Below are 72089 nucleotides of genomic sequence, written 5' to 3'. Positions count from 1 at the left end.
ATCTCGGTCTAACCATCTATCTCTGGGTGATAAGCTCAGATGAAGTTCAACTATGCTCCTAGATCATGTTGCAGTGACGTCCAAAATGTGGAGGTGAATACAGAATCCCTATCCAAAATGATCATGCACGAAGACATTAGCTATAGAAGCTATAGTGTAGGATGACCTAATCAATGAAAAATGTACCACCTTAGTCAACCAATGAATGATGACCATGATAGCATCATGTCAACAAGCAGTCATAGGGAATCCTACAACAAAATCCATATAGATGATATCCCACTTCCATGAAAGAATGAGATTAGGCTATAAAAGTCGTGTTGGATGGTGGTGCTCTACCTTGAATCTTTGGCACTCAAGACAACTAGCCATAAAATCAACGATATCATGCTTCATCCTTGTCAAAAAGTATAGACATTGCAAATTTTCATGCATCTTCTTGACACCGGGATGTGCCGAGTAAGGTGCACGATGAACCTCTGATAGGATCAATAGATGAAGCTCATTTAGTACTGGTACATAGATACTTATTGAATATCAAAAAAGGCCCTATGACTCCAAAACATAACCTAAAAACCTACCCTCCAATGGTTTGCCTGAATCTATCTCCCTGCTCACCTCCTGATACCAAGTATTTATAGGAAGTGCCTGAAGTATACAACTCCTCAAATCCACACCAAGAGTCAAAGATAGTGTCACATGTCTCTTATGATTCAAAGAATCAACTACCATGTTTTCCTTTCCCTAAATATACTTCACTTCAAAGTCATACTCACAAAGAAATTCCATCCAATGCCTTTGCCTAACATTCAGATTAGGCTGTGTGAATATGTACTATAGACTGTGATGATCACTATGAAGTTTGAATCTTTGTCCCAACAAGAAGTTCCTCCATCTCACTACGGAATGAACTACTATAGCTAACTCAAGATCATGCTTAGGTTAATTTAGCTTGTGATCCTTGAGTTTGCACGATTCATAAACAATCACCTGTCCATCCTGCATCAATACTACTCCAATCCCCTCTAGGGAAGAATTCGTACACACCATGAAGTCACTTGCTGGATTAGGTACTAATAATATTGGTGTGTTGGTCAAAAGCTCCTTGAGCTTCTAAAATGCTTCCTCGTATTTCTTTATCCATATAAAATTCTTTCCTTTTCTCTGAAGGGAAGTGATAGGATGTGCTACTCTAGAAAAGTTTCGGACAAACCTGCCATAATAACCAGCTGGACGCATGAAGCTACAAATTTTTGACATGGTAGTGGGTGTAGGCCAATCTACCATTTCCTAAATCTTCATAGGGTCTACAAAGACACCATCATTTGATATGATATGCCCTAAATATTGTATCTCTGATTGAAAGAATTCACACTTCACCAAGTTGGCATAAAGTTGATTATTTCTCAAGCACTGCAAAACCAAACACAAAGGTTCCTCATGCTCCTTTTGGGATCTAGAATATATCAAAACATCATCTAGGAAAATAGGTACAAATTGATCAAGATAGGAATGGAACACTCCATTCATCAGACACATGAAAATCGATGGAGCGGTCATTAGCCCAAATGGGACTATTGTGAACTCATAGTGCCCATAGCAAGTTCACAAGGTGGTCTTATGAATGTTAGCATCCTAAATGAAAATCTGATGGTATCCTGACTTTAGATCAATCTTGGAGAACACTGTGGCTCCCTTGACTTGATCAAATAAATTGTCAATCCTTGGTAAAGGATACCCGTTCTTTATCGTCACCTTGTTTTGCTGTCTATAATCAATACATAGGTGCAACAAACCATTCTTCTTCTTCACAAAGAGCATTGGTTCTCCCCATGGAGATACACTCAATTGGATACTACCCTTGGCTAGAAGGTCCTCAAGCTATAGGAACAACTGACTCAATTCCTGAGTGGTCATATGATAAGGAGCTCCAAAAATAGGCTCCTCTCCTGGAATAAGATCAATGCTAAAATCAATATCCCTCTTCAGAGGCATACCTGAAATCTCACTAGGAAAGACATCCACATATTCCTGTAGAATAGGGTGGTCTAAAGTCTTTCCTGTAGGGTCTTCTTCTTCCAATTTTCTCACTGTAATGGAAAATACCTGACATCCCTTATGGAAGCCCTACTTTAATTGCATAGTGGATATCATCTATAGAGATATAGGTCTCTAGATACCCACAATCTCTGAGTCCTTCCCTTGATCATCCTTACATAAAATGATCTTCTTTCTGCAATCTATACTAGCTTTATGAGAGACAAGCCAATCCATACCTAAGACCACATCAAGAGAGCCAAGAGGAATGACTTGAAGGTCAAATGATGTCACAAACCCTCCTAGGCTTAGTTCACACTACTGCACTACAAAATTTGTGGAAACCCTAGTGCCTGAGGCTAGTTCCACTTACCAACCCAAACCCTACTTTACCACTTCTAGCTTACATTTAAAAACTAAGGATGGTGAAATAAAAGAGTCTATAGCACCCAAATCAAACAAGATGGAGAGAGGTGTACCTTAGATAGCTCTTGTAGTCTCAACCATGTTCCCTTAATGATCTACCTAATGGTGGTCCACCACCACAAATACTCTATGAGCTCTACCTATATCTCCAACTATGGGCTCAAATGTAGCTGGCCTAGAATCTGAATAGTGAGATTTACATAGTGGGAAGTGGTCTACAATGTGTCCAAACTATCCATAAGAATAACATCCTGTGCCTCTGCTAGATCCCCTCCCTACTGGAGGTGCACTCAACTATTGGCGGCTACCCTTACAAGAAAAAGACTGGTTGCTTTACTCAGGCTGAGTGTTTTGATTTCACTTGTTGTGCTGAGTGTTACGATAGTTCCTAGCATTGGAACCATCACCACCACTCTATTTCGGAGGGTATGATCCCTTCTATTGTTGCTATTGCTGAGGTTACTACTGGTTCTAATTTCCCTTAAGAAAAGGAGTTTTCCTATTCCCACCTAAGTTTTGGTTACCCTTGGATCCTGATACTGTAGGTGCTCACACAAAGCCACCATGTCCTAGAGTGACACTCTGCTCTACAATTATGACTTGATGTACCACATCTTTGAGGGTTTTGGGTTCAAATACCTTTACACCCCCAACTAGACAGTTGTTAAAACCTATGATGAAATGCTGTGCCATCTGTACTGGGTTTTTAGTAATTCTCATATACGACATGAGCTCATAGAATTTGCACTCATACTGTACTACGATCATAGTGAACTCTATTAAGTTGCAGAATTTATCTGCTCTTTTCTAATTCCATTCCTTTGCTAGGAACTGCTCACGAAGGTTCTCCAAAAATAACTCCCATGTGACATTTTTCATGTTTATACCCAGTTTCTTCTCTTTGATAGTCCACCATGTGGCTCCAAAGAGTTATAGGTTGGTGATATCAAACCTCACTTTGACATTAGAGTCAAAGTCCTGTATAGCAAAAACCCTGTCAAGAGCAATGAGCCACTGCTCGGTGACATAACTTGAACCCAACCCATTGAAGGGTTTGTCCTTGGATCTCTAAAGGTCCTTCATCTGAGTAGCTATAATTGATCTTTGTTGGTCCCTCTAAGGGCTCCTAGACCTAGGTCTCTTCTCATTCCTTTCTTGGTGTGCTCCTTCCTAACCAACACCTTGAAGAGGAGGTAGGTGATCCATAATGGTTCACATCATTTACCTCAGGTCAACCTCATTTGAGTCAGCCTACTGCTCTCTATGGTTCTCTTCTTGATGCTTACTAATATGCTCTTCCCTATTCTCTTCTTGAATAAGGCCTTCATGGATAGACTCATGTACACTGATGTTTCTACCTCATCCACGACCTTTATCGTGACCTAAGCTACAATCTCTAACTGAAGATCTCATCCCAGATACCATCCTACAATAATATCCAAGATAAAAAGATGCTATAATAACCATAAAACATACTACTGTAAGGCATACACATAAGAAACATGTTTTGAAAATAGTACAAGTTCAATTTTTAGTTTTGCCTATTTTAGGTTTAAGTATATTTCAGTTTTGAAGTTTTAGTGTTCAAGTTTGAGAATATACAAATAATAGTTCAAGTTCTATTTTAGTTCAACTAGTTCAATTTTCAATTTGTAATATATATATATATATATATATATATATAACAATTTAAGTTTCATTTTAGTTCAACTAGTGGCATTCCAATATACCTAGATGTAATGCCCTGCCAAGGGATCCAAAAGAACTAACCTAAAGTTTTGCTAAATTTTCTAGACATTTTAAAAAAAAGATAACATATAACAACAATTATAAAATAGCAAAAGCAATAACATACATTCATACATAAGCAACACATATACAAATTACATTCCTTAAGGATATGAAGATGTTGAATCACATTTAAATTTAAATAATACTAAATCCAATATATAACACACCCATATTAAAGATTAACTTCAAGTTCAAATCTAATTAAATAATATACAATTGTTCTGAATGTCACTTGGCAACAATCAGAATGCATAATCATCCATTGTACATGTCACAGGGTATGAAAGGCTGAAAGAATACACATCATAAAATATATTACATTATCTCTTTAAGATCTATGAAATTAAAAATACATACAATACATATAACCATCCATCATATAGGTGTAATCATCCATCATAATACACAAAGATAGAATGAAAGGAAAATAGAACAAGGAACTCTAGCCATGGCATCGAACTGATAGATCTCAATGGTAAAAGTAAAAAATACTACCACTTGACCTCATGGAAACCCAAAAAGGTCCACTCCCACCGCGCTAAGGAGATAGTCTCAAGTCCCAAATAGGATAACAATCCCAAAAGTCAAAAGTAATCTCTAGGTCAAGGGAAAACCTCAAAGCAATCTAACTTAGAGTACCAAGATATAAACAACATCAAAACCCAGAGGCAAACAAAGACACATAGGGAATCTATAATGCTAGTGGGCAAGTGTCATTGCATGAGACAACTCTAGGGTTACCCAGATAGTCTTTTAATCCTCCGACCCCCTAGTGACTCTATGCGGTACTAGTATCCTTTCGTACTGACAAGGCATACTAACGAGGCATGGTCACAACCAAGTATCTCCTCTTCTCCCATCCTAGTTTATACTAGCACTTGAGGCATGGACGAGGAAAGACAAAGACTCTTATTAGTTCATTTTACTCTCATTTAGTGTGGTGTTTTCATTAATTAAATAACCCACAATGGGTTACTCGTCAGCCTCTTTAGGGCATCGACCTCCATTGCAAGCCACTTCCCAACTTAACATACAGATAACCTACCCTAAGCTCAGCAAAGCAAAAAGATCTCAAAAGACCAAAAACCATACATCAGTTCTCTAAACAAGCAACTAACAAGTACCAAAATCACTTGGTCAAAAAATACAAGCATCACTAATACAATCATCCTAACATGACTGATCCAAGAAAGTACATAGAAACCAAATTATGACATCATATATAATCATCAAAACATTACTTCCCGGCCTTTGGTAAACATCCTAGAACTGATCAACACTCTAAGTCAATCCCAAACCGAAAACATAAGACACCATACATTTAACAGTGTAGTTTCATAGTTTTGTTTGATTTTGAAACACCCAATTTGAGTTTATAGTAAGGTTTGAGTTTTACATTTCATTGCCAGATTTTAGTTTGCTAAAGTTTACAAATTTCTGATTCTACTTTGCACATACCATATCATAATCCATTAATTCCAATTTTAATTAAAAATTATTAATATTTAATTCAATCATCATTAAATTATTAAGGATAATAATAATAAGTAATTTATTAAGGATAATAATAATAAGTAATTTATTAATAAAATAATAAATATATTAAATTATTAATAAAGTAATTATTGATCTATAATAAAATAATAACTATTAAAAAATAATAATAAGAATATTATGTTATAACTTGTGCCTTTGGAAGGGAGTGACCCCTTTATAGTGGCTAGGGTTTCTCTAGTGGGTCCTATTGGTGCGGTTATCCATTCCCTAGATGCTGTGATTGGTTTTGCTATTTCTTATGCAGATGTAGCAGCCTATGAGGCTAGGCTTGGTGGTCAAGCTGTGTGTCCGGGTGCCTGTGGTACTATGCCTGTTGCTGTAAGTAACTCCATTATGATCAATCTAGAGTCTAATATTATTGATGAGATCTCTACTTATGTGGAGGACTTCTCCTCTATAGCTGCCATTTTTTGTTTTAGGGGTTTTTGACCCTCTTTATCGGATCTTCATGCTTGGATTTCAAAATTTTGGGAGCCTATCATTTTAGATTTAGTCCAAATTTTTCCTATGGCAAGGGGCTTTTTTATCATGAAATTTGGCACTAATGATGATCAAAATGCCATCCTTCAACATGGTTTCTCTTGGGAGGAGAGGTTCCCCTTGATAGCCAAACCTTGGTATGTGGATTTTGATCCGTCGATTGAATCCTTTAACAAAATTCCTTTGTGGGTAAGGTCGCGTAATCTTCCCCTTCACTTATGGCTAGATTTTGTCTTGGAGGTTGTGGGGGAGGCCCTTGGAGAATTTTTTTTGGTCAATACCTCATCTTCCAATGTGTTTTGAATGATGTATGCTTGTATCATTATGGAGATTGACATCTCTAAGGGGCTCCTAGAAATGATTATGCTAGCCTCTCCTTATGACTCTTGGATTCAACTTCTTGATTATGAGGGAATCCTCTTCAGATGCATGAAATGCCATAAGACCAACCAACTCGATATGTGCTACTCCTCTAGAAAGATTAGATCAAAGAAGTTACCTACTTGGTGGATGAGGGTTTCAGATGATCACTACATGGTTCAAAAAGTTCCCTCTAATGGGGAGGGGCTAGGTGATTCTTCTCAAGTTTCTTTGGTGGAGGATTTTGTTGTTGCTTTTGATGATTTAAACGTTACCCCTACAGTGGGGAACAATACAATTGTCCCTCCCTTGGGTGTTGCAATTGTTGATTCATTTGTTGCCCCGATTGTGGCACTATCTTAGGTCAGAGTTGTCCCTTCTATTGCTATGGTCTAGATTTTGAGTGGTGGTGGAATTTCTTCTCCTGCTGTGAGGGTTTTGGGGGTGGTTTGTGGTGTGGATGACTTTGCATGGAAAAAGGCCATTGGTTTGGTGGAGGATGGATAGACAAAAGTTAAAGGAAAAAAGGTCAGGCCCTCCAATTCACCATTCAATATGTCTTTAAGCTCTCAAAAGACAAGACAGAAATGTAAATCCTGAGTTTTCTTTCATGCTGTTCTCCTGTTCTGTTTGAGGATGTCCCTTTTTGTTTGGCTCTCCTAGCCTTTTTGGCTTGTTATTTTTTAGTAGTTTGATAGGGTCCAGGTCTTAGAACCCTGGGGTTATAGGATCCCATTCAAAACCTATTAAGGTGATAATAGTGCACTGTGTTATTTGTGAGGCCACCTTGGTCACCCTATTTTTTGGTGAGTGACTTGTTTCACCTTTAGATTGTTGTAATTTTTGTTTGGGCTTCATTGAAAATTATTTGATTTGTAAAGGGTTTCAGGCCCCCTTCAAAACCTATTTTCCTTAATGAAAAATGTTTAATATTAATAACATTTATAAAATTTCAAACTAACATTTAATAATATTAACATTATTAAAATTTAATATTTTAATAAATTATTATTAATTTAATTTAAACAAAAAAAATTAAATAAACTTACCCTGACTTTTTAAAAAAAGCCCATAGGCTATTCGCTACAATAGTAGCTCTATTGTCATGACAATATAGTACTGCTGCAATAGTACTTCTGTTGTCACGATAGCAAAGTCTTCCATGCAGCCTTTAATGGCTGCCGACAACCCTCTCGTTGCCATGGGGGGGTCATGGTGGGGGGTGGGGGGTTTGGTGGCCCCACCTCCAATTCAAAGTTTTTAATTTTAATTTTTAAAATACATTGATTATTAAAATAAAACAGCCCTCCCCCTTATATAAAATTAATTATTTAAATATTTTTTATTATAAAATTGCATATTTAATTTGATAGAGGAAACCCATTAATTCAATCTAGTTTGCATTCTATAATTCAATTTCTTTTCAAAACACTTCATGATTAAAATAATTAATTGTTAAAATTCACAGAATGAGGGTTGCAAAAATTTCATCTCTCAAATATAGATAACTTCGATATGAATAACAATAAAATTTTCCATAAAGATTCATCTTAAATAAAACTCAGAAAATAGATTTAACAGACATGATGAAGACATGAATTTTGAAAAACATAAATCACAGTGTGAATAAACCACAAAATTCTACTTGAATCTGATGCTAATACACAACTATACAAAGAATGTGAGAAAATCCTCTTTCCTTTGAAATCCTTCTTTTGAAAAACTCTCTCCTCCAAAATCCTGGTCCTTGTGAAATGAATTCCAAATTTCTGATAAAGAGTTCTCCGTTAAATTTGGGGTGCTGATTGTGTAATCACATGAGGGAACTCATTGATCACAATTCTTTTTAATATTTTATTACTTTTTGAAAATTCATGCACACTTTTTGCAATTTAGAATATCTTTATTAAATTAATTTCTCTTTCTCTCTCTAACTAATTTTCAAAGCAATTTTTTGTTTTGATAAAAATATTTATTAACTTAAGTAATAATAATATTTGGCATTTATATAAAAATGATCTCCTAAATATATTATTCTTAAATTAAATAAATATTATTATGCTCTAAAATTAGAACTATAATTTTATCTTTAAATTTATTTCTTAATTAATTAAATATTAAAATTATCTTAATAATTTTCCATTAAATTAAATCATTAAATATTCTTTTAATTTGATTTAATTAATAGAAAAATCACCATAAACCTACAAGATGAACTATGAAAACCCATCATAAAATACAACATACAAAATCAAACTCAAGGGTTGTAATCACGAATTTATGTCATATGAAAAATTCAGAAAGGTAATCATCTCAGATACTTGTCCTAAATTCTAGGACAATTGTTTTAAGATCAGGATTTGGACTCAAGAATTTATTTCCCCTCTCTTACCATTGAGCTATTGCGATATGGTACGCTCATCTTGGCAATTTAGAGAAATTGATACCCGATATCTACAATCTGCATAAAATTCGTGCATGTACAAACATATATATTCTAAACTAAATAGGCAATGGCAGGAAGTGGTGCACCATGTAGATCCTAACTAGCAGGTGACTATGACTCCCTTCCTTAACTACATCAGAAATGTCAAACATAAAAAAAATACATGTACACCATACACATGCAAGTATAGGGTATGTATCCATAGAGATCACGTATAAATAATCCATCTAAATATCATCGTGAAATAACTAGAATCACTATAAACAATCATCATCAAAGTATAATCATGCATACATGAAATAACTAGTATCAAAGTAATCTCATCATATAGTCAACTGAGTATGAAACAATATCCAATAATCTAGAAAATAATGCCATTGATCATTAGGAAAAAACATAAAGTTGGTCTAAAAGTGTTCGACAATAATAACTAAAAATTAAACTAGGGGAGGGCACTACATCCACCCCCCTAGACTTAGTCTTACTCCTAGAAGCTTATAAACAAGTAGGGGTATAAATCCCATAAAATAGATGCATCCTCCCATGTAGTTGATGAATCATCAGTAGGGTCCCATTAGACCCTTACTTGCTTTATGGTTCGACCCTTGAGGGTCAAATCTCGTTGCTGCAGAATGCAAACTAGCTCCAAAGCTAGCTACCTATCCTCTACCTATAATGCATTCAAATCAAGAACATGTATCACATCAAGAATATACTGTCTAAGTATAAAAATATGGAAAACATCATGAACATGAACTAGGCTGGGCGACAATGCAAGATGGTAGGCAACTAGTCCTATCCTCTTAAGAATCTCAAATCGTCCCATAAAGTGAGGTGCTAGCTTTGAACCCTTTCCATAACAGATTAGAATTTTCTGTAGACGCACTCTCAAGAAAACTTTCTCACCCACTGTAAACTACTTATCCATCCTATGAGCATCAACATACTTCTTCTGTCTATCCTATGCTATAGACACATGCTTATGGATGTGCACTACCTGTTGCTCCATATCTCAAAGCATCTCAGGACCCAACATGATGTGATCCTCAAGACTGTCCCAACTCAAAGGTGTATGACAAGGTCAACCATACAAAGCCTAAAAAGGTGCCATCCCAATAGAACTGTGATATCCATTGTTATAAGAAAACTCCACTAGGTAAAGATAGTCCTCCCATAAAGTTTGTCTGTCCATCACTTACATCTTCAACATATCGTCTAGAACTTGATTCACTCTCTTAGTCTGACCATCTATCTCTAGGTGATAAGATGAGCTTAAGTTCAACTGTGCTCCAGGATTATGCTGTAGTGATGTCCAAAATGCAGAGGTGAATATAGGATCTCTATTTGAAATGATCTTCTGGGGAATACCATGTAATCTCACGATATCATGCATGAAGACATTAGGTACAAAAGTTACAATGTAGGATGAATTCATTGGTGAAAAATGTGCCACCTTAGTCAACTGATCAATGGTGACCATGATAACGTCATGTCGATGAGCAGTTATAAGTAATCCTTCAATGAAATCCATAGAGATGATATCCCACTTCCATGAAGGAATGAGATTAGGCTGTAAAAGTCTTGCTAGATGTTTGTGCTCTACCTTGACTCTTTGGCACTCAAGAGACCTAGCCACAAAATCAGCGTTATCATGCTTCATCCTTGTCCAAAAGTATAGACTTCACAAATCTGTATGCATCTTCTTGACACCTAGATGTGTTAAGTAAGGTGCATGATGAGCCTCTAATATGATCAATGTAAAAAGCTCATCTAGTAGTGGTACATAGATCCTTCTTGAATATCGAAAAAGGTGATATGACTCCAAAACATAACCTAAAAACCTACCCTCCAATGGTTTGCATGAATCTATCTCCATACTCACCTCCTGATACCAAGTATTTTTAAGAAGTCCCTGAAGTATACAACTCCTCAAATTCATACTAAGTATCAAAGATAGTGCCACATGTCTCCTATGACTCAAAGTGTCAGCTACCACACTCTCCTTTCCCTGAATATACTACACCTCGAAGTCATACTCACAAGGAAACTCCATCCAATGCCTTTGCCTAAAATTTAGATTAGGCTACATGAATATGTACTGTAGACTACGATGGTCACTATGAAGTTCAAATTTGTGTCCCAAAAAGAAGTGGCTCCATCTCACTAGGGCATGAACTACCATAGCTAACTCAAGATCATGCGCAGGGTAATTCAGCTTGTTATCCTTGAGTTTGCATGATTCATAAGAAATCACCTATCCATCCTGCACTAATATTACTCCAATCCCCTCTAGGGAAGCATCTATACACACCATGAAGTCACTTGCTAGATCAAGTACTAATAATATTGGTGCACTAGTCAAAAGCTCCTTGAGCTTTTGAAATGCTTCCTCTTATTTCTCTATCCATATTAAATTCTTTCCTTTTCTCTAAAGGGAAGTGATAGGATGTGCTACTCTAGAAAAGTTCTGGATGAACCTATGATAATAACCAGCTAGACCCATGAAGCTATGAATTTCTGACACGGTAGTGGGTTTAGGCCAATCTACCATTGCTTGAATCTTTGTAGAGTCTACAGAGATACTGTGACCTGATATGATATGCCCTAAATACTATATCTTTAATTGAAAGAAATCACACTTTGTTGAGTTAGCATAAAGTTGATTATCTCTCAAGCACTGCAAAACCAAATGCAGATGTTCCTCATGCTCCTTCTAGGATCTAGAATATATCAAAATATCATCTAGGATAATAAGTACAAATCTATCAAGATAGGAATGGAACACTCCATTCATTAGACACATGAAAACTAATGGAGTGTTCATCAACCCAAATAAGACTACTATGAACTTGTAGTGCCCACGATGAGTTTAGAAGGAAATCTTATGAATGTCAACATCTTGAATGTGAAGCTGATGGTATCCTGACTTTACATCAATCTTGGAAAACACTATGGCTCCCTTGATTTGATCAAATAAATCATCAATCCTTGGTAAAGGATACCTATTTTTTATCGTCACCTTGTTCAGCTAACTATAATCAATACACAAGCACACCGAACCATCCTTCTTCTTCATAAAGAGCAATAGTGCTCCCCATGGAGATACAATCGGTCAAATACAACCCTTAGCTAGAAGGTCCTCAAGTTGTAGGGGCAACTCACTCAATTTCTGAGTGGTCATATGATAAGGAGCTCTAGAAATAGGCTCCACTCCTGGAATAAGATCAATGCTGAAATCAATATCCCTCTTTGGAGGGACACCCAAAATCTCACTAGGAAAGACATCTACATATTCCTATAGAATAGGGTGGTCTAAAATCTTTTCTACAGGGTATTCTTTATCTAGTTCTCTCACTATAATAGAAAACACATGACATCCCTTACGAAAGCTCTACTTTAATTGTATAACAGATATGATCTGTAGAGATATAGGTCTCTGGATACCCACAATCTTTGAGTCCTTTCTTTGATCATCGTTATAAAAAATGATCTTCTTTCTACAATCTATACTAGCTCTATGAGAGCCAAGCCAATCCATACCTAAGACCACATCATAAGAGCCAAGAGGAATAACCTGAAGGTCAACTAACATCACAAACTCTACTGGGCTTATTTCACATTGCTGCACTATGGAATCTATGGAAACCCTAGTGCCTGAGGCTAGTTCCACCTACCAACCCAAACCCTTTTTTAGTGCTTCCAACTTACATTTAGCAACTAAGGATGGTGAAATAAAAGAGTCTATAGCACCTGAATCAAATAAGATGAAGTGAGGTTCTTTTCTCCTAGAAAAATGATCTCTTCTCTATATCTTGATCACAACCACTATACTTGGCTAATCTAAAAAATTTACTTTCTTCTTCTCATCATATTTTTTTCTATTTCAAATCTTCTTTAAGAATTATTAGGTTAGACATTTTTTTCCTCTTAATCCTAAATATTCCTTCAAACATTAAGATTCTCTCTCAATCACCTTAAGCATATCACATATCTTGATGATTTATCCTGACTGTGTCGGCCTATAATTGGATTTCCCTATAGAGAACTTAGAATAGTCAAAATGTGTTTCCTTTTCCAATGCACTTCTCTAGAATTTCCTTATATTAATCAAATGATCTAGCTAATGTCAACTCATGATCTTGTGATTTTCACTCTTGATCACCACTTCATCCAATAGGATCACACATACTGTACCTCTCAATGATCTGTAATCTTCAAAATTTTTTTGAGTGTTCTTCCTTTTCTTGACATCCAAATTAATTCCAATTGTTTACACCAATCAACCAATTAGACTATGATCATAAATATGCAATTTTATCAGTTAGATTATGTGGATTTGATCACATCTTTTGATTCCTCTTCTACTTTGACTGCTATGAAGGTTCTTTAAATTCTATCAGTTTCTCTATTGTAGTCACTAATCATAATCTTCTTTATAGATCATTATACCTTCATCGATCATGTTTCCTTCTTTAATTGATCATGTTCATATTACCCTCATAGTTGATCATAGTTTTAATCATAGGTGGCATCACAATTTTCATCAATGACAACCATATATCTTCATTTTTTTTTTGCTATTATTCTATCATAACACCAACAACATCCTCTTATTTTATGAAAAATAACCTTAAAAGAAGTTTCTACTTTAGGTAAAACATCCTTTAATTTATAAATTTCAAAATTTTGCAACTTACCAATCAATGTCTCCCTATAGAATCTTGGAATGAGAGGTATCACTTCCTCAATAGGCATAATTTTTGTATCATAAGATTGTGTCAAAGGTCTTAGAATATTTTGCAGAATTTCATCTCTTGTTATTGTTGCACCAATATTCCTTATCCCTGTAAAAATTTAAGTTATTCACTTAACATAAGCTCCCATAGGATCATCCTCATGCTTTCTTGAAATCTCTAGCTTTCTCTTCTAATTTTGCAACTTTTCTTGTTTTGTATACTTGTATCCTTCATACAATGTCTCTAACTTTGTCCAAATTGCATATGCTAAATCCAATTCCTTTACCTCCGTAAATTTTGTTTCAAATAGGACACTAATCAATACTTCCCTTGTAATCATGTTACGTTGAAATTTCTTCTTTTCCTCATATATGCATTAAGACAAATAATTATTTGACTTAATAGATACATTCTTCTTTGTTATCATCCAAAAATCAATGCATATTTGGATTAGATGCATTCCCATCTTGTTCTTCCAACTATCATAGATATCATCATCAAATTTCAGACTTTTCTTCCTGTAACCCATCCTAGATCTCTTGAAGATGTTAATATTCCTTCTTTAAGAGGACCACAAGTTCTAATACTAGTTGTTAATAGCCAAAGTCTACACGTAACAATTGATTCTCCCCCTAAACCCCCCTCCCCATTTGTGAGGCATGGACTTTGGTTATTAACATGACCACCATTTTAGAGGCAAAGATCAACTACAAGAAAACTTGGAGAAGTCTGTCATTAAAACCAAATGCCTTCAAGATTTTTAATAATAATATCTAGTCAACATGTCCATATGATTTAGAAAACTCTAATTTTAGAAACCTTAACTCTCAAAGACTTATAAAGAACGATAATTTTCACGCACACTAACATTAGGGACAAAGCCATTTTTGTTGAGGGGAGATTAATAAAGGAAGTTTTTCAAGAAGCATTGACATTTTTTTCAAATGATCTTGTAGAAATATTTGTAGAGATTTATAGGCCAAAAAACCAAGAATATCAACACCGATAAATTTAGGAATGAGAACAATAAAGGTAGAGTTAAGTTCCTTCAAAATATTTGTAGAACCAAAAAAAATTACTTCACAAAATTCCCAACATCAACCACAATATCTTATAAATTTTGAGATAAAAACATAATGAGTCCATCCAAACAAGGTGATTTATTCCCTACAAAAGAGAAAAAAATGTTCTTAACTTCTTATAGTGAAATGATACTATCAAGAATTTTCTTTTTCTCTTCACTGTGAATTTTTTGAATGGGCTCAAGAAGGCTATTCTATGTTGACACCTCTAGACCAACATCTTCAAGAAGGAGATAAAAAAATAATCTAAACAACTTCTCTTCTAATATCGTCATCCTCAATTTTGACTGGATTCAATTTAAACATGATTAATCCTATTGGAGGCCATGTGGCTAAAACTAGTTAGATGAAAAAATCAATGGTTTTGTCTCCCACGGATAGGATGAGAGATCTAGATCTTTGTTTCCAAAACTCGTCCCCTTTAGAAATGATATCATGATATTTTATGAGGATACCTTTTTCTCAAGAAATATATTCAGCTATGCATCCTTCGCACTAATTTTTTTCTTGAATTTATTTTATCCCAAGTTGATAAGATTAATTTTTAGAAATAAATATTCCCAAAAGTCTCTTTGTTCCATTTTCCAACTTCCCCCTTTACCTCCCTTAATTTCTTAGAAACTCTAAACATAGTTGTTCCAATAACCTTAATGTTCCACCAATTTTGATACATTCTTCAAACTCTTAATGAGATAACCACATTCTTATAAATACAAAGGGAAATCTCATTTTACCCATAGTAAAATCAATAATAAAACTAACGGGGAAGTGTCCTATACCAACCCTTTAGAGGGAAATTATAGTGTAAAAAATAGGTAAGTAGCTAATTGTTTGAGATAAGAGGATGATCTAATCTACTTGAATGAGATCATCACCAAATCATTCGTTATACTAGGTGAAGGTGGCACCTTGCAAGTCCACATCATGTAGACCCCAAATATTTATAAAATCCATTAAGTCTATCTTGCTATCCAAATAAACATTAGAATCCCCAAACTTCTCCATCTCTTGCAATGAGGCATTAGAATCCCCTACAGTAACCCAACTTCATTAGGAAATTTATTAAATAAGTTAGACAATGCTAAATGTTTCTCCTATAAACTTTATTATTAGGGGCATAAATATTTGATTTGACCATCCCCACTAGGGTTTTCCCTAGTTAACAAAATATGGTGTTATGAGTTCTATTTGTGTATGGTTATTATTATTGTTCAACATTGTTATTTTACTTTCATATGCATGTTATAAAATAATTAACAATATTTAGTTATGGGAAAAAGTTTATAGAATACTAATTCATCCCCCTCTTAGTATTACCCATTTCTAACATATATGACTAAAAATGTGGTGAAATAACACCTAAAGGGCCATGCTAGAAAATGAGAGATGACCTAGAAATTTGAGCAAGATTGGAGAGAGAGAGAGAGAGAGAGAGAGAGAGAGAGAGAGAGAGAGAGAGAGAGAGAGAGAGACCACACCAAGAAGAGATAAAAGGATTCAAAATAAAGTTCCATTTCAAGATGACAAAAAAAATTTAAATTTCTCATTTTTGAGTATTTTTTATTTTCTCGCCTCCCCGCACCACCTGACCACCCCCCCCCCCCCCCCCCCCCCCCCCCCCCCCCATTTTTCCTTATTGACTTTTCTCCCAAGATAGTATTTAGGATATTGATTGGTGGGTTTTTCATTATTTTCAAGACACTTGAAACATAAGTAAGAAGATTAAGTAATTAGTGTGTGGGTTTTTGCAAGTGTTGGATCTGAGTTGAATTTATATGTATTACTACATAAGTTTGAACACATATATTTATCTTGTGGCAAAGAAGCATTATAATATCAACTTGGTGCAAGAGCATCCTAGGTGTAAAAAAAATCTTGCATCACCCAAAAAATATATTTCTCATTTTTATTTTCAATAAGAGCCATCTCAATGCAAAGTTTCTATTTTTAGAAGCTTACGATTTTTAGCAAGTTGGTCATTTGAGCTCAAATTGTTTTAATTTATTCCTTGTAGGTTCAATTTGGATATATTATCCTACTACTAAAGTTTCATTATAAGATCAAATTTATTTTTGTAGTTACTAAAAGTTTTCAGTATTGATAGCAATGTATAGAAACTTTCAACTTAGTTTCAAAGGATTTAGAGGCTTTGAAATGGGGTCAAACCTCATCTGATTGGAGATTTTGTGAGTGACAGACTATATTCATGACATTTTGGAAGTGAGATTATAATATCCAATTAGAGAAACTAGTGAAGGGTTATGGTATTCAAAAGCTTCACTGACCTAATGGATGGAAATGAAATTCCTTCAAACTTTCTTTTGAGTTTTGAAAGTTGTTGGGGACCACACTAATGTAATAGAATATGAATACTAATATATTTGGGTTGGTCAACCTTAAACTGGGATAAAATTTCTAGAACCTTCTTGAGTGACCAATAATTTCCTATAAGAAAGGCCTATAGGGTTGTCTTGGACAGTTTGGGGAAATGTATTTGGCAACTCATGCTTATAGAATATTGTAAGGAAAATGCCCATGTGGAGATTTTAAGAAGCTAATTTTCTATTCTTACAATTTTATGTTTTTTCTCCATTCTATTAGTGTTTGTGTTGATAAGGGGAGTACCATTCATCAAGTGGTATCCAAACACAATTTCTTGAGTATGTAGACAAGTCACCAAATGTGAGGCAATTTGCACCAAGATTTTAGTTATGGTTTTGGGTGATAAGTAAAAGAAAGCCTCCATAAAAGAACTATGGTGGAAGAGCCAAAGATGTGATATAAGAGGGTTTTAGAGCCCTCCAAAGATAACTGCAAGCATTGCAATAGAATATTTGTAGAGGAATACATATTATAGAAAGATATGACATTGAGCACAAATTTAAAGAATAAGGGCATGTTGAATATGGAGAAGTAGAAGTGGCTAGGGGCCCTAAGAAGATAGGGTTTTTAGGGCCATTTTTAGATTGGAAGAAGACCCAAGATTAAAGTCCCCACATTTTTGGGAAACTTTAACACAAGATAATTGATCAATTGGATCAATAAATTAAAAAAATATATTTTGAGTATGAAGATATTGAAGATCCAAAGAGGGTCAAATTTGTGAAGGTCAAATTGAAGGGTAATGTAAAAATTTGGTGGTAGGAGATTCAATTGGATTGAAGTAGAAGAGGAAAGGAGAAATCACAACATGAGATCAAATAGTGGTGAAATAAAAGAGATAATTTATGTATGTTGATTTCAATCTTGATCTTCTAAAGATAATGCAAGGGTTGAAACAAGTGGTAAGATCTATTTAGGAATACATAGAAGTTCTCAATCAAGTCATCATTAGAATAGGCCATGCAAAAATTGATAAGATTTTTTTCACATTATCTTAGTGGGATAAGGCCAAGTATTCAAGAGGAGTTGAGCTTGGTTAGAATGACCAATATTGAAGAGGTGTGCTAGTTTGTCTTTAGGGTGGAAGAGAATTTGAACAAGAAGTTTGAAAACAAACAAAGTGGAAGAGATCTCGATGGAAGACCCAAAAGTTGGTCTAATGGAAGCCAAATTAAGATAAGAAAAAAATGAGGAAAGTAGTAGTCAGAATCAAAGGGGAAATAATTTTAATCATTTTTCTTATCAAAATAATAGGTATCTTGGAGGAAGAGGAAGACGAAGAGGGAAAGGATCAAGAAGAGGAGGTTTTTTTGGATTATGTTTCCATTGCGGAGAAGAAGGATATAAAATAAGTGGATATCAAGAAATTTGGATTTGAAAAAGAGATGAATATAAGATAGCCTTCAAGAAAAAGGAGGGATTATATGATTGATTAGTCATATCTTTTGGGCTAACTAGTGCACTGAGCACATTCATCCTACTTATGAACAAGGTATTGAAAGAGTTTTTGGGTAAGGTTTTCATTGTTTATTTGGATGAGATTTTTATATTTAGTAAGACATTAGAAGAATACATGATGCATATTCATAGGATATTTGAGAGGTTGAGGGAAGAAAAACTATTGATTAATATGAAGAAGTGTTTTTTTGTGAAGGAGTTTAGTGTATGTAGGATTTGTGGTTTTATAAGGTGGTCTAAAAATGAACTTGTTGGTAAACAGATTTGTCACAGTAGAATTTTTCCAATGGAGTGTGTAGCAAACCATTCACAACAGTTGGATAGGCCCTTGCTATGCAGCCTTCCTCTACGTTTAGAGGGGCAACTCCCTCGTATAATATGATTTTGAAGCTTTTCGAATAAAGAATCTAAAACTAAAAGGTGAGAAATCTCATGATGATGAATGCACCACATGAATCCAAGGCTTTCCCGAAGTACTAAATTAAAACTGCTAATAACAACAATCAAGATCTATGCTTGAAAACTATTACTAGCACAATGCTGATCCATAGATTCATAAACATCTACACCATACCGTGAGAATGCTCACTACAAAGAGAATCAACATTCCTAACAATTTAGATTTGGAAGAAGAGAACTCAAATTGAACATTCCTTTATTTTCTTGCACCAAGAACTCAAGAGGAATTTTTGATTACAAAGAAAAAATTTGTACATACTTTCCAAATATCATTTGCTAATCAAAATTTTAGCATAGTGCTCCCTTTTTCCAAAGCCAAAAGGTCCCTTTACAAAGCCAATAGATGTCTTTATATAGACATAGAGGTTAATAACTACCTCTTCATGGTTAATAACCACCTCCAAAATATGTGATTTTGGGGAGGTTAATTAACCTTACAAAATTGAACTTAAACATCACCTGAGACTCAAACTCTAGACTTCTTCAATAAGAATATTGAATAATCAATCTTTACCAATCCATTTTTGATACATGAACTACTTATTTTAATTATGCCACTTCCTTAATGAGTACATATCCAACTTGCGTCCAAGAAAATGTGCACATGAGGTATATATGCGTCCACCAAATATATTCACCGTCTCTCTAATTGCATTTAGAATTGCCAAGCATATTGTTCTTCCAAGATTATGGTCCTTTGGAAAAGATCATATGATTTCAAATTAGCATATCCACAAGCCTTTAGAGGATTTGTGAGAGTTTACATGCCTCAACATGTGATATGTCCTCACAAAAATTGCATCTAAATTATCGTTGGACGAGCTCATTTAAATACTTGGTGCATGGTAAAATTTGATCAAACATTGAGCATGATTACTTTCTTGAGCTTTTACAAATGTGGTTCTTTATAAAGTTCCTCCAACAGCTCCCAAAACATCCTTTGAGTGCTTCCACTATGACTCGAGTACGAAGGATGACACCTTGTTTTTTTCTTCAAATGGAATCATTTTACTTTGCTGCTCAAGACGGGCTCATGTTCAAGGCCTCAAAGATTGCAAAGAAATTTAATACTGGCATTTCAAGCACTCTCTATAGTTTTTAGTTGATGAGGAGAGTAGTTTCACACACTTCAACTGGACTTCCTTGAGCCTTGGTGTGCTCTCCATTTCCTCTATATTTTCACACCCCTTACAATGAAAATCAGTCACAATGTTTGCACCCAAGCCATAGAACACTGTTACACTGGATGGCAAACTATTTGTCTGCAGGGTGGCTAATATTGCCTTAAGGAACTTCTTAGATGAAGGAATTGAAAGCTTACTTGTAGCATTTGTGTACATAGAGATGGCAAATGCAGCATTTGTAGAACAAGATTTAGTATGCAAATAACATTAACAAATAAAGTAAACATTCACAAACCAAAACTAAATTCACATATATATTTAGACAAAGAAAAGCAAAAAAAAAGTGCAAACCTCACAAGAGAAAACACTCCATGCTTTCTTGATTTTGTAGATGTGTCCTTTGATGTGGATGTATGCTCAAGATGCTCAAAAGCTGCTTCAATGGAGGTGGGTAATGGCAAATTGGTAGCTTTGTGAGCTCTCAATTTGGCATTATAAGGGTAAGATTGATGGCTTTGGTTCTCAAAATAGCATGGTAACTTTAGCTCAAAGATTGTTGTTGAAATGGCTTGGGAGGGGATTCAATTTATAGGCTAAGGGCTTGAGGGATGGAGGGCTAAGATGCAAGGATGGGGAGATGGTTAAGGAGGGCTAAGATGCACTCAAAGGGGAGCACATGGATTGTGCTTGTTTAGCACCAATGGGAAGGTGACACTTGTCACAAGGAGGATGAGTGTGAGAGGGTAGGGTAAAGGGTTGGTTAAAGGCATGACGAGTAGGGTTGAGTATGTAAGAGAGATGTAAGAGGAATGAGTGTGGAAGAGGGAAGAGTGTGGAAGATGGATGTAAGAGTCATGAGTGGGCTTGTAAGAGTCTTTTATGGTTTGTAAGAGCACTCATGACTTGGTGGTTGGGATTTTTGAGGGGGGACTTTGATTTGGTTTAGGAAAGTCTTAAACTTGTTTAGGGAATGTGACAACATTAGGGGGTGGATTAGGCTTGGGTTTAGGATTAGATTAAGGATGTTAGAGATGTGCAAGTGGATGACATTAATGAGGTTGGGTGAGTTAGTGGCTAAGCTAGGTTAGTATGGGTGGATGGGGTGGATTAGGCTAAATGGAGGATTAGGGATAAGTTAGAGGCTTTTAGATTTGAGGATTTTATTTATCAAATAGATTTATTTAATAAATGGGGATTTTTGGAATTAGATAGAAGAATAGGATTTAATTGATAAATAATAGATTATTTGATTTATCAATTAGGACTATAGATGATTAATTAAATTAATCAGCTAGGGGATGGAAAAGGATTAATTAAATAAAAATTTAATTAATGATGCCTTTAGAGATGACTAAATAGGATTACCAAAGCGGTGTAATCAAATTTAGGTGTCTACAATATTAACAAAATGATAGCATCTTCCTTTGTCTGGACCAAAGCATGCAGAGATTACTTCTTCGAAATCTAGGTTGCCAAACTCTATAGCGCAACCATTGTCAAAAATTATTTCTTTTGTACTTGGAATGGTTCCCATGTCACTTATAAATTTCTTTGCTCGTGAGATAGAATGTGAAGAGAAACTTATTGAAGCTACTCTATGCCTTGACTGCGGCTTCTTCTCATATGCCTTGATGTGTCATATCTGTCCAATCAATACTTTTCTCTTATGGAATGCTTGAAAACCATATTTGATGCAGTGGAGAGGGAGAGTTGAAAGTCACTTGTGTATTGGAGGTTGAAGAATTGTGTTAAACAGTTCACATGCGAGGTCATCTTGGCTACTTCAATGTTTGACCATCCTTCAACACTTGGGAATACTGAATGTCATCAACCTACTGGATTTTCAATCATTAGATAACATTATGGTTTGGAAATGAGGATGAGATTATTGCTCATGCTTGCAGATATTCTAAGGCATGTGCTGAGAAGGGTACACTGACCACAAGTTGGAAGTAACACAATATATTAGATGGATCACATGTTGATCTATGCTTTCATGCCATGTCAAATGACTCATACGCTCAGAAGAAATTTCAACAAATAGTTCACATGCATGCCTATGTTTCTAAATCTCATATTTACGACTACAAGCAGTATGTCAAGCAATTACCAACCAATAAAATACCATTTCTTCAAATGGATTGTAGGCTTCATCATTTACTCTGCTTTGTGAGTTCTTTATAAAGAAATCTTCTAATACACCAAAACCATCACAAAATGTGGATTTCTGGATGTCTGTATGTTGGTAAACATATTTCCAAAATCCGTCAGTATGTTACTTTTCTTCTATAACCTTCAATATGCCTTCTATCTGGGCACCCACTTTGAAGAGGTTAAGAAAAATGTGTTTTTGGACGTTATCATTAACCTTTTGAGAGGTTAAGAAAAATGTGTTTTTGGACATTATCATAAACCTTTTGAGAGGCTAAGAAAAATGTGTTTTTGGATGTTATCATTAACCTTTTGAGAGGTTAATGGTTAATGATAAACTTGAAAACACGTATTTTGAGTCTTTCCATTAACCTGTGATAAGTTGGAGCTCAGAAGCTGAATTTTAAAAATTTCAAGTGCTGTGCGGAGGTGAGAACGAGTTGGAGACATAAAGATTTAGAAACTCACAAAGATTTAGGGATAAAATGGCCAATTTAAAGCTAAAAACTAGGCAAGTTTCAAAAATCAATCATGGCTTATAAAATTTGAAACAATTTTATAACCAGGCAACAAAACTAAAAGAAGGTGAAGTCTATCCTCAAATGGCCTAACCCAAGGAGTTCTAGTGAGGTAAAATCTTTTCATGGTTTGACTAGTTTTTATCAAAATTTTGTCAGAAGTTACAAAAATGTCTATGGACCCTTGATCAAAACAATGAAATGAGATAACAAAGAGTTTAAGTGGACCACATGAGAAGATACGAGTTTTTAATTTTTAAAAAGAAAGTTATAGAAGAAACTATTTTAGCACTTTGATATTTTAATAACATGTTTCAAGTAGACTATGATGCTAGTGGTAATAACATTGGAGCTATTTTGAGTCAAGAAGGTAGATCCATTGCTTTTTTTAGTAAGAAGTAAATGATGCCAAAATAAAATATTCTATTTATGATAACAAATTATATGCTATCGTTTAGGTATTGAAGAAATGGAGACATTACCTTTTATCTAAGGATTATTTTTAATTTATTGATCATCAAGCATGGCAATATTTGAATAGTAAAAAAAAATTAAATCAAAGACATTTGCAACGAGTTGAGTTTTTTCAAAATTACACATTTGTTTTGAAACACCAAAGTGGAAAGTCTAATTGGGTTACAAATGTTCTTAGCAAGAGATAAATATTTTTGATAGAGACGTAAATAAGGTTGTTGGGTTCTCAAGAAAATCTAGAGTTTGTATCTAGAGGGTCCTAATTTTGGCGAAGCTTGGAAATCTTGTAAAAATCTATTACAATAGATAGAACTAAGTAGTTAGATTTCATAATCAAGATATATGTTATATAAAGGTAGTTAGTTGTACTTTCTAAGGAGTTCTACGAGGGAGAATCTCATCAGAGAGAAGCATAGTGGAGGGTTGGATGAACATTTTTGTCAAGAGAAAACTATTGCTCTAGTTAGTGAAATTTGTTATTGGCCATAACTGTAGCAATCTATTAAGAAGTTTGTACAAAGGTGCAGAATATGTTAGATGGAAAAAATAGCCAAACATAATATAGGGTTATACCAACCACTACCTATACTAGAGAAACCATCAGAGGATATCAATATGGATTTTGTTCTTGGTTTACTAGGGACTTAAAGAGGGTATAATTTGATTTCTATGGTAGTTGATAGGTTTTTAAAGATGACACATTTCATTCCTTGCAAGAAGACTAATGATGCAGTTCATGTGGTATAATTATTTTTCAAAGAAGTGGTGAGAATACATGGTCTATCAAAAAACATAGTTTCATATTGAGACACCAAGTTTGTTGGATGCTTTTGGTGAAATTTTTGGAAGAATCTAAGAATATATTTGAAGTTCAACTCAACACATCATTTGCAAACTCATGGATAGACTGAAGTAGTGAACAAGAGTTTGGGAAACATTTTTCCATTCTTGATTGGAGATTAAAAAAAAAATTCCATAGGAAAAATTTACATACAATAATTATGTAAATGGGAGCACTAGTAAGTCACATTTCCTGATAGTATATAGAAGTAGTCCCATAAATGATTTTGAGTTGATGAAGTTGGACAAAGGGGATATAAGTAGTGTTGAAGCTGCATACTTTGTATAACACTTGAAAATATTTCATGAAGAGGTGAGAAAACACATCACTAAAATGAATACACAACTTACAATCATAATGCACATGATAAAAGAAGGCATAAGTGATTTTAGATTGGAGATGAAATCATGATTCATTTGAGAACTGAGATATTTCCATTGGGAACATGTATAATAGGTTAAAGATGAACAAGTTTTGACTAAGTAGGATACTAAAGAAGCATGATTTAGGAAATTTTTTTTCACTAGTATTTAACATTTCAAATTTGTCAGAGTATCATGAAGGACATAATAAAGACAAGGTCACATAAGCACATTAGAGTATTCCAACAACTAATTCAGTTACATAAGAGATTGAAGATATTTTGGACAATGATGTTGGAAGGAAGACAAGAAATAAGACATATGAAGAGTATCTAGTCATTCATGGAAATGAAAACCTATTGAAGATTCATCTTGGATTACAAGGGAGGAGTTTAACCATCTATTTTTTTCCTTTGAATACCCGAGACATGATAAGGTCACTTCTCAAATTACCCCAAGTGTCTGATGGAGGAGCATCTTGGGTGTAAGGGAAATATTTCATCACCCTAAAAAAATATTGTTGGTTTTCCTTTTCAATAAGGAATATATCAAAGAAAAATTTCTATTTTTGGAAGATTACTATTTTCATTTAGTTGTTCATTTGAGTGCAGAATGTTCTAATTACTTCCCTAGAGGTTCACATTGGATATATTAGCCCACTAGAAAAGTTTCATTACAAGATCAAGTCTTAAATTCTTTCAGTATTGGCAACAATATGCAAAAACTTTGAGCTCAGTTTGAAGGCTTTGGAGGCTTTGAAAAGGGGTCAAACCTTAGCTAGCTAGAGCTTGGGTGAGTAAAGCACTGTAGAGAAGTTCGTGATATTTCCAAAATAGATTTATAATAGCCAATTAGAGAAACTAGTGATAAGTTATGATCTTCAAAAGTTATAGTACCTAAAATAAATGAAAATAAAAATTACTTCTAAATTTATTTTGAGTTCCAAAAGTTGGTGGGCCTGCTATAATGTTATAAGATATGAATACTATATCTTAGGGTTGGTCGACCTCAAAGTTTAGGATTGGTTAAAAATTACCTATATAAGGAAGGCCATTAGGGTTTTCTAAGGTAGTTTAGAGAAATATATTTAGTAGCTCGAGCTTCTAGAATATTGGAAGGAAAATGCCCATGTGTCTTTGCATGTTATATTTATGAATATTGTAATTCCATTTTTGTGGAGATAATATGAAGCCACTTTCCCATTCTTGCAATTTTCTATGATTTTGCTATTTTACTACATGTGTTTGTGTTAATAAGGGTGGTACCCTTCAAGACAAATATAGTGGGAAACCACTACCACTTTTAAATACAACATCCCGAATTGGTGCTCCATTCATAATTATTATCCATAGTTTGCATACAAGGATCATACAAATTAAGCACCTCTATAATATGTATAGTTCAAGACAAATGGAGAGGTGGTTGATCTTAACAACAAAATGAAAAAAATATTTAATAATTTAACGGGAAGACAAATGAATTTGGCTTGTATTTTTACAAGTTTGATTTCATCTATATATTGAAAAGTGACATTGTTTCCTTTAAAATTTAAGACTATTTCCAAAACAAAAAGCATATATATATTTAATCCTTTTTCCTATTTTATAGTTTGATCTTGTCTTTCTTCCCCTCTCCCCCCACAAACATGAAAATATTTCATGAGGAGGTTAGAAAGAAAATGACTAAAATGAATACACAACTTAAAAGCATAATAAACATGATAAATAAGGCATACATAATATTAGATTGGAGATAAAATAATGATTCATTTCAGAAATGAGAGATTTCCATTGGGAACATATAATAAGTTAAAGATGAAGAAGTTTAGGCCAAATAGGATACTAGAGAAGCATGATTTAGGAAATTCTTATTTCACTAGTATTTAACATTTCAAATTTGATAGAGTATCACAAAGGAGGTAATACAATGAGGTCATAGAAGCACAATGGAGTATTCCAAAAACTAATTTAGTTACATAAAAGATTGAGGATATTTTGGATAGTCATGTTTGAAGGAACACAAGAAATAAGACATGTGAAGAGTATCTAGTCAAATGAAAAGGAAGACCTATTGAAGATTGATCTTAGCTTACAAGGGTGGAGGTTAACCATCTATTTTTTTCCTCTAAATACTTGAGACATGACAAGGCCACTTCTCAAATTACCCCAAGTGTTTGATGCAAGAAAATATTGGGTGTAAGAGAAATGTTTCATCACAAAAAAATTAAATATTTCTAGTTTGTCTTTTAAATAAGGGATATCTCAATACAAAATCTCTATTTTTGGAATCTTACTATTTTCATTAAGTTGTCCGTTTGAGCTCAAAATGTTCTAATCAATTCCTTGGAGGTTCACTTTGGATATATTAACTCACTAGTAAAGTTTCATTACAAGATGATGTCTATTTTTGTAGCTATTTTTTTTGAACATTATTGGCAATAGTATACAAAAACTTCGAACTCAGATTTGAAGGATTTAGAGGCTTTGAAAAGAGGTCAAACCTCTACTGCTAGAGCTTGTGCGAGTCAAGCATTGTAGAGAAGTTTGTGGAATTTCCAAAATGGTTTTATAATAGCTAGTCATAGCAACTAGCAATGAGTTATGGTCTCCAAAAGTTGCACTACTTAGAATAAATGAAAATAAAACTCCTTCAAATTTTTTTTTGAGTTCCAAAAGTTGTTGGTTCTACTCTAATGTAACAAGATATGAATAATAGTATCTTAGGGAATTGATCAGCCTCAAAGTTTAGGGTTGGCTAAAAATTGCCTATATAAGGAAGGCCTCTAGGGTTGTCTAAGACAATTTGGAGAAGTGAATTTAGTAACTCTAGCTTACAAAATATTGGAAGGAAAATGCCCATGTGTCAAGTCACATGTCATATTTATGAATATTGTAATTCCATTTTAGTGGAGATAATAAGAAGTCGATTTCCCATTCTTGCAATTTTATATGGTTTCTCTATTTTATTGTACTTTTTTTGTTAATAAGGGGAGTACCCTTCAAGACAAATACAGTGGTAAACTACTACCACTTTTAAATACATCGTCCCAAATTGGTTCTCCATTTATAAATAATATCCATACTTTGCATACAAGGATCATACAAATTAGGTTCCTCTACAATATGTATAGTTCAAGGCAAATTGATAGGTGGTTGATCTTAAAAAAATTAAAATAAAAAAATATTTAATAATTTCAAGGGAAGAGAAATGGATTTGGCTTGTATTTTCTCAAGTTTGATATCATCTATTATTGAAAAATGACATTGTTTCCTCTAGAATTTAAGAAGCATTTCTAAAGACAAAACATATCTTTAATCCTTTTACCTATTCTACACTTTGACCTTGTCTTTCTCCCCCCACCACCCATCTTCCAAAAGTGCGCTATCATCATTTGACACGATTTATGCCACACTATAACTCTTGTTAACTTAGACGATCTTGCATCATGTTCTCATGTGATGCAAAACCATCTAGAATTGGAATAATCTTTCTATTAAAAAATGATTGATACAATAAATATCAAAGTGGAATCATTTTGTGTTTGGGGTTACAAAATATACTAAATACATCAAATGGAATGTTAAGGCTATGCATTTATAATATTGATGAATTATGACATGAAATGAATGCAACAATGCATAATATGTCTCATACAAACTTAAAATATGAATTCAAATTATTTTATGACTAAAAGATAGTCATATATTTTTAGAAATCTCATTATAACTCAAAATATTTGGATAATTTAAAAAAAAAAATGTTTGATGAAGATTTTTAAACTAATTTATAAATAAAATATCTCAAACAATAATATATTCCAACATAATATATATTGAAAAAAAGATTCATATCATATTTCTCACTTGACACCTCTTCCTTGTTATAGTATGTGGTTTTTTGAAGTGGGTTTGACTCTACTTACTTAATAGCTCAAATGTTTACATCAATTATTAATAACTAGCCCATTGTTTGACACCATCTTCATAAATCACTTCCCATACTTAGTGTACATAGATTCAAAAACTCACTCAAACTATTTAGTCCAAAATAAACTTGAAGTATATATAATGGTCAATGTGGATATATCCCTCCTCTCCCTTATCCCACCAATGACATCCACATCCCCTAGCTTGTCCACCCACCTTATCATCTCCCTCTATCTAGTAAGTGATTGTAAGTGATTGATGAACATTCATACTATGCATATAGATTCATATCCAAATCATTTAACATGTATGCCTACATACTCCAAAACAACATCACACACATGCATGTTAAAAATATACATTTTTATTATCTAACATGATTAGATAGTCGATGCAACCTTATAAATTATACAAAAAAAGTGGCTACATGAAAGTTTTTATAAAATGTATCTATACAAAAAAATAAACATTTAATTTCTATGTACAAGATTAATCAATATTTTTTTTAATAAGGAACACTTTTTGACAAACACTATACTCAAGGACTTTTTGAAAAACAATGTTTTAAATCATGGTTGTGGACTATTTGAAACCTTCAAAAAGTCCCAAGCCTTTTCTCTTTCTTGTATTTTAGAGGAATGGAATAAGGGTTAGAAACAGAAGCTCAAATCCCAAATCATTTGTCAGCAACAACTAAGTTTTGGAATACAACCAAGGTGAAGAAATTTACATATGTGTAACCTGGAATCCATTTCCCTGATTACACTTAGAAACCATCAATTCCAATCTTCTCCAAAGATATAAGAGATCCCATTCACGATCCATACTTGATCATTGCCTTTACCTTCATCTTTTCCTGGTTTTGGAAGCAGAGGGCATCTGCAGAGAGGACAAGTTTTGTGATGGTGTGTAACCCATTTATCCAAACAATCTCTATGAAATATGTGAGAGCAGTTACAAAGCAATCGAATCTGATCTTCTTCCTCAAAAGAGCTCAAGCAAACGGTGCAAAACATATCCTCCTCTATCTTTCTCACCCTCTCTCCAAATCTACTCACAGGCAGCTTCTCTCTTATCCTGTCTGATGAAATGTCAGGGGCAGTCTCAGAGAAATCTTGCCAAGAATACTCATAAGCTTGTAGAACTCGAGGCAGTCCAAGCAAAGAAAGAAACCAACATATTCCATTGTTTAGATAAGCTAAAGCAAATGCTAAGTTGAGCAATGCTCTTGGGATAACAAAACAATGGTAAGCTGCAGGAAAGCCCATTATTCCACAAACTTGAAATGCTAATAAGGGAGTCTATTACAACATATGCGAATAGAAAAGAGGTGTTTTATATCATTGTTTGGGGGCTACTTTAAACCAAAGAGCCCACAGGTTGGTGTGATTAAGCCCTCGGGATAATCGATTAGAAAAGACATGCAAAACTATTGAAGACGTAAGCAACGTAGCCGCCCAACATGCAACTACTCCATTTGCATGCGGCACGCAAAAGCCTTTTTCTCTTTGGGTCCCAACTCATGGCGTATTTGAGGTTTTGAGAGGTCAAGTACATCGGCTGGTTGGTCACCATAGTGATAACTACCACTACCGACTTTAGTCCGTTGTGTGAATCATCCATTGATAAGTCTCCTTTGTTTGGTCAGCGGTTACTTTCAATGCAATTCATTCTTGGTCTGACCAACCTTCTCATTATACCCTATTGACTTCCACACTGTGTTAATTTGCCGGGCCCTCTTTGGAATGGCCACTTCATTTAGGTTGAAAGAGAAGATTAAACCTAAAACAATGATAGTCCATTGGATTTGCAGCCCCTTGTATTGCTTAGTAAGTCTCAAAAGCTAACAAGAATAATGCGCTAGACCACAAAGACTCTTTGGCAGTGTTAAGAAAGGATATTGGATTGTATGCTCAGCAAGGTGAAGTCTTTGTGGTGGGTGATTTCAATTCTAGAATTGTAGTGAATAAGCTTACAATTTTTTTATTTTTTAAAGTTTGTTATTCTATTTAGCCCACACGAGCGTCAGTGTCTATGATAAAGAATTTCAAAATATATGAAAGGTTACACTCATTTTGATGTTGAATTGCTTGCTTTATGTAGTGTTTTTTATCTAATTATTTACAAAGGTTTGGTTGGATAGACAAAGTTGAATAATTTCACTAATAATACTTAGAGCTAGGCAAACCTTGTAGAATATGTAGATTGCTTACATAGTTTGTGCAAGGAAATGGAGGAACTCTAGATTGGTGAGCAACATTGACATTTAAAATCAGAGCATAGACTGATTTATTTAAGTTCTTTTGGCAAAAAAGATATAGTATGGGACAAATTCTCAATGTCTTCAGCCTCTACATTGAGATAGATTAGATTATTGGTAGAACCTTTGTGATCCATTCGAGCTTCATCAATAGATTGAGAACTATTTCAAGTTCTCATTTGATTTAAACAAAACATTGCAATAGTAACTCTAAATATGTTTAAGAATTTTTTGTCAAGGTATTTCATACAGTATTTTTATAAAAAAGGGGCTTTATTGAAAAAATGGTTGTTGTGCAACTTGTATAATACTACTTTAATATTATATTGTTAGAATGATTAGAATAACTGAGAGGGAGGGTGAATCAATTATCGTTGGGCTCATATCTACCAATTCATCTTTTAACAACTTCAAACAACTTATTCAAATTCATCAACAATTCAACTTATTCATCTCATCTCTATTTAACTTATATGCCAAATAACATAAATATATAACAATAAATACCATGCAACATGAAAAAAACATTCACACAAGTATGATACCAGGATTTAACGTGGAAACCCAATTTGGAAAAAAACCACCAACTAACATGCTACCCCTTTTCACTTTTCTGAAGTGAGCTCAGTTAAGAGCCAACCTTTGCAAATTCAGATCTCCATTCAACACATTCCTAGTTCATTGACTAGACTTCATTACATACACCATCTCTGATCTAATTGGCAACCCTTCAAGCAATCACTCTTCACTAGCTTTTCACTTTTCCTTTGCAACTTTGTTCTTCATAGGTTCTCCACATTTTCCAATCAACAACCAAATATCATATCCTCTGTCTCCTTAAATAGAATGGTTTGATTGTTTTCTGCTTAAACATCACTGTAGATCTTAGGGTTTGACCAGATTCATTAAATTTGTCAATCATTTTGTTCTTCTACTTCTTTCTTGAAACTTCTTGAAACTTCTCCTTGAATCTTCACCTTTGATCTCTTAACAAACTCAAATCATGCATTAAATATGCCAGCTTATCAATCCTTATCATTTACGCATTTTGACCGATCAAAAAAATTAACTATGTTGGCCTCAAATCTTGATTCTTTCACAAACTATTGATTTGCTGACACTCAGTCATCACTATGTTCTTCAACTCGATCATCATTCGATAGCTCATTGTCTCTACTAGTATGTCTCACTCGGCTTACACTTGCTTGCTTATCCTTCACTACACTTGGTCTCTACTTCATTTTTCCTTCACCTTGCTTGATCATAACTATCACTTGGCTAATACTGTTTTGCTTAGCTATCTCTTAAGTTCCTTAGTCCTCTACTTCAACCTCTTCATCGACCTTATAAACTTTTACTCAGTCAAGCTTAGTGTTTTACTTTACTTCATCGATGCTTTATACAAAGATCAAACAACAAATTATCTTGTAAAATACTAATCGATCAAGTTCCCATTGTAATTCCATCATACTTACCTCGCTTTACTCAACAACTTCACTAGTTCACCTAGTTATCTCTCTTTTCAAATCCTCTTCATCAATCAACTAATATGATACTCTACAGTGTTAGTAAATGTCTTACTAGTAAGGTTTAACATCAATGATGACATAACAATTGTTCCAATTGTAGTTTCCAACATATATTACATTATATAAATGTTGCAACATGTAGAGATCCCCTAGGAACATTCTTGGGCCACTTTATGAGTTGTAATGTAACATTAATATTATTTAATGTAACTATTTAATATTTGAGAAATAAATTAATAGAGTACTCAATATTGAATGTGGGTTCATGGGTTAGGTAGCACATGTGTTTGACACATAGTTTATGGTACACCACTTGGTAATTTTGTGAGAGTTTTTTCCTACAAAAGTAACTATAAGGCTATTTGTTGAGGCTACTTAGGTTTAGCATTTATAGAGTTTGGTAACATGTCATGAGATGCATAGTTTCTTTCTTGTTCACATAGAATGCTTGTTTATGGATGGGGTTTGAAGGTTCTCACATATATATTGTAATGTTATATTATTGAATAATATATATGGATGATGGATGCTTTTGGAGGTTGATTTTTACCTCATGAGGGTTTCCCTAGGGTATATATTGCATCAATTTTCTATGGATATGTTTTCTATTCTCTTGCATGTAAATTCAAAGTACTTATTTATTTAATTTTTTTAATAAATTATGTGGAAATTTTCATACATTATTTGTAAGTTTCTTTACAAGTGGTATCAAAGCCATGGTCTGGATTGTATAATCCTAGAAGTTGGATACATGTAATGCATGAAGAATGATAGGGAAATGTAAGATATGATGGTTTGTTGCAAATTTTGGGGTTGTAGAGTTTTTAAATTTTGTAACATTGATTTTATTAAAAAATGCTCCATTAAGGGTTCCCTTAGTTATGGTTTTTGTTGGGGATTTTGGGGGGTAAGGTTTCAAGTATGAACTCATGGGACAAAACACACCTCATGGTCATATGTAAGGAAGCCATGAGACAAAATTTGATGTAAAAATTGACTTGTTTGGCAAGTTTGGAGTGGGAGGATTTTTTTTTTTTGCCTATATGACTATATGACTAGAACAATATAGTTATTAGAGTAAAAAAATAAATTTTAAAACCTTTTTGGAGCAAGAATTAACCTGTAGGCTTTCCTAAAAAAATGAAAAGTGTATGGGGGAGGGGATTAAAAAACCCTCATACCCATTGCTGCATCACAATTTTATAGGAAGAGGTGCCACCTAGTACCTACAACATTGACAATACAACTTGGTACTATCAAGTACCAATAGTACTAGTGGTACTAGGGCCACCTTGTGGGGTGCAAGCCCAACCCCTCACAGGGAGCCCACTACCATCCCTTCAGAGGTTATTTTTTAAAATGAAAACTTTGAAATAAAAAAAATCTATCCTTTTAAAAAATCTTATGAATTGATGTTTAATAATTTTAGTTTAAGATGCCCAATGTACTATTATATGCTATGGTCATGTAGGGTGGGGTTAGAGGGAATCCTTTTTATTTTTTGTTAATTATTTAAAATTGTAATTTTTTATTATGGCATTTGGAGGAGAAAATTTAAAATTTGATTTTATAAAGCTACCAACATTTTATAGGATCCATTTATTTCATATAGACCCTAATAGGTTATTTTTCTTTTTTAGAGAATAAATTAGGCATATGGTGTTGGTTTTTAAACTTCTTATAGTTGTTGGAGAGGTGATTCAAAGCACTATAATTTGCTGTGATTTATTTTTCTAGAATTTTCTATTTGGGTTGTGAAATGCCAACTAGTATACAAAGCCCCTTTTATGACTTTGAGAGGTCATAACTTGAGTACATACAAAATAAAACTTTAGAGGTCAAATAGTTGAGGGAGGTATCTTAAAGAGATCTAAGTTTTAGTTTAGATTTAGTGTAGGTTTGATATGATTTATTTGTTGATATTTTGATATAATCTATTTATGGATTCTTTTGATTAAGGCAATGTTATGAGTTTATGAAATGTAACAGATTGGTGATTTGAAGTTTTCATCATTTTATAATTATCTTGTATCTCATAATTTAATTTCATGTTGATATGGCTATTGATAAATAGTTTGGATGTGTATGTTTCATTATCTGGTCCATAAGTTTTGTAGTGTTATACACTATCTATGCTTATAAGTTACATATGGGTTATCTATGCCCATGTATGTATCAATTTTGATGCATATTTAGATTGGTAGCATGAATTCATTTCTTTTTTTTTTTTCTAATTTTTTTAATCATGTAGAGGAGGAGATATGTTGTTATCAAGTATATTCATGGTAGAGGGCCTATTGTGTCAATTGTGTAATGCTAACAAGTTGGACACATTGAGAGTTATATGTTTCTTTTGTGGATGTGATCATGGTTTCATATAAGTTTCTAATATTCAGGGACTTTGACATGACATGATCATATTTGTAGGTTCTTTGATGGATGAGGGCTCATTTTGAGTTCTTTGATGGATGAGGGCTTGTTTGATTCTCATGCAAAGATGATTTTGTCATGATATCATTGATAGATTGTATACAGTTTTAGTGGGATCCTCTGACACTAGTGCAGGGCACCTTGACCATACCCCATGAAATTTTGAGTCAGAATTAGTATATTTTTGATTCATGTTAGATTAGGGTAAAAGATATTTCATTTCTTTTTATTAAGTGTTCAATTAAGGTCATGTTGACCAATTTCATGTTTTAAGCAATGTGGGTCAAAGAGAGTCAAAATGTGGAAAATACAATGCAAGGACATTAATGGAGCATAATTTATTGTTAAGATGTCATGATGAGATGTTGGACCTATTTAAGGTGCCAAGAAATTATATTAGAGCATAAAATACAAAATATGCAAAAAATGTAAAATTGTCAAAAAGTTGTTGTTAGCAATTTTTGCAAAAAAATGACAAATGGTGGAAGATGGGTAGTCATCCATCTTGGATGACCTCTTACAGGAGGTGAAAGGCCATGTTAGTATATAAAACAATTTAATCTCATGTGGAAAGATAGAGAAGATATGCGATGAAGAAAGGTGAACAACATGTGTATGTGTTTTATATAATAAAACAACATTTTGGTGAAAATTTGGACATATATTGGTATGTGAATACTGCCCTAACCTCTTATCATTGAATTCATAGTTATGATGACATTGAAACTTCTTGATATATGATAATGAAGTTGAGTATAAATATTAATGCAACATATAGACCTAACAACATGGGTTATTGATATAGTTCTCTGTATTCACTAGTTCAAACAAAAAAATACTTGTAGTTTTGGGTTAAATGATCACCGTTGCTACATAATTTAATTATATATAGATTTGAAAATATTTTAAGGTTACCTTGGGGTGTTTTAGTTTCCATCATATTAAGTTGGCACACCATCTTTACTTCTTGTAATAGAGATACCTAAGAATCAACAATTACCTATTGTTTCTGTGAAAATACAACAAGTCTACAAGTAAGGACGTGGTAGAGGTGTGTGTATGAGATGCATGAATGTTTTGAAGATTTCATTAAGTCTTAGGATGTTTTAGAACCATTTATAATGGAAGAAAAGGTGGTATATTAGAGTTTGGAAACCAATCATGAGATTCAACAGTGAAACCCTCATCAATACAAGGGTTTGGAAGTTTACTGATCTCCTTAAAGACTCGGAGTCTATAAATCAATAGTTCGACAATTTTTAATAAGGTAATGATATTTTGAAGGATATTTTTTCAAGTTCTTGAGGGTTTTGAGAAGATATAGTTGAGTATTGTCTTTAGGCCTATTAGCCTAGAATAGGACATTTAGGTTATATATCTTATGGAATAGTTGGGAATCCATAATTTTGGAATTTAGTCAAGCTTAATAATGGGTTTTTGAATCACTCTTTAGTTTTGGTAATTTTTTGTAGAGATTGTGAGTTCCTACCTTAAAACCCTTAAGGTAGGGCTACAAGGAAGAGCCTCATCATATTAGTTTGTGAGAATTCGTGTTTTAAGCCCACCAAGGGGTGTAGAGCCTTGTGAATATTTTGAATTCACTTAGTTGGCAATGAGTTAAGTCTTTTGGAAGCTTATATGGGTATGGTGTTGATAAATATCCTAGCGGGTGTAAGGTGGTGGAGGTGTTTGGTGTTGTGAGAGGTAGTTGGTTGAGTTTGTGAAGGGTTAGGTAGAGACATTTGGAATAGGTGAGGTGGCATAAGGACTAGGCCAATCACCTAGTCTCTAACCTTAGACAATCCTAAGGGATAGTATATGATATGCTTGGTAGGCTTGGAAGAAGCCTAGTGATTATAATTAGTAAGTGAAACATAGGTGGTAGGCTTGGAAGAAGCCTAGTGATTATAATTAGTAAGTGAAACATAGTTAGTACCACCTCATCCTTGCATCATATTTGGTATCAGAGATGGATTAGACCATTTTGGAGAGCATAGTTCTACTAGTTACAAAAGTTTGATAGAAGTGGGAAAGAGTTTGTTTCATTTTGTTGTTGAAGTGGTTTTTTTTTGTGTTTTGAGAGGCACATGGGATGACACCATAGTAGGAAGAAGTATGGAAGGCATGGGTATGTTACAAAGATTCCTTTACAAGACAAAGGGAAGACAAAAAGAGAAAGAGAAGACAGAAAGAAGAGGAGGAAAGAATGTTAGAGGAGATTAGAAGTTTTAAGGAGGAATTAGCAAAAAATGAAGAAAGAGGAAGGAGAATAGAGATATTTCTAAAACAATAGGCAAAGGAAGAATATGAGCATAAATTTGATAGTGCAGAGGTTAAACATATTGTGGAGGAACCTATTAAGACATAGGATCAGGTAGATGGAGAAGAAATGGTCATTGGATTAAACCAAATCATAGAGCCAAGGGGAGAACTAATGTCTAAAATAGAGGAAAAGAGTAAAGAAGACATACAAGGTGAGATAGTATGAAGAAAAAATGGGGCAGATAATCAACACTATGACTGAAAATGCTGATGATAGTAGTAAAGAAGAAGGCCATTTGAAGATTAGATCAATGAAAAAGGTAAACAAGACATCAATTTATATAGAGAATAGGGACATATCCCTTGGAGAGGCTAATTTTTTTTGGTTATTGGTAAGAAAGATTGGAATCAGAAAGGAGGTAATTAGTGGAAGGAAGTTGTGAAAATAGTAGGGTTATTGATGAAGGTATTATTTTTAGCAAGTGGTATGGTGTATAGTTAGAGTATTGTATTTGTGTCACCAAGGAAAGGAAAAACTTGGGTGAAGATGAAGAAGATTGGTTCATATGGAGCCAAGGTAACTTAGATAAAAGAGCCACCAAACATTGGTACAATTCTAACCATTCATTTAGTCCAAGACAGAGTTGAAGAATTGAAGATCACAATTAGGCCTCCAAGAAAGATAGTAGAGTTTGATATCATTTGGAAGAACATGAAGATGTAGAAGAAAAAGGGAAATGATTGGACAAGGTGGCTACATCAACACTAGATAAAGTCCCAACAACAAACTCAAGTGACTTGAGTCTTTTCAACAAGGGGAGTATAGTGCAAGACACCCTAACCATACCACATGAAATTTTGAGTCATAATTAGTATATTGTTGAGTCATGTTAGATTAGGTTAATAGACATTTCATTTCTTCTTATTAAGTGTTCAATTAAGGTCATGTTGACCAATTTCATGTTTTAAGCAGTGTGGGTCAAAGAGAGTCAAATTATGGAAAATACAGTGCAAGAGCTTAAATGGAGTATAATGTAGTGTTAAGATGTCATGATGAGATATTGGACCTATTTAAGGTGCCAAGAAATTATATTAGAGCATAAAATGCAAAATATGCAAAACATGTGACATTGTCAAAAAGTTGCTGTCAGCAATTTTTGCAAAAAAATGACAAATGGTGGAAGATGGACAATCATCCATCTTGGACAACCTCTTAGAGGAGGTGAAAGATCATGCTAGGATATAAAAAAATATAATCTCATATGGAAATATAGGGAAGATAGGTGGTGAAGAAAAGTGAAGAGCATGTGTATGGTTTTGTATAATAAAATAATATTTTGGCAAAATCCTGCACATATATTAGTAATTGAATACTACACTGACCTCTTTATCATTGAATTTGTGGTTATGGAAATTTTGAAACTTCCTTATATATGATAATGAAGTTGAGTATCAATCTTAATGCAACATATATAGCTAAGAGCATGGGTTATTGATATAGTTTTTTGTATTCATTGGTTGAAACAACATAATACTTGTAGTTTTGGGTTAAATGATCACAGTAGCTATATATTTTCATTAAATATAGATTGGAAAAGATTTGAGGGTTCCCTTGGGGTGTTTTATTTTCCATCTTATTAAGTTTAAACACCATCTTTACTTCTTGTAATGGAGATACCCAAGAATCAACAATTACCTATTGTTGCCATGGAAATACAACAAGTTTGCAAGTAAGGACATGTCAAAAGTGTGTGTATGAGCTACATGAATGTTTGGAAGATTTCCTTCAGTCTTAGGATGTTGTAGAACCATTTTTAAGGAAAGAGAAGGTGGTAGATTAGAGTTTGGAAACCAATAATGAGATTCAATAGTGAAACCCTCATCAATACAAGGGTTTGGAACTTTACTGATCTCCTCAAAGACTAGGAGCCCGAAAATCAGCAGTTGGATAGTTTTTAATAAGGTAATGATATTTTTAAGGCTATTTTTTCAAGTTCATGAGGGTTTTGAGAAGAAATAGTTGAGTATTCTCTTTACACCTATTAGCCTATAATAGGACCTTTGGGTTTTATACCTTATGGAATAGTTTGGAATCCATAACTTTGAAATTTAGTCAAGCTTAATAATGGGTATTTGAATCACTCTTTAGTTTTGGTAATTTTTTGGAGAGATTGTGAGTTCCTATCTTAAAACCCCTAAGGTAGGGCTACAAGGAAGAGCCTCATTATATCAGTTTGTGAGAATTGGTGTTTTAAGCCCATCAAGGGGTGTAGAACCTTGTGAATGTTTTGAAATCACTTAGTTGACAATAAGTTAAGTCTTTTGGAAGCTTATATGGGTATGGTGTTGATAAAGATCCTAGAGGGTGTAAGGTGTTGGAGGCATTGGGTGTTGTGAGAGATAGCCGGTTGAGTTTGTGAAAGGTTAGGTAGAGACATTTGGAATAGTTGAGGTGGCATAAGGACTAGGCTAATCACCTAATCTCTAACCTTGGAGGATCCTAAGGGATAGCATCTGATATGCTTGGTAGACTTGAAAGAAGCCTAGTAATTAGAATTAGTAAGTGAAACATAGTTATTACCACCTCACCCTTGGATCACACACTGGTCATGTAGAATTTTAGAATTGGTTCTTGATTATTTGTTGGTTTTTTAATATGTTCTTAGTTTTGAGATCTTGGTTTCACATGATGTTGTTGTCTTATCAATTGTGTATGTAGATTTGGAGTATCATCACTTAGGGAATATATATTAGTATTCCATGTATCAATCACTATCATGGTTTACTGGGAGTTGCTGGTAATGCTATTTATTCACTAGTGCATGGTGGGTGATATTCTTTAGTGTGGTAAATATTTGAGGACTCCTTAGATGTTGTTTTTTCATACGGGTCTTTTGCATTTCTTGGTGCATTAGTAGGTGGTGGTTTCCTTTACAGTGATTAATGATAGTAACTTATTGAGGAATCAATAGGGGTACTTTTTTGAGTTGTGGTTCCCTTATTTAATAATGATGTAGTGAAAGAATGAATGAACCCCAAGAGGAGGTGAGAAAGCCCCCAACAAATAACCACACAACAGAAACACAACACACAACATAGGATCTAATAGAAAATCCAACTATTTTATTTGTATATAACTCAATACATGCAATTTGTTAAGCTATAAGACTTCCCACTTACAAAAAAATGCAAGCAACTATAGTAATTTAGTTCTACAAGATCCCATACAATCCAATCAAAACCTACCTAGTCCAGATCTGTAACACCAAAAAACTCTAGTAGAAGGTCCAAGAAGATCTAAACTTGTGCTTGCAAGCCACCAAGAAACTTTCTTGTAATTCATCCACATCATGATCAAATGCAACCCAAACTAAATGCACTAGTCAGCTGATCAAATCTCCCAAGACACCCTATCAATGGACCAAAACACAGAGCACCAACAGAAACCATCAAGCATGCCAAGTATACACTAATCATACCTAGAAAGCACATCCACTTAGCTCCCTATTCACTGGGGACAGATTCCACAAGTGGATCATCATCTAAGAACCACCACTATCACCAATTTCCTTCAATCATAGAGTTCCTTAGGTGAAAATACAATAGAGAACTACCCCAAAGTGATTGAGCATCACCTCCTTTCAACTAAGTTAACCAACTCCTATAGGTTTTCCAATTGCCATAGGATGATCTTACAACAAATAAGATAGTTCATTATTATGTCATGATGTACTCTTGACTCTAGATTTGAGTTTTCACATGATATGATTATTCTAATATATTCATTGTTGGAAATATTCAAGATATGACAAGTTACTGAGAGGGGAGGGGTGAATCAGTAACTTCTAAAATTTCAAACAATAAAACTGTATACTGATATATTCACCATTCATCCAAGTAACCTACTGTAAGCATGAAACAAAATCATTTGCAACACTTGAACACACAGATTTGGTGACCCATAAACCTTCCAAATAGAAAGTAAAATTGGGGTGGGGATGAAACCCACAAGCTTCGTTACTGCAGTATGAAGTTGGCCGGTTAAGGCTTACAATGACCACTTCTGGTGATCTGCCCTGTTAGGAGCACAAAGGATTTCTAGATCCACCTTGTTAGAGGATTTTCAAACATACAATAAAGTATGCACTCTGTTAGGAGATTTACAAAAGACTGTTAAGTCTACCTTGTTAAAGGATTTACAAAAACTGATTCACCTGTTAGAATGAAACAGTGGATCTGATTACAACTGATTGCTGATAAGATCCGCTATGCTCTGATTCACCTTGATGTGATAGATAAAACTTTTCTGCTCCAAAAATCGACCTGCTGAATATCTTCACAATTCAGCCCACATACTTTCGCACGCATGTATTTCTTTCGCACTTTCACACTTTTACACTTTCACATTTCCATTCATTACCATTGCCATAACAACTATATTTGAATGATACAATACATTGCATATATATACCATCCATATAAACAATACATGCAAGGTCGGCTAAACAATACATGCAAGGTCGGCCAAAACAACAAGTGCAAATCTCTATACAAAGTCGGCCCAAGGTAAAAACTCGGGTTCACTGAACTGACTCAGTGTCCTTCTGATACTCGACGTCCACTGCGTTACTTGGCATCGTCATGCACTCGATAGAAGTGAAGGCACGGTTCATACTAAACACTTCGAGTAGTTCTAAACTCGGTAACCACTGGAGACTCGGTAGAAGAGATGTCACTCGGTGAATACTTCTATCTGAACTGTAGCTCGGTGATCAAAGGAAACACTTGATAGAACCTTGTGACTCGATGATAGTTAGTTTCCTTGATATCCGTCTGAGCTCGGTAAAAAATTAATTTCCTTGATAACCTCAGGAGCTCGGTTATCATGAAGTTCTTGGTTACATCTTAGTACATCTTCACTCGGTCAAAACTTATTCCTTTCTTTACCTTGAACACTCGGTAAACACTGGCTGCTTTGTTCACCTTGATCACTCGGTAAACACTGACTTCTTTGTTCACCTTGATTACTTGGTAAATACTGACTTCTTTGTTCACCTTGATTACTCGGTAAACACTGACTTCTTTGTTCACCTTGATTACTCGGTAAATACTAACTTCTTTGTTCACCTTGATTACTCGGTAAACACTGACTTCTTTGTTCACCTTGATTACTCGATAAACACTGAGAACTAGGTAAAGCTTGGCTTCCGGTGAGAGCTCGGTAAGCATTCAGAATCCAATAAGTGTTGTAACTAATGACAAAAATGTATCATAATGCCAACAATCTCCCCCTTTGGCATTAGTGACAAAAACACTTATGAGACAAAATTTATCTGACATGCTGATGACTGATTCTGAATATACATAGCTTCGTTATATACAACTCCCCCATAGAATGTACATACATTATTTACATGAGCTGTATATCTCTTCCTTTGTACAATTTTTTTGAAAACACTTATTCACCCATAGTATACATATCCAACAATAATCTCCCCCTTTTTGACAATAATGCCAAAGAATAAAAGAATATATATACTTATATAGAAACACCAAAATGAGAGATGAACTCTGAATGTACCTGGAGAATAAGCTGGAGAGTCTTATCCCAATTCTCTTGCAAAATTTTGCAGGTGGAAAGAGCTATTTGAACTTCAGCCGAAAGTTCAATCACATGATCTGCAATGGAGAAGTTATTATCATGGATTAATGTCTTTGAATGTGCAATATGCTTCTACATTGAATCCATGATGGGAAGGATCATGTTTTGGATATCTATCAATGTAGATCGGATCCTTGCCTCTTCCCTCAACAGCTCTGCCTGCTTCTCTGACAAAAATTTGATTCTGAGGTGATGAGATGAGCTTGAACTGGGGTCAAGCTTCAAGTTCTGTGCGCTTACCTTCAGATCTTCATCAATTTTATTTAGTTTCTCTCTTATTCCTTTAGTGTACTCGGTAACATCACAAAGCTTAGCAAAAAGAGATGTTACATTATTAAAAGAATTTTCCATATCTGCCAAAACTGAGGTTAATGCAACCTGATTTATTGCAATGTTCTGGGCAATGTGCCCTAATACCTTATTATCAAATTTCTTTTCTGCACGCTCAATTAGCTTTTCTTGTCCGGAGGCATCTTCATTGAATTTATTAACTGCCTCTTCCAGTTGAATCAAAATGTGTTGAGAAGTATTAACATCAACACCTATAGCCTCAGTAATTATGTTCCGGGCTTCCTCAATTATCCTATATTCCTTATCCCTTTCTGATCTTAACTGCATCTGAGTAGCCTTTTTCTCAATAAGTTGACTAGCATACCTCATTTCTTCAATGGTAGCATTATCAAAGTCAATCTTTGGAATTACTATCTCTGTGTCCAAGTCAATGTCTTCAGGAATTTCCTTTCCAGTGATCATAAGTCTTAATGGTTGCTTTTGTTTGACTTCTGAGATGAACTGTTTGACCTTTGGAATAGACACAACAGTAGAGACAGAAGGACTAGCAGTAAAAACTGGGATGCTTGAGGTTTGAGTGCCAATAGAAGTATGTACAGGGTCAAAAATTTGAGTGCTGGCCAAAAATGGTGATACACTCGGTAATATAGTATCTGAGCTCACTGTGCCTGAAGTAGATGGCGACAAAATTGTAGAACAAATTTGAGTTGTCAAAATTTGAGAACTTACAACAATACCAACTGATGATGATGGAGTCGAGGAGGCTAACTCGGTAGATGAAAAGGGGTGCAGCTCGGTAGTCGAAGAGGGATGCAGCTCGGTAGATGAAGTGGTAGTCACTTCTACTGATGATACCTGGAGCTGAGATATGGCAGGTGTAGATGGTAAATCTGGTGTAGATGAACCTGTTGAAGCTGACTCCAACCTTGATGATGTCACAGGTTTGGCTGGGGAGTGAGGAAGGGATGCAATAACTGCTGTTGCAATTTTTACCGTATCATCCTCCTTATCTTCCTCTTCAGCTTCTTCCTCTTTGTCTTCTTCCTCTTTCTCTTCTATCATTGCATGCAACTCTCCTGGTGTAATTGTGATGGATGGAGTGCTATCTGATTCATCACTGCTGCTGCCGCTATCATCATCCTTTATTTCTACTGGGTCTACACTGGGCTTATGTAGATGATAGATGTTTTTCCACATGTTTGTAGCATCATTTACAACATGCTCTATATCTTTGATCAAAACCAAACAAGTGTGGAATCTGATCATCATTTTACCTTCATAGGTTTTCAATTCAGATTTTACCTCTGCTCCAGTGAGACTAGGCCAAAGATTCTTCAGGGATTGCTCATATATATCTTTTACCGTCTTGGTGGCTAACTCCCATCTTGGCTGTACTCTCTCCAGTAGTTCTTTAGAGATATGAGGAGCAATCTGGTCCGGGGAGTATTTCCATTTTCCCATTTTGTTAAGTACCAGTTCCTCAATTTGCATTTTCTCTGCATCAGTCCTTGTCTCAAATCTTAATGCCTTGAAATTTGCGATGCCAGCTCCTTCTTCCAATGATTTGAGCCTTTGCTCGAATGTAGGTGTAGGTTTGACCAATACAAGTTCCTGAATACCTTTTCTCGTTCTCCGAGTGAATACTACAGTAGGCTGCTTCTTGGGCTTGGTAATGATTACCTTGCCTTTCTTCTTTGCCGGTTGCTCTTTTTCTGATTCTTTTTCTCCTTCTTCTTCTTCTTCACTTTCTTTATCTTCACCTTTTCCCTTGGTGACCATAAGAGGACTCATTTTAGTTTTCAGTTTGGCCACTTTCCTCTTACCTTTGCTGATGGCCTGTGGAATTTTGATTTCCAGTTCAATTCTGGCCTTTGCTTCATCATAAGTACCAAAAATTCGTTGCCTTGGGTCTACTGGCTCATTTACCAGTGCTTCAATGATATCCCTTGTTTCATCAATATTTACCTCATATGGAAGAGGTTTCACCCAAGCAACTCGGGGTCTAACTGCCTGTATGTATACCTTGTCACAGTCAACCATGAAACAGACATCATCCTTATACTCTTCAACAAGTTTTGGAGGTATTCTAAATCTGTTGTTCATCCTTTCCTTGAAATCTTCAAAATAATTATCCATTACTTTGTCAAAATTCATACCCATTTCTACTATGAATTCATTTATTTGATACAAAATTGGAGTATCTTTCCTCCATACAACTGTACCTTTGGATGGAAAGAATTTCTGTACATAGAAAAATAAACAAACTAGCAAAGAACCAAATTTACAAGGGTTTGTCTTTGCAGTCCTTATGCTTTCCATGTTTTTATTGAATTGTTTTAATAGCACATCAGCTAGGTCAAACTCCATATTTTTCTTTACAATTTTATATGCCAAATCTACAGCTTCGCAAGGTACACTATTCAGCCTGCTGGAACTATACAGTTTGTATGCAATAACATAAATACCAAATTTCAGTTCTATATCTGAAACATTGTTGAGTTTTAAACCTCTGCCATCCCATTCAGCTTGGGTTTTCTTCTGTAACTCATCCCGTCCTAGGGTTTTGGTGGTTTTGGCTTTGCTGAGCATTGGGAGACCCGTGATTTTGTGAATCATCTTCTTGGTTATCAAAACTGGTTGTTCCAACCACAACTGACCATTATGTACTCGGCTCAAGATATACCTCACCCATTTCACTTGGAAACTTCTTGGCAGATGCGGGATATGGGTTAAGCCTTTGGTTTCCAAATGTTTGAACTCAGGTTTTAGGGTTCCATCCACGCATAACTCGGCTAGGGTGCTATCCATATCTAGTGTCCCTATTTCTTGCACAGTACACTTGAAATGAGTACGAATATCATTGATTAGAAGTACCTTTGGAGGAATCTGTGATTGAGCTCCATGTGGGTCGAGTGATTCAGCGATGGCAGGAACAAGCTTGAACGTCGGTGCCTTCCATTCCGTTCCCTTCACAAGCATTTCAGATCCTTTCTTCACCTTGTTGCTGCTGGTGCTTACGAAAGCCATTGCTGCTCGGTGAGTAAGAAGATTTCGTAAGAATACTTCGCTGGAAAATCTCTTCAACTCACTTGAATTCGCTTGAAAGCCCTCTTTTTGTAAATCTCGAATTCGCGGTGAAAAATGAGGTTGAAATCTGCCCTTTTGATGAAAAATTCGCCATTAATGTTCAGTACGGAGGTAGCTGTGATCGACAGGCTGTCATCCACTAGCTCGGCTTAAACTTCGCAACTCGGTGACCAAAAGAAAATAGGTTAAACCGCTCTTAACTCGGTAAGAGAAGAACCAACCATGCTCGGTAAGTGCAACTTGGTGAAAGAGGCCTTATTGCACCCGAATGAGCTCGGTAAGGTCATGTACCGACCATGATCCTGATGTATCTGAAATACTGATTTGATCATATTTTCATTCTAGGACTGCTTAGGATATTGCTTTGTAGATACAGTCCTGATCTTATCCTGATGAGTCTTAATTGGAAATGGTAGAGTCACTCACTTCTTGAGTGACCATTCCATCACTTGAATTATCTGGCTCGGTAGACTTAGAAATCCATTGCTGCTTCATTTGCTTCCGAATATTTTCCACTTTGATTTTCTTTTCATCCTCGACTTTCTTTATGTTCATGGAGTTTTTAGATATATGACCAAGTTCTGTACATGTATAACATCTTACAGTGGTATCCCTTTTTCTTAGGTGATGCCTTGCACAGTTTATGCCAGTATGACCATATTCTCCACAATAATGACATCTACACCAAGTGTTGTAGTCCCAACCAAATATTGCTTTGACAAGTTGTTCAGCTGAATTAAATGATTTGAATTTGCATTGTGATGCCTTATGACCTTGCTTTTGGCATTTGTGACATTTACCTTCAAATTTTGGTTTCTTTTTGCATTCATTGGCTTTGTGTCCATGCTGATTGCAATTGTAGCACTTTCCATTAAATTTGCCTTTTCCATTGCTCCAACATCCGTTAGATGTATGACCTAACTTACCACAGTGGCTGCAAGTAAGTTTTTGATTCTTTTGAGTACCCTGTTTGGAGGATTCACCTTCTTCCTTGTATCCAAGGCCTGCTTTACCATTTTGTTTATGAAAGTTTTCTTCATTTTGCAGATTCAATTGATCCATGTCCTTTTGAGATTTTACCATTCTCTCATTGACTTGTTTTTCAGAGATTAGATCACTTTGTAAGCTTGCATTGATTTGTCTTTCAGTAATTAAGTCATTTCTCAAATTCTCATTCTCAGATCTCAGATTCATAATTTCTTCATTTGCATTAGATAATTGAGTTACAAGATTTTCAAGCTGAGAGGATTGATTATTCCTTACCTCTAAGTCTTCAGCTGCCTTGTTCCTTTGCTCCAAAATTTCACATAGCCTGATGGACTGGATTCCTTGTTCCCTTTTGAGCTTTCTTACTTCTTCCTGCAGAGATCCATTCTTTTCTAAGAGTTCTTTGATTGCTTTGTCAGCTTCATTTGAACTATTTGATGGCGAGAGATCTTCAATCTTTTCTTCAACATACTGATGGTCATTCATTTGCTTTGCAAGTTCTTTTCTTCTTTTCAAGGATTGTGAAAGATGCTCTTTTGCTTCATTGAGTTGAGCCATGGCCATTTTCAGATCTAGCTTTTCATTCTCAATAGTTTTGTCAAGTCTGAATATCTCCATTGTCCTTGATCTTTGCTCAAGCTGTGAAACTTTTATCTTGAGAACCTTATAGCTCTGATACCAATTGTTGGAAATATTCAAGATATGACAAGTTACTGAGAGGGGAGGGGTGAATCAGTAACTTCTAAAATTTTAAACAATAAAACTGTATACTGATATATTCACCATTCATCCAAGTAACCTACTGTAAGCATGAAACAAAATCATTTGCAACACTTGAACACACAGATTTGGTGACCCAGAAACCTTCCAAATAGAAAGTAAAACTGGGGTGGGGATAAAACCCACAAGCTTCGTTACTGCAGTATGAAGTTGGCCGGTTAAGGCTTACAATGACCACTTCTGGTGATCTGCCCTGTTAGGAGCACAAAGGATTTCTAGATCCACCTTGTTAGAGGATTTTCAAACATACAATAAAGTATGCACTCTGTTAGGAGATTTACAAAAGACTGTTAAGTCTACCTTGTTAAAGGATTTACAAAAACTGATTCACCTGTTAGAATGAAACAGTGGATCTGATTACAACTGATTGCTGATAAGATCCGCTATGCTCTGATTCACCTTGATGTGATAGATAAAACTTTTCTGCTCCAAAACTCGACCTGCTGAATATCTTCACAATTCAGCCCACATACTTTCGCACGCATGTATTTCTTTCGCACTTTCACACTTTTACACTTTCACATTTCCATTCATTACCATTGCCATAACAACTATATTTGAATGATACAATACATTGCATATATATACCATCCATATAAACAATACATGCAAGGTCGGCTAAACAATACATGCAAGGTCGACCAAAATAACAAGTGCAAATCTTTATACAAAGTCGGCCCAAGGTAAAAACTCGGGTTCACTGAACTGACTCGGTGTCCTTCTGATACTCGGTGTCCACTGCGTTACTCGGCATCGTCATGCACTCGGTAGAAGTGAAGGCACAGTTCATACTAAACACTTCGAGTAGTTCTGAACTCGGTAACCACTAGAGACTCGGTAGAAGAGATGTCACTCGGTGAATACTTCTATCTGAACTGTAGCTCGGTGATCAAAGGAAACACTTGATAGAACCTTGTGACTCGGTGATAGTTAGTTTCCTTGATATCCGTCTGAGCTCGATAAAAAATTAATTTCCTTGATAACCTCAGGAGCTCGGTTATCATGAAGTTCTCGGTTACATCTTAGTACATCTTCACTCGGTCAAAACTGATTCCTTTCTTTACCTTGAACACTCGGTAAACACTGGCTGCTTTGTTCACCTTGATCACTCGGTAAACACTGACTTCTTTGTTCACCTTGATTACTCGATAAATACTGACTTCTTTGTTCACCTTGATTACTCGGTAAACACTGACTTCTTTGTTCACCTTGATTACTTGGTAAATACTGACTTCTTTGTTCACCTTGATTACTCGGTAAACACTGACTTCTTTGTTCACCTTGATTACTCGGTAAACACTGAGAACTAGGTAAAGCTTGGCTTCCGGTGAGAGCTCGGTAAGCATTCAGAATCCAATAAGTGTTGTAACTAATGACAAAAATGTATCATAATGCCAACAATTCATATGGAGTATATTATTTTTATTGGAGTAGATGGTTTAGATCATGTTTTCATGTGAATGATTTTTATTCTATAGTTGAAGCTTTGAAATTAATCTTGATTCTATTTCTATGCATTGAGTATTTGCTCCTTTTTTTGATACTTCATGATGGTGCTATGTTGCATTCATACTTTGGCATCCATATTACCTAGTTAATGCTTCTCATGGATACTTAAAGACATAGGTGATGCTGATATTCTCAAATGATTATAGATATATGTTGGGATGATTTATTGTTTTAGCAAAATGACTAAGGAGAATTCACTTCACATTGCCTTTAGAGAAGAGAGGTTTTGGAATAGTCTTCAAGACTTGGATATCTTAGTTGATCATTATCATCCCCACTCTTGGTCTACTTGGTAGTATACTACTTGAAAATTATCTTTTATTTCTCCTTTAAGTACATTATATTTTAGTTTTATCTTTCATAAATATGGATCTTGAGTTGTGGTGATTGCTACTGTTGGAGGATTTAGTTTAAGAGATATTCAACACTGGTCATCTCCTTGTACATATGTGGTTATTATGATATCAATATGGTTTAGTTTAGAAACTTTTTTCTTGGGAATATTCCTTGGATTGAGAATGGTATTGTTTTGATAATATTCTCATAGAGATTTACATATACCCGATCTATATGTTAGTTGGTCTAAAGAGGATAAATGTGTTTTGGATGCTACTATTATGTGTTGTTTTTGTATAATTTTTATATGACCTCTAAAGGGATAAACAAGTTTAAATCTAATTTGAATTAGTTTTAGGAGGGACCAAGGAAATCAGGTCACCTTATTCCTTGGACTATGATGGCCAAGTTGCCTTGTTCCCTATAACAAAAATAAGAATTGTAGATATGGGTATGTGTTATCTTGAAACTCTATTTCTTCTATTGAAATTAGATCTAGACCTATACTTGAATCTACAAAATAGAAAATGGTGTGTGTGTATGTGTGTGACTATAATTTTTTTTTCCTTAGTCATCCCCCTAATTTGGTGATTTCGAAGTCTACAAATAACTAATATTAAAATAGGTATCATGTAGGATCTTGAATCATAAGTGTATCTGAGTTTTCTATGAGTGAAAATACATAAAGGTAACCTATAGATCTACTCATGCATGTAGAGTAAACTGTAAGTGATATTTAAAGTGCACATATGAATCACATAAATTAAAGTAATAAATTCATATCTAAAGCTTGTATGTTGAAATATGAGAATAGCGTAAAATTATACCACATCCAAAGGAAGAGGTGTAATCAAATCATTAATTGACAGTTTTCTATTATCCTCCAACATCTCTTGAAGCTTCCATGTTCTTGATATAAAATGAGCTTGGATCCATTTTTTTTTTTGCTTGATTTATAAATCTTCACTTCATATAATGTCTTAAAATTGTAGAGCTCCCTAGTCATGATCACTTTCATTTACAAAATGGGGTAGGATAAATTTTCATTATACCCATCTCAAGCATTTTGGGGTGCATAACTTGGAGCAAGTAAGTGCGAATTTGAAACTCCCACTTAAACAAGCTAACCATTAAATTATTAAAACTTGAGGTGGAATTAAAGAGAATGAAGCAACCAAGCTACCTTGTTCTATGAATGTGATGACCAAGTCACCATGTTCCTCCCAATGTGGTCCCAAATTTGATCTAGAGGCCTTAAAAGCCAATGCAAGGCCAATTTGAATGGTAAATTGGTGGTGACATTAAGATAAAATATGGAAGGTCGTGCATGGTAAACATGACCTATGTGGATGCAATAATTAAAGGGCACACCTATAAGTAAGGGCCATATAATTTTTTGATGAAATTGGATTAGGGGAGGACTCATATTTTGAGTTAATTATTAATTAAATACACAATGAAGTCCTATGACACATAATAAAATGAAATACACTAAAATGAGTGTTAGGAAAGCATATAATTGGACAACTAAAAAAGACATACCATTTGCAAGGCTAAAATAAAATAGAATTACGAACAAATAAATTCGTATAAGCACTCCATGAAATGCTAAAAAAAAAAAACAAATGAAATAATGTAATCGATATAAAATCTTTCAAAAAATGGTTGAATAAAACTACATATAAATATATTGCATGAAACATTTTAAAACAATTCCACATACACCAAACATTTATCTATATATATCATCCACGATATGTATAGACAAACTACTAAGCAATCTTAGTAGTATTATTGATGAAACATAATCCTTGGGAGCCTTTTGAGTGCTTTAAAGTCCTTTATAAGCACATTTATAAGGTCCTTCTCAAGAATGCAATCAACATAGAGTTCCTTTTTATAAGCACTTATAGAGAAAATTTGTGAAGTGAAATCTTGTTAGATCATCACATGCATTCAAGTCCTCATTAATAAGCATTTATAGAAATTTTTTTAGAGGTATCAAAATAATGGATTGGGATATTGTTAAATAATTGCATATGTTCAAGTTCTCCTTAATAAGCATTTGTAGAGTGTTTCATACATATAAGATCCTCCTTAATAGGAATTAATCAAGAAAATTGTATAGCTATGAAACTAACTAATTGATATCTTTCTAGATAATCACATACATTCATGTTCTCCTTAGTAAGCATTTATAGAGAAATTTTCATAGGTCTAAGGCTCTCTTGATAATGCAATTTATATAAAGTCCTCCTTAGTAAACATTTTTATAGGAATCAAAACAATTAATTGAGATCTTGTTAGATCGCTACATACATTCAAGTCCTTAATAAGCATTTTTATCTAGAAACTTTTATTGGTATGTGACCCTCCTTAACAATGTAATGGGTATAAAGTCCTCCTTAATAAGTATTTACAAATAAACTTTTATAGTTATCAAAGCAAGCAATTGAGATCTCATTAAATCATCATATAAATGCAAATAAGTTGAATTTTTTTTTTGTATCATGTCATACGGCCTCTAAATGTATCCTTCAATCTTTAAGAAACTTGAGAATTTCAATGTGCAACCTATTAGCTATATTGATAACTAAAAAAGAGAGGATACGTTCAAGATCCACTTCAAACTGCATGCAAGGCTTAAAAAATCTCTAAAAAAATTCAATAACATAGAACATTGGCACCCAACACTTGCAAGGTCAGGATGGGAAAGGATGTCCTCATTGACATGCCAAGCAACTCATCCAAAAGAGCCCTCCAAATGACCACCCAAACCCTAGATGTAAACTTCCATCAATGAACTAGATTTCATGCTCTAGATGGCTAGATGCTACCAAATTGAACATTTGCCTTCTCATCTATGAGGACAATTATCAAATTTGTTTGAGGTTATGGTACTAAGAACAAGTTGTAAATGACTCTTGTCAACGAGAAGCCAAAACTTTAGTAAAGCATCTAGCTATTAATGTCATGACACATCCTAATGTTGTAATATTCGTTTCTCGTTTAATTTATATGGTAGAGAGTTCTTAAAAACTCAAGATCAATTCATCTGCCATTAGTTACGAAATCCAATTACTGAATGCACATTAAAAAAATAAATCATAAAAATTTTTCCTTGTCATAAATTCTTCAATTCATTCTAGATCAAATCTAGATGCTTCTTAGCAACAAAAAATGATGTCTATCCAGCCATCAATAACCTAAATCGTATAGAAGAAAGAATTAATTATTTTTAACCTCTCCTCCATTGACAAAACATTTTGCCAATATAAACCTAATTAATTTTTAAACCCAAACCATCAAACATTACAAACATACAAATCATTCACACCACTATTATTTAGCAAAATCTCATAAAGCTCAAATTGAGAATATCCTCTCAAATTCATCATAACCCTACATAATCAGCAATCTTTTTCTTTTGGCAGCAGAGAAGATCTGCAGAGAGGGCACGTATTCTGGTAGTTTTCGATCCACTTATCCAAACACTTCATGTGAAAAACATGGCGGCAATTAAACAGCTCTCGAATTTCCTCATTTTTCCCAACAGAATTCAAGCAAATGGTGCACATAACACCCTCACAAAACCCATCTAAAAATGACTCCAATTTGCATTTAGGCAAACTATCCTTCATCTTGCAAGCAGAAACGGAGGAAATGGAAATGGCAGAATAATTTTGCTGGTGAGAAAGTCCAAGGCGAGAGAAAAGCCGTTGCATTAAATCTCTGATATAAGCCAAGGTAAGTACTATGGCAACGACATATCCGGGAATAACCAGAGCAGAGAAATTTGTAGCAAACACCATGATTCCAATTGATCCTCACAGTTTAGCTCTAATGTTTTCTCTAAATGTAGTGTTCACTCAACCATATATTAATCTCCTCTTGTTCTGAAGAATTTTCAAAGATGCTGGAGGGCCATTTCGCATGTGATTGTGAGGAGATTGCAAATAGTTTTATAGTATGAGAGATCCCCACAATCTTAATAAGACGTGCTTATAGAATCTCATTGACTTTATAAAGAAGGATCCATACAAATTTTGGCCGAATCTTGTCCTTTTAATGAAGCAGTTATGAATGGATTAAATAATAAGTTTAAGAAATTAAAAAATAACTTATGAGTCATAAATTAAATTAGTGTACGCTGAAAACACACTTTATGCTTTAGAACATGCAGGTCTTTTTACCAGTATATAACTGCATTTTTTAAATTTAAATTCTCAAAATGTTATAAATTAGATAAAATTTGAAATATTGGAAGAGCTATTTTTTTCAACCATAATGTGTTAAGCACAAGTAGGCTCGAACCCAATACCTCCTACACGAGAAGCAAGCTTACAAGTTAGAGTTGTGTTGTTGGCTCTTGTCTAAATGTTGGAAGACTATTATATACTGAATAATATCTTTATTGTTCAGGATCACTTTATCTCATATAATTGAGATTAAGGTCTTATATATTTAATTTTTAATTAATATATATGTTATTGACAAATTGATTTAGTATTTCATTTTGATATATTCTTTATGAAAGATTTTAAAATTTGATTGAATTATCTTTTAATAGTCCATAGTATTGTAATATTAATATTTTTTAGGACTGCACTCTGTATGAATTTTTTTCTGATTATAGATCACTAGTTGTGATATGAAACATCAAGCTAAAAGTTCACACCTAATACTATCCTTAAAACGATTTGCATTGCAAACTTTAAAATCATTAATACTCTTTCATATCCATCAATTTTTTCATGGTGGTGGAATTTGTTGGTGTTTTAAAACTACAAGTTTCAAAAATCCAATAATGAGAACAAAATACATCTAGTGGTAGCTAATTCCCACGTTCAACATACTTATTTAGACATCGGGGCCAACTATAAGGCTATACTCCTTCTACTCTAGGCTTTGCAAAACCTAGGTAGGTGAACCTCAGATTTGTTCATATGGTACCAGTTGCCAAAACATATATTTAAATTTGGATAAAATAGATTGAAACCCCAATTCTTCTATTACTTATGCAAACAACATAGACATGAATTAGCTAATAACATGGCTTATGAACTTGACAAGGTAAGTGCAGGTTGTTGGTATTTTAAACTACCAAGCAACAAAATACTTGATACCAAGATGGTGAAGAACAACTTAGTCTAATAGTTAGCTATTTCCCATGCTCAACTAAGAAGTCCTCAAATATGGACCCAACTTCAACAAAACCACAAGAATTTTCTACTCTTTAGGTTCTACAAAACCAAGGTGGGTGCACCTAAGAGATAAAAGGATTCAAAACTAGATATTATCTTCACACTTCATTCATTTACTGATATTCTTTTACAAAACTTATCCCCTATAGCAAATATTTAGTCACAAATTTTCTCAAATTTATAGATAATTCTAAGTAACAATAGCTAACTACAACACAAGAATTAAATGCAACCAAGTGCTGACCAGCAATTAAATTTTTTATATATGAAAAGTAAATTTTGATTTTGAATTTTGAATCTATGCTTCATGCAATTCTATGATCTCTTCTCATGCAAATTAACAAAAGTGATCAATGCCTCATCCATTGGAGATCAGAGTCTACCCAACAAATTTTTGATCTTATCAATTGCATTACAATCAATATTACCAACAATTTTACCCTAAACCTCATTCTTATGCATATCCTTCTTATTGTCTGTAAATCCTATCACCTCACTGAAGCATTTACTTAATTCATTGAATTAAAAGCAATAGTAAACTGATATACAACCTATCTTAGTTGTATTAAGTTGAATAAGCTTTTCTCATACAATGTCAAGGTAACCAATTGATAACAATGGAGACAAGATTTAGAGAAAATAGACATGGTAGTAATTCTCCTTTGTTTTAATTTTCTTTTAAAATCAGCCAACATTGATGTAAAACTTAGAACAACTCAAGACAAGATAACATGATCCTTAAATATTGATGTACTCTCAAATTTGCAAAGAAAAATACATCACAAAATTAACATCAAGAATATTGAACCAATTGTAAGCCTAGAAAATAACTAAAAATTACATAAGAGTTTAGACCCTTTCTCTAGCCTTGGGATCTCATTTATATAGCATGAGATGCAACAAGCTTTAGGCTTAGAGAAAAATGACAGCTATCCTTCAGACATAAAGATATTTAGAAAAAGGTTACTATCATAAAAGACAAAAAATGGTGCAATAGAATAATTTATACCATGAATATTCCTTTTGTGGGACCTACTTTTGTTGCGGTTTCGTGTTGTTGAGGAGCTTTAATTGATGAGTGGACTTGATGTAATTATCATTCCTTATAGTGTGTGGCCATTGGATTTACTTGTGATGGACCAAGTTCTAATATTTGAAAGCTGAGTTTAACTTGTGGTTCACCATCTAGGTCATCATGTACTGACAAATCAATAGTTACACTTGATTCTTTTTCTTCCAAGTCATCAATTTGAACATTTATACTTGTTACTATAGATGATTGTTTATCTTTTTCCTCTTTTGCTTTAATTGATACATCAATTATTTGTAGCTCATTTTGGTCCACCTCATCTTTATCAATTTCATCGAATACTAACTATTTTGAATGTACAAGATCTACCATCCACTTGTTGAAAAGAGTGTCATCTAGCCAATTAAAACTCAATATTTCGTATTGCCTCTTTACAACATACTATCTTAGTTTATTTATTTCAACAAACTCCTCTTTAAAAGAATCAAAGAATATTTGAACTTTAACAACTTCCTCAATTTTTTTTGCCAACCATGCATGCCCCTATTGAATCTAAGGCATAATAAATCATCCAATTCTTTGGCCCATTCTTCCTTTTCTTTCAATTTATCTACTTTCTTGAGTGTGTGGGGGAAAAGATCAAAGTTTTTATGAAGATACTTCGAGAAATAGTTTATGGTTCTCTTCTATAATGAATTATCAAAATTAGAGAGGTCATTAGTCATGTCAAAGGTTTTTTCTATTTGTTCACAAGATAGACTAATGACTGAGAAGCATAAAAGAGGGACATCCTTGTCCTTGTTATTCCATTTATTCACAATTGGCTTCAAAGAGGCCTCACTACTTTTCAACCCATTCCATATATTCCTTAACTTTGCCAATGTTCATAAAATGTAGGCCAATCAATCTTGTTTACCAGATACATAATTGTTTTTCTTATTTTATACTTATATTGGATATCCAATTCCACATACAATGCCCATAGTTTGTTCTTCTCCTCTTCAAAATCCTCAACTGTATAAGATTGAGGTCTCTATGGAGTATCTAGTAACTCTATGAGGGGATTTGACTTGAAAAGGTCAATTGGAGGATGAGGAGGATAAGTGATCTTAGGTTGGCTGGATTCTCCCACCATTCTTTTTCCAAATTGCTTTTCCATTTGAGCAATTTGAGCCTCCAATTGATGTATTTTATTTCCTCTTTCCTCATAAGCCTTTAGCATCTCTTCAAATCTACCATTAAGTTCCAAGAACTTGTTCTTATCCTTTGCAACAACAACAACTCCAAAATCCACCATTTCTTTGGTCATTTGGAACACATTTTCACTATCTACCTCCTCTACCCTATAAACCATGAGGTTTTCTTTATGGTCAACACCTGAGGCTTCTTGCATCTTGCTTTTATCATTTTTCTAGATAGACCATAGATCACTAAAGCTTGATGATCATTATTATACTTCAACCCCTTATGGGCCTGCAAGACTTCTTTAGTTTTGAACTGAGTGTCTTTATCTAGATTCCCATTTAGGTAATATCAAGATTCCTAAATCATTTAAAAAACGTCTTCCCCCTTCAGGGGTTATCTATCCAAACTCCTCCACGAAACTAGCTTTAACTTCTTCAATTTCAGAGTCCTTTTTTCTAGGTTGCTATGCTTTAATCATTTTACACTTGGCCTCAAAATTGTCAATATTTCTTCTCCAAAAAAATTGAGAAAATGCTCTTGACTTGACAAAACTCTCATCATCAATAAATTTCTTAGATGCTTGTGCTATTATAGGATCTATTTCCTTACCTCTGTAATCTCCCACAATGAGAGCTAGTGTTGGCATAGGAGGTTCCTCAGGCACTCCTTCTGTATCTGTTGTTGTGACTACAATATATCTCTCCCCTCTCATTTGTCTCAACTTCTCTTTCAAGGATACTTCATCATCTATCTAGAGTGGGGTCTAGGTAGGGGAGTATTCTTTAACCTTAGAAGATGATCCCTACTCCAGTTTCTATTTCTTAGGTGTAGGTGTAGTAGGTGGGCTCTTAGAGCATGGTATTTTCTATTGAGGAACAATTTGTACACTCTTGGCTACTATATACCCAACTTTCTTCTATAATGTGTACAACCTTGGGTTCAAAATCATCATACTTTCCAATCTTTTCTCCACCTCAATGACCTTATCAGGGTATGTTTGGGTCAAAATTTCCTTCTTTTCATTCAAAGTTTGCATAAACCTAGTAAAGTTATCCATCAACATATTTTTTTTCACACCCCAATATTTTCTATCAGCAAGGGGATCATAGTCTAGCTCAATAGCATTTATAAAATATAGAACCTTGCTATATACTTTCCATTTCTCTTTCCTAACTTCCTACTCTTGTAATGAGAATTTGTTCCTAACTATATCTTCTAGAAAGTACACCATGTGTTTATGAGCTTTGGCTTTAGTTATTTCTCTAAACAACTCATAAAATCCCTCTGGGTCTATAAAGAAAGTATGGGATTGAGCCATTTGATATTTGTCTAAAAAATTCTCTAAGTGCCTCCATCCCTCTTTGACAAAAAAGATTGTGCACAATAGTGACCTGGGGAAAGAAAGTACCTTTGGATTTTCTCAAAAAATCTCTTTCTTCTACTGATCCTATTTTCCACAAGAGCTCAACAATTCCTACTTTTAAAGGCACTTGATAGGGTAACACATGTGGTTTTCCAAGAAAACCATAAACTTTGAATATAGTTAACACTGCATATGGGATGATGTCTCCCAAATTGTGACTTACCATCAACCCTTCGGCATGATCTTGCAATCTAATCAATTCTAATAGATATTGAGGTATCCTAGGGCTATCCCCTACTAACAACATTCTAGGTTTGGAGGAAAAGTACCTATCAAATCTAACAAAACTTGCATCAGTCACCTCCCATGTCATATCTGCACTCTATAATTAGACAGGGAGTTTTTCTCCATCTCTTTCCAATTCCAATTTCATTTCTTTGGTGAAAAAGGTGACTCCCTTATACAAACATATGTATATTAACATTGAGTACTAGCAGAAAGGCTTGTCAACTTTAGCCTTTTCAATACCCATTAACCCAGTATGAATCTCTTCTACCAAGAGAGTAGCAAAGTCAAAAATAGAACTCATACCATACTAAAGGGTTTGAGGAATTATGAAGAAAAAATAGCACCTAGGATGTGGTCTTGTTCATCCATGCCAAACATCTTGTAGACAGAAATACAATGCTTGTGCTCTGGGGTTGAAGTATTTTCTCAATAATATCTCTAGGGTATTTGGAGTAACCAAGGGTAAGTGTCCTATTCTAACAAAATTTTCTTGTAGTGGTCCTCCCCTTAATATACCCTTTTTCTATCATACCTAGCCTGGAGATCTTCCATATATATCTTCTCATGAACTACATGGTTAGGGTTTAATTTGAAAACTTCTCTGAGCAATTCTAGTGCCCTAAAAGATTATCACCAGCGTGTTTCTTCACTATCCTGGTTATTGGATCATATTTCTTTGACATTATTGCAAGAAAATCATTGCAATAGAAAACTCCTGGGATAATTAATTTGACAATGTCAAATTCCCATACATTATTTAGGGGAGTATCAAGTCTTCTTTCTAGAAACCATTTATGGAAAGCCTCTAAACGTCCAATAAATACTTCAACATCTCTCAACCAGTTTGATTTGTTATAAAAACCCTCACTGACCAATAACCTAGGGTTCTTCAGTATGAGTTCTTTTCCCCTAGAGAGTTCATTCATGGATTGTGGCATTTTCTTTAGAAAATCATCATGCACAACCCTTTTTAAGTAATCTTCTTTCCCTGAAAAATCCCTTCATTGAGGCATGTTTAATAATTATCTTACTGTGAAATTATTTCTCAATTTTCCAATAATATAGATACTTACCTGATTCTCTCATTTATCTCTTCTAAAAATCATTAGCAACAAATGGAAACCCTTAGAAAAATGCACTCTTAACTCTAAAAATCTTTTCTTTGCAAGAATTTTGTAACTTTAGTGTTCAATAATGGAAAATCAGAATCCTTATTACAAAATTAATCTCACATGAAATAGCATTGATCAGAATTAATGCCCCAATAGTCATATTTCATGTTGTACCATGGAATTTAAAATTCAATTGTCAATCTTCACCAATCAGATGACTTAGCTTTAAGCCCAAATGACTGCATTACCCTTTTGTGAAGTTGGCACACATCAACAAGGCACTTCCCTATATTTGTTAAGGTTCAAGAAATTTCAAATTGTAGGAAAGTGCTAATTTTTGATTTTCATGAGATCGACGATCATGAAAAACCTTTGGAATTATGATGTTTGCCTTTAATATTTTGGGCCAACAAAATCTGGAGCCAACAAACTTCTCTATTTTCTTTCCAAGTGATTCTGAAACTCCATCATGAAAAACATCTATTTTGCTAAGAATGCCCCTAATTTTACAAAACTACATGTAACTTTCACCACTAAATATATGCACATATTCTAATTGCAAAAATGGAAATTTCACTTTCTCCCCTTTTTAACAATATACTACACTTCACATTTTGGATAAAAATGCCCCCTAGTGCTCATTTGAAAAATATGCCCCTTGGCTATGAGAGAACTTTTAAAATTGAAAAATTGAAAATATCATATAGTTAAAACTATACAATACAATAAAAAATACTTCAAATTTTTCACTTTTCAACTCCTAAGAATGAGCATTCAATTTGGAGAATATTAGATTTTAATATCTCTCATTTTACCTTCTCTCTCCTACCACCTGGCACCACATGTCAAATCTTCATTTGCTAGCTTTGGAACCTCAACACTTAGTAGGACCTACTCAATCCTTGATCATAGGTTTGAAACATTTGAATTTTAGCCTCCCCATATCACAAAATTCATGACTTCATAACTCTGCCCTTTCATTTCCTGACCATATGATTCTCACCTTCACTTAGCAAGACCTACTCAATCCTTGATCGTAGTTTTGAAACATTTCAATTTTAGCCTTCGTAACTCAAACTCTCCATTTAGAAGCCTCTTGACCATATGATTCTATTTGGGATATGCCATGTTTCACTATCTAGTTTGTCAAGCACACTGATAAAATGTTAGTATCACAGCCATCTAATTGGCCGTGGCCCCACTACGCATGACTTGGTCTTGTGTCATAAAGAGAAATTCTTTAGACACTTATAATGAATGTGATTTAGCCTTTAAATAGGAAAAGTAACCACACTATGGTCAATGTAGGATAATGGAATTTGTGATGCCATCCACTGCTATGCCCTAGTCATTTGCTGCTTCTCAAAATAAGGAGTTCAACCCCAATGATTGCTTTGGTAATCACTCTACTCTGTACTGGGGCATCTACATCTGTGGGGGTAGTCTAAGTCCAGGCCCCTTGGAGACATCATTCTTGATGGTCATATTATTGATTACCAAATTATACAAAGATTGAAAAGGTTCATCCTTGTCTATATTAAGACCTGTGGCAGGTCATTGCATTCACATTATTCCATTTTATAACAAGAGCTAATGCTTGGCCTATTTCTATGACCCCAAAATGCCCACCCCCCACCCAAAATGAATGGTTGATGTGCTATCTTTCTAGAGGATTAGGAAGTGTGATCCATGCTATGGCTTGTGATTACTACTACCATATTGACTTTCGCATCTAAGAAGCATTGACTAAGTACCGGGATGATCATGTGAGGACCATGGAGAATCTAAGCACCTCCACATTGGTATCAATGCCTCCTTCCTCCAAATGGTAAGGAAACCTATAGATGATGATGTCTACATCTTCTTCTGACTCCTATATCTGCTTGCCATGCTTATTGCTTGGACTCCCATTTTTCTCAAACTTTCCTTGCGTGAGGGCTAGAGATAATGCATGGATCATGTTGCCTTGTCTTTATCTATTTAGTGAATGTTTTGGTAAATTGGGTAGAGGACTGTGGGAACAATCCATTTCCTTTTGTTCCCCATGTGGATCTCCTCCATTTAGCTAGACATAAGGGAAGTTACTACCAAAACATTACCAAAAGATGCCAAGATGAGACCCTTTCATATAACGCCTCCTAACACTGAAAACACTTTTGGCAATTACCGACAAGATAAGACCCTGTCCTAATCTATCAAAGAAAATTTACTGCATCTTTTAATACATCAAGTTAGCAATGGTTGATGAGAAGCCAATATTACTATGAATGTCCTCTAGATGCACTCTCAGATCAGCATCTTCATAAAAGGCTTGCTCTTGAGGAGAAAATCTTGTATTCTCTTTGACTAGGTTCTCCTTGTCCTCGTTGTCTAGCTTAGAGAATTACCTTAGCTTGTATGATGGAGGGCACAAAAATTAATTTGGTTTTCTCCCTCTATGTGAGAAATAAGTACATTGTTTAGTCTCATGAGCATGATGAGAAGAGTCAGAATAGGGGAGCTCCTTGATATTGGACACATCTAATATAACTCTACCAATTACATTATAATTGATGGCAAAAATGGAATTCTTCATCTTTATAACATCTAACCCGACCAAGTGATGATGTAATGTTAAGTGCCAGGCTGTTACTTATATATTCCATCGAATTGGGCCTTTTAAATATCAACCTTCCCTTTTCATTATTGGCTCTTTCTCTTGCCAATAAGTGACATAACTCTTCTTTCAAACATATACTCCCCTTTACTCGCAAATCCAACTTCCATTTATGGTACCCTTGAAGAATGGTACCTTAGGATTCATCTTTTCTCAACATGTCTCATTTTTTTTCTTTTTTTGTTCAGTGTGTAACTTCAAATTATTTATCTTCAAGATGATATATGCATTTTCCATGCTCTTTAATGATCATCATCATTATAACTTCCTTTCTTATTTCAATCCCCTATCTCAACCATCTAATGAGATTAGTCAAGCCCCAAAGTGGGTCTAGCTATTTTTTATTTTGTTCTCAAACAAATTACCTTTCGAACTAATCGAGCAATCACCTAGACCTAATTAGATTCCAATTCAACCATTGAATCATCATTTAAAACTCACTTAAACTTGTTTTTGCAAACTATAACCTTCTGACAAGAAGGCCTATGAGCTAGCTTTAAAAACCAACTGAAACACTTGATTGAGCCCTAAAGTTAGACATATCAATTCTTTGTTCCACATTCTTGCATCCACTTAGGTTTCATCTCATGACAACATCTGAGTCAAAGAATATTAGTTGTCAAAGTTTCCTTTTATGAACTTCTTGCAAACAAACATGTTAGAAAACAATAAAGTGTGTTTGGTTTTGGTTTTGAAATTAGGTCAAACTGACACTTGGGGGCATGAAAAATGGGGCATTACTTTAGTGTATTTCTCAAAGATTATAAATCTATGATTTGGGCTCATGAAAAATAATAGGAAAAATTTGGTAGATGTCTGAAGTTGGGTACTTGGATTTGCAGAACTAGGAACATTGGTAGAATTGTGACTTTCTCAAATGAAAAGGACTCAGGAAAGTGTGCAAACATATTCATTAAGGCTTGAAAATTGGCATATTTAAAATATTTTTAGAGTAGAACATAGTGGTACAATCCATTTGGTCTCATCTATCACAGATTTAGAGTTATGACATCTCGAACAAGGCTGCTAATTAATCTGCACTTTTATACACTAGTAAAACTTCATAAATTGCATTTGGAATCACATTTGAAAACTTGTCAAATAGATTCATCATAGGCTCGAATCTAGAAGATAGTAAGTGTTTGACCCCTAGAATGCAATGAAAAATGAATTTTCTCATTTCAGTCAACTAGTTCAAAGTTATAATAAGTCAAACAGGCTTCCCAAAATTTTGAGAAATATGCATCAACATGACAATAGTAAACAAACAACTTTGAAGTCCCATTTTGTTACTGGAATATAAATTAGGCATTGACATTCATAATGCTAACTTTAGGATTCTAGAATTCAAAATCTAGATTATGATTAGGGAATTCAATTTGGGACCATTTGGTTGACAAAGAATTCTTTACGAGAATACACATTCCTCCATTTGGTTGCACATTATGGAATTGGAATGGGTTGTATACTATTACAGTGCTTGAAAATAAGTGTCTAGTTGAAGTCAGTGAGAGAAATTGAATAACAATGCATGATCATCTTAGGGATTGGGAAGAGAAATTATATCATGAAGGAAATTACAAAGTCTTTGTATCATCTATGGTTGCCACAACAAATAAATGATATTGAACTAGAGGGATAGGTGAGTTTGATATATTGTTTTTTATGCTATTCAATTTTTTGCTACAAAGATGTTGCTAACTGTTTCATGGTCTCGCTCTTTTTTTTGTTTAGGAAAGCCTGTTGACTTAAATGGTCACGCAGTTGTAGTAGAAATGGGTGATTTTAATGAAGAATGTATTTAGCATCTGAGAAAATCAGGTAGAAGACTAGAAATCCTAATTGTTACAAACTATTAGCTACCCTTACAATAGTTTAGAAATTATTTCATAGAAGAATTAGCAGAACTATTAGTAAGCCTTGTTTAGTTGTGGTGGATTGACTTTCGACACACAGTTCTCTAGTCTTGGCTCTCCTTGAACAAGTTAAGAATTTTAGAGCTGTATGGTGTGTACAATATTTAATGCATAGCTATATGTCTTGCATTAAATGTGACCAAGGAGGGATTATAACCATAGCAAGAAAATAGGAAAAAAAACACTGCAAAAAAAAAATGTGACCAACGCCAAGATTATAACTAGTGGGAAACAAAATAGGTCATCTAGACCTCAAAAATAAATTCATTTTAATTGGTGTATAATGCCCATTTTGGAAAAAATGGAATTAAAACAAGAATTTGAGCAATTCCACCTATTTAGGTGACAGACCAAATTCAGGGTTTTGGGGGTAAATGAACATACTAGATTCTCATTTTTTCTAATTCTAATTCCCATTGTGTGGACCCAAAAAATAGATTACAATTTTTTAAGAATTTGAAATACCAATTCTATTCTAATCCCGATAACCAAATGGGCCATGAGGAATTCAAAACCTAGTCAAAACATATCAAAACAACTTGAAAATTGAAACACAAGTTCTTTGATATGCATATTAAACATTCCCAAAGTGGCAAGTCATGAAACTTAACTGAGTGTGATATATTTAGTTACAAACTAGGCTTCTTGTCGTTGTTTGACACTTTCACTAAAGTGTAGATTTGAAGAATTTTCAAAATGACGCTTCATGAAATGATTTGGAATGATAATTTATCATCATGGGATGCATGGACATACTGAATGTGAGGTGTTATAAACATAAAACACCTCATAGGCCTCAAAATGATAGCTGAGCATAGATGCAAGAAAAGCACTTATAGGGGCTCAAATTTTGAAATGGTACTCAAAATGGGAATACAATTTTGAGTCTGATCTACAAACTAGGATTTACAAGTTTTATAACTTTAATCCAAATATAGATTTAATCCCTAATCTAGATAGTAATTGCATGGTATGCATTTTAAACTGTTGAAATTACAAGAAAATTTATGCTTTAAACACAATTAATCAAGTATGTGTTTAATAACAATAAAAATTTAAAGAATTGAGAGAATAAGAAAGAGAATAAAGAGACAAACAATTTGATATGGAGTTCATCCGGGTAGGACTACGTCTCTGGGTCTACTTCTCAATCGGGGGTTGCTCTATTAATTCTGCGAAGCAAAAAAAACTTTGTTACAGAATACAAGCTTCGATTAGTCATAATCTCTTCTATGAACTTGAAGGTACTAGATAATGCCTTCATGCTTACAAATTCTCTCACAAGGAAAAACTATTTTTTTCTTTACAAAAACTCTCTCTGCAAATATTCCCCAAGACTATTTTTTTCTGAAGGACTAATTCCCAAAGTCTAGTTTCTTGCCACAGACTAAGTTCCCTTCTAAGGGAAAATAATCCCCCTTTTATACAAGCTTATTTGCCTATTATGGTGAAAACCATAATAGTTACAAATCTCTCATTTTTATATAATAATCTCCCCATTAAAATAATATCTTACAAAAATATAATTTCCAAGGAATGAATGATTTATAAGTAGACCATGAAATCCTTCTCAGAATTTATCTATTATAAATCATTTTAATATTTGATTGGCTCCCTTAGAAATAGCTTTAATATTTTAAGGATTTGTATCCTTAATTATAGCGGAGAATAGAGCTTGCTATTTTATAGGGCTTCATAATCCAACCCTTTAAACTAGGGATGGTAAAGAAATTAAAAAAAAAAAAGTTTGTGGCTAATTTGTTAGGAAATATAGACCCACAAAAATATGAGCGCTTTAAAATAGGGAGCTCCTTTTTCTAAGGTAAAAGTAATTCTGCAATATCTTCCACATTTTATCTCAGATTTTGATGAAATAAACACTATTAGAAAGCTCTTTAAAAATTCTTCGCAATGATACCAATATTGACCCTTTTTGATGACTTTACTTTTTAAACCTTTTTCTGAGCCCTCTGATTTGCCAATTTCACCAAACCTTTGACTTAGCATAACTTTTGCATGTGAGATCCTTTTGACCCCATCCAAGTTATGTCGAATCTAATTTTTTGAGATCTTTGGAATGATGTTGAATTTGAGAGATTCTGAGACTCTAAATTTTTTAGTCTTTCTAGATCCACATGGATCATTCCTCCCCATTGAGAAGCTTTTTGACCTTCAAAAGTCTATTTTTACATAGAATGAAAGTGAAAGCATGTTCGCCTCACTTGTCCAGTATCACTTGTACAACTTGCTAGAATTTTGAGTATTTGACTCATCATAAACACACACAAAAATGAGATAACATTGTTGACACTATTAACCATCACTCACCAATATTCGTTAATGCATCCACCATCCACATAGTACCAACTAGTAGAAAAAGAAGCAACAACATTAAATAATTGATGAAATGGAAAAAAATCAACTTTTTGGATCCCCTGCACAGGAACACCATTAGAAAATGAATCATTCAAATCCTTTTTTACCATCACTAGTTGAAGACTTGATTTTGCTTGCACTTGATCCTCATTAGTTATGGAAGACATGAGTGTCAGTCTACTACTTGCATTTACAATCATTTTCAAATGCCTTGTATTTACAATTGATCCTTCATTCTTCATATGATGAGCTCTTATAATATATTCAATTCCATCCTTAAACAAATGATACTTATTATGTTCCCTATAGAAGATAGCATTCCTATCATATAAGTACGGACTACCCAACACAATTCCACAGATGTCAAGTAGAACCACATTAAATTCAACCTCATCTATGTATTTGGATGTTATTGCAAATCTTAACTTACATTTCTTAGTGACTCGTAATCTGTTATCATTGCACACCCAACCTAATGGATATGGTCTCTTATGCGGCTTTTTTTCCAATCCCAATTGTTTAACAACTTCCTCTAAAATTAAATTAACTTGGGATCCACTATCTATCAATGTGTCAATTTTAGTGTTCTTTGAAATCACTCTTATATGAAATAATTCACTTTTACTATCTTTAGGAACATCATGACTTTTGGAAGTAGAACATGAAACCTTAGTTGAAGAATCAACAAAAGCTCTACCTTTTAAACCCACAACTAATTTTTTTTCTCATCACCAGAATCTGATCCAAGATCCTGAACAACAACTATAGACTTTTGCTTTCCCTTTTGATCCTTCTTAAACCACTTTGGTTTCAACTCTAGATGCAATTTCCAACACTTTTCTTCTGCATGTCCTTTCTTCTGACAATGTGAACAAGTAGGCTTGTCACCTTCCTCTTTCTTCACTGTGACTGCTTTCTTGCCCTTCTTTATATTTTCAGGAGGAAAAAATTCTTTCTTTAAACTGGAACTTGTGTTTCCTCCACCTGCTTCAATATGGGTTTCTTGAACACATACTTCATCAAAGTTAGAAGGACTAAACATCAATATTGTATGGTTCAGATATGAATGCATTCCACCTATATACTTTAATAAAGTATCTTGCATGTAAAGAGGAATTCCAAGAATTAATACCTTCTTCCTAATCACCTATGTATACTCTTGCACAAATTGCCCTTTACCTTGCCTGAGATTTTTCTAGTCCATAATGGCCTGTTGCAAATAACCCAAAGGATAATATTGTTTCTTTAAAGTAGAAGTAAATTCATACCAAGATGAAATGATTTTACCATGTGTAGCAAGATCATCCTAGATCTTACTCTCCCACCAGACTAATGTAGTACCTCCCATTCTGAGAGTAGCTACCTGGATTTTAGAAGCATAATCCAAAATATTTTGAATCCTACAATACACTTTGATTTTCTTAAGCCAATAATCCAATTTCTCTACATCTATTTCACCACTATATATAGGAAAATCAAACTTAACATCAAGCTTTAACAAGGGTGTCTTCACAGAATGTTTTCTTTTAGAAGAAGTAGATAGAGAAGAAGAAGATGATGAAGACAATGAAGAAGATGGGGATGGACGTTCAAGAGGGTCACTGCCACCTCCTAACTCTTTGCCTTTGTCATCTTTTGATGAAGATTTAGCTTCTTCTTTCTTCCTAGCCTTGTTCACCTTTCTCAATTGTCATTCATGCCTCTCTTGAAGAAGAATGTCCACCGAAGCTTTCAACTCCACAAAAGCTCTCTGGAAGGCTTCCGCATCAAACTTGAATTTTTTTTGTTCAGATGCCATCTCTAATTGAGGAAAAGTCCTTCTTTTCCCAATATCTAGATTGAACTCTACAAGTTCACCTTCTCCTTGTTTCAACTTCAACCTGGTTAACATTCACCACTTGCAATTTCTCTACAAAAATATGCTCTAATACCAAACTTGATCTATAAACTAGGATTGACAAGTTTTATAACTTTAATCCAAATATAGATTTAATCACCGATCTAGGTAGTAATTGCATGGTATGTATTTTACACCATTGAAAGTACAAGAAAATTTATGCTTTAAACACAAGTAATCAACTATGTCTTTAATAAAAATAAAAACTTAAAGAATTGAGAGAATAAGAAAGAGAATAAAGAGACACAAACAATTTGATATGGAGTTCATCTAGGTAGGACTATTTCTTTGGGTCTGCTTCTCAATCAGGGCACTGCTCTATTAATTCTACCAAGCAAAAAAAAAATTGTTTCAGAATACAAGCTTCAAATATTCATAGTCTCTTCTATGCACTTGAAGGCACTAGACAATGCCTTCATGCTTACAAATTCTCTCACAAGGAAAAACTATTTCTTTCTTTACAAAAACTCTCTCTACAAATATTCCCTAGGACTGTTTTTTTTTGAAGGACTAATTCCCAAAGTCTAGTTTCTTGCCACAGACTAATTCCCCTTCTAAGGGAAAATAATCCCCCTTTTATACAAGTTTATTTGCCTATTATGGTGAAAACCATAATAGTTACAAATCTCCCATTTTTATATAATAATCTCCCCGTTAAAATAATATCTTACAAAAATATAATTTCCAAGGAATGAATGATTTATAAGTAGATCATGAAATACTTCTTGGAATTTATCTACACAAATTATAAATCATCTTAATATTTGATTGGTTCCCTTAGAAATAGCTTTTATATTTTAAGGATTTGTATCCTTAATTATAGCAGAGAATAGAGCTTGCTATTTTATAGGGCTTCATAATCCAACCCTTTAAACTAGGGATGGTAAATGATATTTTAAAAAAAAAGTTTGTGGCTAATTTGTTAGGAAATATAGACCCACAAAAATAGGAGCACTTTAAAATAGGGAGCTCCTTTTTTTGAGGTAAAAGTAATTCTGCAATATCTTCCACATTTTATTTCAGATTTTGATGAAATAAACACCATTGGAAAGCTCTTAAAAAACTCTTCGCAATGATACCAATATTGACCCTTTTTGATGACTTTATTTTTTCAACCTTTTTCTGAGCCCTCTAATTTGCCAATTTCACCAAACCTTTGACTTAGCATAACTTCTACATGTGAGATCCTTTTGACCCCATTCGAGTTATGTCTGGTCTAATTTTTTGAGATCTTTGGAATGATGTTGAATTTGAGAGATTCTAAGAATCTAAAAATTTTAGTCTTTCTAGATCCATAGGGATTAGAGTCCCATTAGAATTTTTTTGCAAAATGTTCAAGGGGATAGAATAAGAAAAAGAAATAAAAAGAAATATTGAGCGGAAGAAACGAATTTGATAATATGGAAGACAAAAAGAAAGAAGTGAGAGAATGAGTGTCAAAGAGGAGAGTAGAAGAAGACGAATGTGTGGAAAATAGAAATAGGAGGAATAAAGGTAGATGGAAAGGATGGTTGGGAGTTGAAATGGAGTATACACAATTATGGGAAAGTTGTTAAGCTAAGTTGACACTAATCTTGTAATCCAAAGCCAGTCAGATGTTTCTATGTTCCATGAAAAATGTTCCCTTAGACATGTGAGAAAAATATTAATTATGTTTATTGCATGACCAATTATAATTGCATTTTGAAGGGATGAACGTGAGCAGGTGATAAAAATAAATTAAAATGGTCCAAATACACTCTTTCTTATGTCCACATTGAGATATTATAGGTCATGCATAAGGCACCAAGTTTGAGAAGAGAAAAGGTGTCCATTTCCAGGTTGGAACAATCATGGAGAGTAATATAAATTGGACACCCATGTTTGAGAAGATAAAATGTGTCCATTTGGAGACCTGAACAATCACTGAGAGTTATGAAGCACTTAGAATATCTAAAGTCTAAGTGGCTCTGAGAATAACAGTCAAAGAGGAGTCACTTAAAGAGTATTATTATTATTTTATTATGTTTATTAGCTATTGATCCTCCAAGAAATGGATTTTAGTCCCCTTGTTTTGTGAAAATAATAATATTTTTTTCTCTTCCATTTGGCTCTAAATTGAGCTAAGGTATAGTTGTTTTACTATAGTTTACTTGAGGTTTCCAAATATTTATGGGTTTAGTCCAAGAAATAAAGTGTATTTTTTTATAGTCATCCTTTTCAAGATTTATAATACACTTTCCCTCCAAGTAAATATGATCTGTTTTGATCTAATGATTTTGTATTTATGTTAAATCAATAATCACATATTTATTTTAGATTTCCATTTAGGTTTATAATTATACAAAAAAGTTAATATTAAAATTTCTTTTATGATCCAAGCTCCAAAAAACATGAAAAAATATAGTCAAATCAATTTTAATACATTTGAACCAAATTAGAGCTCTTCCATGAGAACCTTAATGCTTTTGGGGACTTTTACTACTCATTCTTATAGTTTTCTATCTCAACTGATTCCTTGAGGGCAAGTACTTATGTGTTTTAATTCCAAGGAATTGCAGATATGGGAAAAACAAAGTGAACTACATGGGAAAACAAAGAACTTCCAAAGCTAAAAATAATTTAAGTAGCAGAAGATGTGGAGATCTACTTAACTTTGTTTTCATGTATATTGGAAAATCCATACAACAATGAGAAAGTGTTACAGAAAAATATAGAACATCTCATTAATTGGATTTCTAAAATGCAAATAGTTTGGCTTGAAACAACAAAGAAAATGTTCTATCTAAAGTTGCTTCACAACTATCTATTCATAAATAGATAGCTCCTAGCATAAATATTGAGTTAATTATTCTTTATGAACTCTAATAAAAGAAACCATATCCTAAAAATGGATGTAAAACACTCTAGATTATGCCATACCTTGTGTTCATTGTAAGGTATTTTCTAGTGGCTAATATTCGTAAATCGACTAATTTTAGAAAAAATGGCTAGTAATTTGGCTATAATTTAAGATTTAATTCAACCTAAATTGTCATATTTTTATTAAATTCAATTCTAAAATATTTAGAATCGCTTAATATTTTATTTTATTAAAAAAATTAAACTCAAAGATTCACCATAATATTCGATACATGATTAGATTTGATTCACCTAACTATTATATATTATCAGAGAAATTAGAATTAATTCACTAATAATTATCATAATTATTAGTTACTTTAGGGATATATCATCATTATTTAGTTTTCACTATTGATTTAAAATATAATGTAATTATCCTCATAATTTCCATGAGATAAAACATGTTCAAATTTGATTTGTAATATTTCATGATAGT

The 72089-nt window shown here is 34.1% G+C and overlaps 2 protein-coding genes across 2 annotated transcripts; both read right to left on the bottom strand.

Annotated features, from left to right (window-relative positions):
- Positions 1 to 29386: 29386 nt before the first annotated feature.
- LOC149531561 (brassinosteroid-responsive RING protein 1-like) lies at positions 29387 to 29878 on the bottom strand. Its single transcript, XM_089808362.1, has one exon. The coding sequence runs from the start codon at positions 29876 to 29878 to the stop codon at positions 29387 to 29389; it is 492 nt and encodes a 163-aa protein (XP_089664488.1).
- A 23275-nt stretch (positions 29879 to 53153) lies between these two features.
- On the bottom strand, positions 53154 to 53555 carry LOC149531560 (E3 ubiquitin-protein ligase RHA1B-like). The gene has a single exon (XM_089808361.1). It carries the CDS (start codon positions 53553 to 53555, stop codon positions 53154 to 53156), a length of 402 nt encoding a protein of 133 aa, XP_089664487.1.
- Between the last annotated feature and the right edge of the window lie 18534 nt (positions 53556 to 72089).

This window comes from Cupressus sempervirens, chromosome 11, assembly GCF_028749045.1.
Source record: "Cupressus sempervirens isolate cs-2001-9-10 chromosome 11, ASM2874904v1, whole genome shotgun sequence".
Taxonomy (NCBI): Eukaryota; Viridiplantae; Streptophyta; class Pinopsida; order Cupressales; family Cupressaceae; genus Cupressus; species Cupressus sempervirens.
This window is presented reverse-complemented; position numbering and strand designations above follow the sequence as displayed.

Coding starts and splice junctions, on each gene's coding strand:
- LOC149531561 (XM_089808362.1), bottom strand. CDS start 29,878: ATGGGCTTTCCTGCAGCTTACCATTGTTTTGTTATCCCAAGAGCATTG.
- LOC149531560 (XM_089808361.1), bottom strand. CDS start 53,555: ATGGTGTTTGCTACAAATTTCTCTGCTCTGGTTATTCCCGGATATGTC.